This window comes from Glandiceps talaboti, chromosome 9 (assembly GCF_964340395.1).
Source record: "Glandiceps talaboti chromosome 9, keGlaTala1.1, whole genome shotgun sequence".
Classification (NCBI taxonomy): Eukaryota; Metazoa; Hemichordata; class Enteropneusta; family Spengelidae; genus Glandiceps; species Glandiceps talaboti.
Genome location: NC_135557.1, coordinates 9,713,686 through 9,785,774, shown reverse-complemented (window position 1 = coordinate 9,785,774; position 72,089 = coordinate 9,713,686). Strand labels below are relative to the sequence as shown.

Genomic DNA, 72,089 nt, shown 5'->3' with positions numbered 1-72,089 from the left:
TGGTATACTCCATGGACTTTGTTTAGTTAACAAAACACTTACCTAGATCTGGTGTACTCTATGGAATTTGTTTAGTTAACAAAACACTTACCTTGATCTGGTATACTCCATTGACTTTGTTTAGTTAACAAAACACTTACCTAGAGCTGGTATACTCCATGGACTTTGTTTAGTTAATAAAACACTTACCTAGATCTGATATACTCCATGGACTTTGTTTAGTTAACAAAACACTTACCTAGATCTGTTATACTCCATTGACTTTGTTTAGTTAACAAAACACTTACCTAGAGCTGGTATACTCCATGGACTTTGTTTAGTTAACAAAACACTTACCTAGATCTGATATACTCCATGGACTTTGTTTAGTTAACAAAACACTTACCTAGAGCTGGTATACTCCATGGACTTTGTTTAGTTAACAAAACACTTACCTTGATCTGATATACTCCATTGACTTTGTTTAGTTAACAAAACACTTACCTAGATCTGGTATACTCCATTGACTTTGTTTAGTTAACAAAACACTTACCTAGAGCTGGTATACTCCATGGACTTTGTTTAGTTAACAAAACACTTACCTAGATCTGGTATACTCCATGGACTTTGTTTAGTTAACAAAACACTTACCTAGATCTGATATACTCCATTGACTTTGTTTAGTTAACAAAACACTTACCTAGATCTGATATACTCCATTGACTTTGTTTAGTTAACAAAACACTTACCTAGATCTGATATACTCCATTGACTTTGTTTAGTTAACAAAACACTTACCTAGATCTGATATACTCCATTGACTTTGTTTAGTTAACAAAACACTTACCTAGATCTGGTATACTCCATAGTCCTAGCTTAGTACACAAAACACTTACCTAGATCTGGTGGTCTCCTTTGACTGTGTTCGCTTGATAGCAATGGCGGTTGTGCTGCATAGGTTTGTGGGTTTGTTACAACATATGTTGTTGTCAATGGAATTATTGATTGATCGATTCCTTTAGTTGCTATGTCTTTTACATGTAGGTGTTGAGTCTGAGCTGAAGTTCCACTTGTCTGTCCCATGTTGTCTTGTTGTTTCAAAGAAGTGGTTGGTTGCCCTTGGTAACCATGAATTTGCGACGTAACTGTGGTAGAAGCCAAGGGTTAACAAATAATCACATGGTAAATGAAATGACTACAATGAATGTTAAACTTGTTTATACTAAAAAAATAAAAATAATAACCCAATCAACCACAGGTAGCTCTCTCTCTCTCTCTCTCTCTCTCTCTCTCTCTCTCTCTCTCTCTCTCTCTCTCTCTCTCTCTCTCTCTCCCTCTCTCTCCCTCCCTCCCTCCCTCCCTCCCTCTCCTCTCTCTCTCTCTCTCTCTCTCTCTCTCTCTCTCTCTCTCTCTCTCTCTCTCTCTCTCTCTCTCTCTCTCTCTCTCTCTCTCTCTCTCTCTCTCTCTCTCTCTCTCTCTCAGAAAATAAACTATGGGATTTGTTGCTTGGATTTGCTAGACAAATAGTGACAAGGCCTTTTAGGCAACTCAATTTTCCTTAAATGAATGAAGAAAGATTATAAAGGTGAATAAATTCATTTGTTTGGGATTATGTATTTCCAAAAATATACAATCTACAATATCTAAATAGGTATCTGTATCACTCTATCTCTTACCTTGTTTTAGTTTGCTGTCCAAGAATAAAGTGTCTTCTCCTTTAGTTATATCAGAGCTTGATTCTGACATTACCTCTACAGGTTCTTGTTTTATTGGTTTCATTTCAACAAAACTTTCCTCCACTCTCTGTACATCTTGTTCAGGTTTTACTAGTGTGGTCAATGTCCATCCCTCTGTTGTAGGTACATCTTGTATTTCTATGCAATGGATAAAGGGGAATCTTACATCAACATGATACTACATATAAGAACTTTGGACCAGTAATTTAAAACTAAGGAAGGGAGGGGGGCTTTGTGGGTGGCTAAATGGCAGGTAGGTTGGATGGATAGATAGATAGATAGATAGATATATGAATGGATGGGTAGGTAAGTAAGGTTAAGGTAGGTAGGAAGGATGGGTAGTTAGGTAGATGTACGGGTCAGTCACTTGTCTTTTATTCTATTACTGTACCTTGTTTTATTTTTATTTTGAGGAAATCTTCTGTTTTAACCCATGGAGAGAGTTTTTGCTTTCTTTCTCCACTTGGTCCATAGGATTCATCTTTAACTTCTTTTCCATCAGGAGGTAACATATCCATGGAGACTCCCAGGTATTCCTCTTTTACCAGTTCATGTTTCACACGTTTCCTTGGCACTGTTTCTTCTCCTTTGGATAAAGTCAGTGAATGCCTACTCTTATGAGACAGCTTTTCTAGGGATGGCACCCCCAGGACCTCAGGGATAAGTGGTCCAATATGCAATTCCCCTTCCTGTTTCATTTCTAGCAACTTGTCACGAACGTCTCTGTGTTGTGATGTCGACTCTACCTGTGAAAATTCATCTACTTGGTACTTCAATACTTTATACAAGTTTTGAGATACTCCAAGTAAATACTTCATATCATAACTTCTGTGAGGTGTATAATCTAGTGGAAGTAAACTGTTGGACAGTAAACTCTGTGATTTGCTTTGAGATGTCATGGTCACAACTTTGGTTCCTTGTTTTCTTATTACTTTCTCCAGTGCTGCAAGAATCAAAGAGAACACATCGATGAGGGTTACATATAGAGATACACATCAGACACTACACCCTTAGAATGAAAGCCATGAAGTCGATTTAAATTAATTCTTTGAAAATAAAAGTGGAGTTAACTAGAACACTATTTCTTGGTAATGAAAATCCCCTATTTAATTTTTTAAATTTTGATGCAACTTAATGAGTTTCTTACAGTTCCGATATGTAGCACTATTTCAACAATGCTTCTTTTCCCCATGGGGTCAATAAAGTATACTATTAATTCATAGTTTAATATGTACAATATTTGTTTTATTTCCTGTCCTGGCTTGACTTCATATATCTTTTATTTTACTGATGATTTAAATCAAACATTGTGAGTCTTAGTCAGGGAAGATATGGCAAATCAAATTAAAATACAAACCTATATCATGTAATTCCATCTTTTCTGGATCTGTCACCAAGTATTTACTAATTCCTAACAATGACATGATTTCTGGTCTGGAATGAAGGATGTGTTGACTTCTCTCTGTCATCTTTACCACTGCTTGCATAACGTCACACTGTCCTCTTTTCTCTCTTCTATACTTCTTTGTATTTAGTATATGATGTAAGTGTTTCTTGGCAAGGTGTTGTGCACCTAATTCTTGGTCCAACTCAAGTAACATGACCTCTGGGTGTATAATGAAAGGATGAAATTTATAATCTTGTAAACAAACAAGCAGACAAACAAACTAACAAAGACACACACATGTACAAATGTACATATACACTCGTAACAAACGTATTTGACTCAAATGATAGTAAAATAACTGTACTCCAGTTTTACATCACATATGGATGACCACAGCAAACACTACATACAATAAAGGAAATACATTAAACCACTTACTTTTATGTTGATGACTTTCTGCATCAATTTCGTCACTATTTTCATCGGTCTGACAAAAGAAAATATAAAGAAGTTAAATACTAAGGTATACCTTAGAGGATTATTTGTAGGCATCAGGCAGTGATATACAGGGAAATATCATTATTATTATATTTAGAATGGTTTTATTGTACTTTACTGAAGAATTGAGTTTTAACATGTATTAAACATACTCTTTGTATTACTATTTTATCCAATTGTTTATAAATAATTAATGTTTATATTATAATTAGTAATTAATTTTTGTCTTAATATTATTTTCATATACAAAACAGTCTTAATATCTTGCCAGTCAAGATGTATCCTTTTTATTTCACTTCGTTTTTTTTGGTATGAATTGAAAACTTTAAATATCTACATACATCTGAATAAGGCAGCAATTCGTCACCACTCTCTTCATCTATGACGTCATTAATCCAAGCTGTCATATCTTTCTTTGGTCTGCCATCACCTAGAGAAAAAACAATAAAATCTATATAACATCTATTATACTTTTTATTATATTATAGCGTTACCAATTTCAGTGAATTTTGTGACGTCATCGCTGTACATTATTACTGATAATGTACTCCGTTATTGTGCATCGCGGCCCCGGAACGAGCATAACAATACAAGCTTATTTGTTCTGTTTCTTCATACGACTAGGTATTTTTTCTAAATGTATGTTGTTACTTATGATTGTCATTTCCACTGTTTAAAAATACAACGCATTCATGAAACAAATTTGTGTTCACAGCAGTTCATTGAAGTGTATATGTCTGTGTACGTGTACGTACGTGTCGCTATGATTAGTATTCAGCTTCCGGGCCAAACATGGCAGACGATGTTCAGCGCTGTGTATATTATACGTTGTTTTGCGTTTCTCGGTCCACAAATTCACTGGAATTGGCAAAACTATAAAATAATAACAATAATGTATGCCCTCACAGTCCATAATGGACTCAAGTAAACTTTGCACTCCATAATGGGCTCGGCTGTCGCCTCGCCCATTATGTCGTTCAAAGTTTGCTTTCGTCCATTATGGGCTGGGATGGCGTACATTATTGTTTAAATATTGAATTTTAGCAGTACTGGTGATGTTATATATATATATATATATATATATATATATATATATATATATATATATATATATATATATATATATATATATATATATATATATATATATATATATATATAACTCGGTGAGTATCAATCTGCTATAAGACAGTGCTCTATACCGCAGTGGCAGAGCGTAATAGTTTTGGTAGTACTGGAACTCTTTCTTGGGTGTAACTCGGAGTTTCACGCATATTGCGATCATCAGACACGCAAAACAACGTATAATATACACAGCGCTGAACATCGCAATATGCGTGAAACTCCGAGTTACACCCAAGAAAGAGTTCCAGTACTACCAAAACTATATATATATATATATTATTATTATTATTATTATTATTATTATTATTTTTATTATTTGTTTATTTGTTCCAGTACTGGTGGTGTAATATATATATATATATATATATATATATATATATATATATATATATATATATATATATATATATATATATATATATATATATATATATATAACTCGGTGAGTATCAATCTGCTATAAGACAGTGCTCTATACCGCAGTGGCAGAGCGTAATAAACTATATATATATATATATATATATATATATATATATATATATATATATATATATATATTGATAACATAACTAATGATAAGAACCTGATCTTTGTCACGTATTTAACAGTGACATTTATACACAGCGTGTATGCATATTATAGTACTTATATTTTTGTTGTACAAGCAAACTGCTTGATATAGATTTGTGACAGTCGGGGAATAATATTTTATGTGCACATTGATTACTTACGCTCGATAAGGAAATCTTCAATTTCTTTAAATTTGTTCTGGTCATAGGTAGCCTCTAGTTTCAGTGGCATTTTCACTTTGGCAGCCTCTTGTCTCATTTCCTCAGTTATCAACAGTGATTCTAGTGATTTAGCAAAGATGTCAGAGTTACAGTTTGCCTCAAATCTATAGAGATTGGAGAGATATGGAAAGTGAAGTGTTAGTCCGAGTGATCCCTCTCCAATATTAGATACACTAGTACCATTTCCACTGATGTCTTGGCAACTTTTATTCACCCTATCACAGCTGTGTTGGTCCTTAGCCACATCTGATGCCTTTCTTTTTAGAAGATCTTCACACTTGTCAAATGTTCCTTGAAATTCAGTTTGCTTAATACCAGGAACATCATCTTGCTCAGCTTTATTTCCAGTTGATTTCGTTATACTTTCTAAATGAACATCAACTGGTAATCCATTGGGAGCTGGGTTTTATGAGAGATATAGAAACATAAGTGGTATTAGCATTTATATCAATAATTTTTAAAAAATGATCAGTATTGTTCTTGTAAGAATACGTACGTAAGTGATATTTACCAACCGTTTCTCAAGAGTATATCGTGGTGTTAACAATTGCATATTTGTTACAGGCTTGGTTGCAATCTGACTTAAACAAGGGGCTCCTTATTGCTGACAAGAATAACTGCTATCAATTCAGTCAGATAATACTTTTTAGTCTTTGCAGTTTCTAAGTGACACATTTGGTGAACTAATTGCATGTATTTTCCATGTAGTATCAGAATGCTTATGAACAAAGTAGAGTAATAATCTTCTTTTTAGAAGAGGATCTACTACATTTGTAATGATAACTTTATTTTCTTTTCGGCTCGAAGATTGTCATAGAAAATGTTAGTTCTTTACCTCTGGTTAACATCATCTTAGTTGTTAAGTCGGCAGCAAATTTATCATAGGTATCTGCTATGTCTTTACATTTCAGGAATTCTTCTCTCAGTTGTTTGGCTTGTGTAAAGGATAACTCTGTGTCCTTCAATTTCTCATATATTGTAGCAGACCACTTTGATCCAAGATATCCAAGAATACAGTCTTGTTTAAATTTCTTGAAATATTGAGTTATTAGTCGACCAATATGAGACTCCTGTTCAGTAGCAATAGGTACTCCAAGTGCTACAGCTTCCAAACCATCAAAACTGTAATCTTGATAGCATGGTGCAACTATACAGAGATGACTCTGGCGAAGATAGCGTAATAGCTTTCCTGCATTGCATGGTGGGCACAACTTTACTTCAATATGGGAACATTTAATATTGGTTTTCAAATACTTCAGTACACGACGACGATTACGTTTAGACACTCCCGCAATCACCCAATCAAGGACTGGCTCATTGAGTTTATTCATCATGCCACCGACTGTGCCAACTGCAGCTGCTATTTCATCTAAACTTTTGAGGGCTCTCTGATTGTCGAAGTTGCCATACGTAAATATCACCCGGTTTTCTGTGTTCTTATTCTTTGCCACATTCTGTGTGCAAAATCCCTTTCCTGGCTCTGGTAATATCAGCTTATGGGGTATTGACGACAGTTCCTTGCCATCATACTCTGCTCTATACGCATTGTCAAAATAGTGGTATATACTCGGACCAATAGAAAACAGTTTATCAGCTACACTTGACATTTTAAGCATGGCGTCTTCAAATTTGTCAAGCTCTTCTATGTCTGTTGGAGCTGAAAGACAGTCTTCTGCAGGATGCTCATGGTTGATTAAAGTTAACTCAGCTTCTGGGTAGATTTTGTCTCTTACATCCGCGGCAGCAGCCGCAGTTTTTGGATTATATCCAACAACATGCTTGATATTTTGTAGATCTGACAGATGGGGATAGTAGGTTTGATGAAATCGCAGCCATTGTAACATTGGAGGTTTATCTAGATGACTGAACAAATTATTTTCCTTAGCAAGGAGCAATGTGACACCAGTTTCCTTAGCATCTTTCCTCTGTCCTTCACTAACCTCAACACCAATCACTGTGGAGTAGATATTAACAACTTCAGGGTGACGTGCACAGAAATGTTGTATTAGACGTCTGTGAAATCCTGGTAGATGACACTGTTCTTTATTCCAGGACTCAAACAGAAATACAGCCCCAGGTAAAACATCACTGTCACTAATTTGAGGTCTTGGTATACTTGAACCAGCTCTTCTTGGAATTTGTAATTGGTGTTGGAGTTGTTCTGTTGGTAATATTACTGGTTGGTGTTCTCTCAACTCAGCAACTGCCTTCTCTAACACTTTCCGCTGTCCAAATGAGATATTCAGTTTCTCAAGATCTTGAATTGTAATGTCTGATAGAATGTTTAAATCATTGCATTCATTATGAATCAGACATTCTATAGTTGTACGTGAAATACTTGTATGCTTCTTAATCCATTCCATGAACTTTTCATGAGTCCTTTCAGTCTCTGTTTCACGTATTGCCATCATATCTGAAACTGCTTCCAAATGCTCAGCCATGATTGTGATCCTCAGCTGATTAGTGTTTGTAATAAACAATTTAAATTGAATATTACTTGCAGATTCTGAGGCTGGGAGAAGTTCACTGCATCTGGTAAAGCAGTTCAGTGTGAAATTTTTAAATGAAGATCACTATACTTGTCAGTAAATAACAATGTTTGTTATAATTGTTAACCTGCTACTATGAGAGCAGAGTCCACTTATAGCTTGAATCAAAATGTGTTGATGCGGCTGCTGTTATTGGCATCAGAAAAAGTTTGTTATCTTCATTTGTATAGCCTAATCTTCAAAGTGGTTGTACCTAGTTTCTCTCTTAGATGAAGTTGGTGAGGTCGGTTCAGCTATATTTAGTGTGGTTAGGCCAACTATTCTTCGTAACTTTGGTTAATCTACACTTGGTAATGTTGGTCCAACTACTCTTTGTAGGGTTGTTTCAACTAATCATAGTAAAAAAATCAACTATGCATGGTAAGTCTGGTTCAAGTGTTCTTGGTAAGGTCGGTTCAACTACTCTTGATAAGGTTGGTTCAACTACTCTTGGTAAGGTTGCTTCAACTACACATGGTAAGGTGGACACAGCTCTTACTGATAACGTTTCCCAATCCAGCTGAAGTCTGGGTCGACAACCCTTGGCAAGAATGAGTCAGTTACTCTTGGTGAGATAAGTTTAACTCTTAGTGAAATGTGTTTAACTGCACTTGTTGAGATTGTTCTTTCTGAGGTTGATTCAATTCTGTTTGAGATTTGGTCAACTTTTTTTGGCTATGTTACCTTTGACCCGTGTTGCGCTTGGTCGACCTACGCTTGGTAAGGTTGGTTCACACAACTCCCAGTAAATTTGGTTTAACTACACACTGTTCAACTACACTTGGTAAGGTTGGTTCAACTATTCAAGGTTGGTTGGTTGATTGGTTGGTTGGTTGGATGCTTGCTTGCAATTGATTGGTTGGTTGGTTCAACTACACTTGGTAAATTTGGTCAAAGTGTTCCTTGCAAGGTAGGGTCAACTACACTTGGTAAGGTTGGTTGGTTCAACTACTCTTGGTAAGGTCAGTTCAACTTTTGTTGGCAAAGTCAGTTCAACTACTGTTGGTAAGGAAGGATCAACTACTGTCGGTAAGGTTGGTTCAACTACTGTTGGTAAGGTTGGTTCAACTGCTTTGAAAGGTTGGGTCAACTACTCTTGGTAAAGTTGGCACAAACAACCCTTGGCAAGATTGGTTCAGTTTCTCTTGGTGAGATTAGTTCAACTCTTGGTGAAATTTGTTTAACTGCACTTGTTGATATTGATTCTTGTTTTAGTGAGGTTGTTCAACTGCACTTGAAGAGTTTTGGTTCAACTACACTTATTTCATGGTGACAACTACCCTTGCTGAGGTTGATTTACTTCTGTTTAAGATTCGGTCAATTTCCTTGGGGAGATCACTTACAGTTCTTGGTAAGGTTGGTTCAACCAATCATGGTAAGGAAGGTTCAATTACTCTCGGTAAGGGTGGTTCAACTACTCTTGGTAAGGGTGGTTCAACTACTCTTGGTAAGGTTGATTCAACTACTCCTGGTAAGTTTAGTTCAACTACTCTCAGTAAGGTTGTTTCAATCACTCTTTGTAAGGTTGGTTCAACTATTCTTGGTAAGGTTGGTTCAACTACTCTTGATAAGGTTGATTCAACTAATATTGTTTGAGTTGGTTCAGCTACTCTTGGTAAGGTTGGTTCAGCTACTCTCAGTAAGGTTGGTTCAACTACTCTTGGTAAGGTTGGTTCAGCTACTCTTGGTAAGGTTGGTTCAACTACTCTTGGTAAGGTTGGTTCAGCAACTCTCAGTAAGCTTGGTTCAACTACTCTTGGTAAGGTTGGTTCAACTACTCTTGGTAAGGTTGTTTCAATCACTCTGGGTAAGCTTGGTTCAACTACTCTCAGTAAGGTTGGTTCAATCAATCTTTGTAATGCTGGTTCAGCTACTCTTGGTAAGATTGGTTCAGCTACTCTTGGTAAGGTTGGTTCAACTATTCTTGGTAAGGTTGGTTCAACTATTCTTGGTAAGGTTGGTTCAACTATTCTTGGTAAGGTTGGTATAACTATTCTTGGTAAGGGTGATTCAACTATTCATTGTAGGGTTGGTTCAACTACTCTGGGTGAATTTGGTCAAAGGGTTCCTGGTAAGGTAGGGTCAACTACCCTTGGTAAGGTTGTCACATCCCTTATTGATAACGTTTGTCAACTAATCCATCTTTTGTGTGGGTCAACAACCCTTGCCAATATTGGTTCAATTACTCTTGGTGATATTTGTTTATCTGCACTTGTTGAGATTGGTTCTTGTTTTAGAGAGGGATTTCAACTGCACTTGAAGAGTTTTGGTTCAACTACTCTTAGTGGGTTTATTTTATTCGTGGTGACATCTCGTCAACTACCCTTGTTTTGCTGTGGTTGGTTCAGTTCTATTTGAGGTGTGGTCAACTTCCTTTGGGGAGGCTACCTTCAACTCTTGGTAATACTGGTTTATCTATTCTTGGGAAGGTTGATTCATCTATGCTTTGTAAGGCTGGTTCAACTACTCTTAGTGAGGTTGTTTCGACTACACTTGTGGGATTCTTTCAACTATTGGTATTACTGATTCAACTAGGTTATTAAGTCAACGGTTGACTCTTAGTAGGTTTTGGTCAACTATTCTTCATAAACTGATTTCAACTCTTGGTAAGTTTGGCTCATTTGGTCCTGGTTTGGTTCGGTCAACTATTCTAGGTGGGATTGGTCCAACTATGAGACAATAATGATATATTAGTTAAATCTTTGTAATGTTGATTATTTCATAAATTTACAAACAAACAAACAAACATACATACCTAAATGCATACATACACACAAGCAGCCAGACAGACAGACAGTCAGACAGCCATCCAGCCATCCAGCCAGCCAGCCAGCCAGCCAGACAGACAGACAGACAGACAGACTGACATATAAGCACATAAAAAAATCCACATATATACATTTTCTATGCCCATAGCTCTCCTGAACATTAGTTCAGAGTGTTGAAATTTGAGGTGTTTCGATTTAGAGAGTGACTTATGCCATGGATTATGTAATAGACTATTCAATATTCTAGCCTTCAACGTTCACCTTTAGTGACGTGCAACAAACACCCTGTCATTCATATGATATTATTCTGTAAATGAACGTGTGTACTGGTTACAATTTGTACAAAAAACACGTTGGACATAAATTGTGAAATGCTAGGGAGAATGTTTGACGATTCAGTTGCCACACTATTCCATTCTTGCAAACTAGAGCTGTTATTTCTTCCATGACACTGCAAAATAACAAGACTCTGGCATCTTACAGCTATGAAAGGCATTGCATACCATGTGGTATCCACACGGCAATCTGATTGGTTGTAGTGTTGGTGTACAAAGCCACAGGTATAAATACCTAGATTGTACGTGAATGCTGTTGACAGTGCATTTTGGACTGTGCCATAAAAGAGGCCAAGGTTTGCAACGATGCAGCATCTAAGTATCCCATAATGCAATTTGATTGTAATGCACATATACATGTTTTAGCTAGATATCCCATAATGCTATCTGATTTTAATGCACATATACATGTACATATTAGCTTAAGCTTGATATCCCATAATGCGCTCTGATTTTAATGGATATATACATTAACTTGATATCCCATAATGCTATCCGACTGTAATGCACAGATACATGTACATATTAGCTTAAGCTTGATATCCCATAATGCGCTCTGATTTTAATGGATATATACATGTATTAGCTTGATATCCCATAATGCTATCTGATTTTCTATCTGCACATACACATGCATGTATTAGCTTGGTATCCCATAATGCTCTCTGATTTTCATGCACATATACATTAACTTGATATCCCATAATGCTGTGATTGTAATGCACAGATACATGTATTAACTTGATATCCCATAATGCTATCCGATTGTAATGCACAGATACAAGTATTAGCTTGATATCCCATAATGTTCCCGGATTTTAATGCACACATACATGTATTAACTTGATATCCCTTAATGTATGTAAATACATCTATTTGCATACATCTATTTGACCATGCCCATAGCAACAGCCAAAATGATTGTGTATTTTATAAAGATAACAACAAGTTTTGATTGTCTGCTGGATAATTATTCAGCAGATGAGCACCTATACTTAGCATGGATCAGCTTGTGGGAAAAAATTATTATAAACTGTACAATTGTGCTACAACGCTATTGGCGCTATTTATGTCCTAATGATATTTTTCTTTGCAGCTAGTACAGGTTTACACTACTATGATATTAACTACCACCAACCATTTGGGTCATTAACAATCAAGTCACATTTTGATAACTTAATGTGTTGTCATTTTCTGAATAGTTGATTGTGAATGAAGGTTAATTAGTTTGTGTATAACATTGCATTGAGTTTTGCGTACTGGGAACGTTGCAATAGTATAATTTGAAATCGTAAAAAAGGTGTCCCTTATCGGCCTCCGTACTGTTTGCAGCCTGCGTACGTGTCTGATCAAAGTCGACATATCACCTGGGCATATCACCAACTACATACTTTGCTGTACACCTTTACATTCCATTGTTATCAACGATGGTTAATGTAGTTTGAAAGAAAAAACTATCACCTGTTAATAGTGAATTTGTTTGTCTTCAAATCAAACTACATCATATACTATTATATTTAGAGATTCTATATAAGATCAAACTAACAACTATTAATACTGTATGTCCATTATGATAGTGGTTAACATTTGCTGTTATTTAAATTGATATTATATTCAATTGGTTATATATATCTATATATATATATGTATGTATATATATATATATATATATATATATATATATATATATATATATATATATATATATATATATATATATATATATATATATATATATATATATATATATATATATATATATATATATATAACTCGGTGAGTATCAATCTGCTATAACACAGTGCTCTATACCGCAGTGGCAGAGCGTAATAGTTTTGGTAGTACTGGAACTCTTTCTTGGGTGTAACTCGGAGTTTCACGCATATTGCGATCATCAGACACATCAGAGTGTCTGATGATCGCAATATGCGTGAAACTCCGAGTTACACCCAAGAAAGAGTTCCAGTACTACCAAAACTATATATATATATATATATATATATATATATATATATATATATATATATATATATATATATATATATGTATATATATATATATATATATAATTGACTGGATGTAGATAAAACCACATAAAAGTGCTCAATGTGGGTAGTAGAGCGAATTATATGCAGGTTTTGAAAATTTGAACCAAATTATATGCTATAGACCCTACAGAACTGTTTCGTGAGGTGCGTAGTCCTCACTCCTCAGGGGTAGAATGGAATATAGTATCTGCGTTTCCTTACCGTTAAATTCTATTATTCTAATGTTCCTAACAGGGAATATCTACCTAGTAACATAGCGTATTTAGAGCATAGTTAATTGTTCTGCAATAATGATTTATGTCTATGCCTACACGACGACACAAGTTCATTCCGTTTAAAGTATATTATAATTTGTCAACCTCATCGTTGCACTCTAAATAAACGGAATGAACTTGTGTCGTCGTGTGTTTGAAGCATTAATGAGCAAGAAACCATCATAGTATTAATCTACTTACCTACAGCTATTGTTCAATAACGATTTGTCAATTGTAGTAGGTAAATTAGACAGTAATGAACAGTTGGGTCTCATCAGCTGATTAATATGGTGACGGTACATGTATGTAGGAGAAAGGCTCAGGTCAGACTTCTGACTTTATTGTGATGACACACCATCGGTCAATTCAGGTCATCTGTCTGGCTACTGGTTGCCTGTAAAATGTAAGATCGGCTTTAAATTGAGCAAGATCTATTATGAATATACTAGGCCTGGGAGAACTATCAATCTAGTTATTACCAGAAGTGTGGAAAGACCAAGAGGGTAGGGGTGTTGTCTCATCGTGTTGTAATAGCAGCTACACACAGGAAGACACCATTGGCACATCAGTATTGACTTATGAATGTAAACATAAACATAAACAATATATTGATTTTAATGTTCAATAGTATTATGTGTAAACTAAGTCATCAATAACATCGACAATACTTAGAGAATGGGCGTGCAACCTAAAAAAGTGGATAGTGACTTGGTCACTTGTTCTGCATGTTTACAAAACCATTGTGTCGCTTATGTAAATTTACCTTTAAGATTTAATGCCTCTACTTATTACGTACGCATCGTCGTGAAACGTGTTTGTTGGACTATGGTTGTGTGTATGCTTAGCAGACTAGAGTTCCTTGTATTCGTGAACTAATATATATATATATATATATATATATATATATATATATATATATATATATATATATATATATATATATAATACATATAATTTCATTCTTCTTTCGCCAAGTAGAGTGCTCAATCATATATATATATATATATATATATATAGTTTTGGTAGTACTGGAACTCTTTCTTGGGTGTAACTCGGAGTTTCACGCATATTGCGATCATCAGACACTCTAGTGTCTGATGATCGCAATATGCGTGAAACTCCGAGTTACACCCAAGAAAGAGTTCCAGTACTACCAAAACTATTACGCTCTGCCACTGCGGTATAGAGCACTGTCTTAGCAGATTGATACTCACCGAGTTATATATATATATATATATATATATATATATATATATATATATATATATATATATATATATATATATATATATATATATATATATATATATATATATTATATTTATAAATATATGGGGGAGGGCTATAAGAGCGGCACAAAACCTATAGGATTTCTTTGAATGTAAATAGATAAATAATTTATATTTATTTCATTTAAAAACTACAAATTCATAAAATGTACTTACTTTCTTGATGTTTATTTGACGTAATATCGTGATATTGCTAAAACAACCCCCACCCCCACCCCATAAAAATCTGTTCAACTGTTGCTTTAGTAGATTAATCACAAACCAGTAACCGGATTTAAATTGAACTGCATCGTGTCATGGCAAAACCACAGGTTTCTATACCTACTTTCATTGTTGGACTGTGCAACTGAGTTATAGTTAGATACATAACATGAAAGTGTAACATTTTAGATATTGTTAAAGCATAAACCTCAACTGACATCTCTTCTTTTGTGCCAGTAAAAACATATATTTTGGATTATTTGCAGGGATACTGATTTTACGGTTATTTGATAAAGCTTGCGTGATCCCAATAAATTTTTGTTTGGTTTTATCACTCATAATTGCCTTAATACGGACCGGAAATTTTGCAAATATTACACAAATTTGGCAAGGCCTTTTGTAATGGTCCATTCAAGAATTTTCGGTATGCTACCCAGTAGCTGACCTGGTTTGACCATGCTCTAGATGGTAAACAGAAATGCAGACATGCAAACATGTTGCTAACTGTCAAAGTACAAAAACAGATTTTCAAGACAATGAATCGAAATAGTGAAGAGATCGTATGAAATTATCTTGGCTAATTCTCCAGGAAGGTTGCAACAGATGCGATATATTTAGGGCCAACACAACACTATGTGAAACATGTGTAAAATGTTAGGTCAATATTAATTCTGCCATGCCTATAGCACACTGAACTTCAGTTCAATTGTGCTAAAAACAACTCCACCCCAAGCATGCCTCAGTTAAAATATACATTTCTTAAGAAAACGAGTTAAGGCTGTATACTCCCTGCAGCTGACATTTTTAAAAATGTGTTGTTATGTTTTATATTTATTTACCCATAATGCCATACGGTATTTAGTTTGTGTACAACATTGCATGCGTTTCATGTACTGGGAATATGACGCTAACTTAATTTGAAATCGTAAATGCGATGTCCCTTATCAGCCTCCGTACTGTTTGCAGCATATGTACGTGTCTGATCAAAGTCGACATACCACCCTGGCATATCACTGAGTACATTGCTGTACACTTCTGCACTCCAAGTGTTATCAACTAGCAGATATTCATGGTTGTTGTTTGAAATAACAAAATAGCACCCGCCAATGCCATTGTGGCACGATCGTAGTGGTGCTTACATTCAAAAACGTTTATCGACATGCTGATCCATGCTAGGTATAGGTGTTAATTTGCTGGATGACTGTCCAGTTGCCTAGCCAACCATGTTGTTATTTTGAAATATATGCGATCATTTTGTTGTTGCTAGGGGCGTGGTCTTGTTGCTAGACATATTTGCATACATTTTTGAATCTGGTTCATTTTTCTATGAATCCCTAATGTTATCTTTTCAAGATAGGTGATCATTTGGCTATTGCAGATGGCGTGGTCCTGTTGCTAGGTATATTTGCATACATTTATTGAATGTTTATTTATCACGTATATTGCAAAGATAACAACAGTTATTTTATACACACAAGAATAAAAACATTGAAATACAAATGTAAATGTGTCCAACAACAAGACCGCCTCCATAGTAATAGCCAAATGATCATATATATTACAGCTAATTGTGTCACAATGTTTTGTAGGGAATCTGCAGAATAACACTTCTAGAAACATCTCACCAAGTTTCAGTGTCATTGATGTTTACATCTAATCTGTATATCATTATATTAATAATTCTTCATCTATACACCCCAGATTCATCCACCTTAGATTTCAGCGCAATCTGCTCAGTAGATTTGAATTAATGTTTTTTTTAAAACAAAAATATACATTTTTAGTCCTAATTTGCAAATTACTGATGGACGATGAAATCATCATGTCATTAACATATATTAGTGTACACACCCATAATAACGTTCCCTCTAAATTGCTGACCGATCTGTTCAATATTTTTGGAGTATCATTTTTGATTACCAAAAATCACCTGTTTTAAAACCCAAAATGCACATCTCTCCGGCGATTATTTTCATTTGAAAAACGTTCCATCTACACTCCCTAAATAATGTCTCAACCAAATATCATGGCAAACGGTCTCGCGGTTTTAACTTGCAGTCATTTAGACACACACACATTTCGCCATGCCTATAGCAACACTGAACCTCTATTCAGTTGTTGAAATCGAAAATATTCTGCTTCAAATGGCTCTATAGTTCAGATTATTATAACAGATATTATATTGAGACATTCTAACTATAGTATCTGTCATAGCAATATAAGAACAAGCTAACAAGTATTATCACCGTGTGACTATTATGATAGTGGTTAACCTTTGTTGTTATTTATATCTACTATTATGTATGAACCGAGTCGTCAAAACATTCACTGATGTAAATTTATCTTTATAATTTAATGCCTCTATTCATTAAATATGCATGTAGTGGAATGTGTGTTTGTTTGGACGGATGGTTGTATACTTAGTGGTGTCGTTTCCCATGGATTACATTTTAACATTGAACTTGATTATTATTAACTGAAAAAATCACTTGTATTTGTTAACTAAATATATATGTCATGGTTTGGGGGGGGGCTGCGTATGAGAGAGGCAACACCCTATTTCTATAGGACTCGCTTGGGTGTTAAGAGATACATAATTAAATTGCTTTAGGAATTTATTGGGTCTACAAATTGATAAAATTTACTGACTTTGTTGATGATATTTGGTGTCATTTATCAAGAGGGGTATTTGCCAAAACAATTTTCTTCCCAATCACTGTAAAATATATTTCTCACTTGGAATGTTGCTTTAGTGGATAAATCAAACAAACCAGAACACATCAATACAACGTGAATAAAACTGTATTATTATCGATTGTATATTGAATCTGAATTGATATGTTTTTATGTTAGTGTAAAACCTCCCATTGATTTAGGAGAATGAGACAAGAATTACACATTATAGAGTGTGTACTGTCCCCTGTCGGCTTCCGTAATGTGTGAAACGTTCATACGTGTCTGATCGAAGTCGACATTTAAGCCAGGCACAATACACCTTTACACTCCATACTGACACTAACGATTCACCCATGCAATTATTTTGTTCTTGTTGTAAATAACGAAAATTTATCAAATTTATATTCATATCGAACACTTAATCATATAATTTAATGTGTCTAGTATTTCAATATATATTTGACATTGGACGTGGTTGTCACAAAATAAATATGTTGAACGAATATCGACATATACTATCATCAGCGTATGAGTCATCCACTTCGTTAGTCCTAAATCGTCCTCACGGTTTGTATTTTAGCATTTATAGAATAGAAAAAAAGTTTATCTAGTTTAATATCTATACAAATAAAAACTCCCGAATGTTATACTTTGTAAATCAAAATTTGGAATTATCCGTACTGTCCGTATGTACGTAGATTGATTGGTACGGTACTACTAAGGTGCAGTACTCTGCATACAGCTACCGTACCCGTCATGGGACTAGCTGCTATATAAATTCACCTTTGGGAAATTGGAACTTTTAAATCGTTCATGAACAGGACTGACATCGTAGTAAGATTTTACTCACCTACAGTTACACAGTGCAATGTTTATTTCGACTGTCAGCTGTAGTATGTTATTAAACCAGCAAGTATTGAGTGGTTGGTTCTCGCCGTTCAGAACGCCGATTAAGTTAATATGGCGACGATGTACACGGAAGCAATACTAAAATCAAACGTAGACTTTGGACTTTCTTGTAGTAGCCTCATTGGTCACATCAAGTCACCTGACTATGGACTGAATGACTGTGAAACTTAGTGTGTGGCTTATAGGGGTTGACTGTTAAACCCTCTAGGGGATATGGAAATGACTAATTGGAGGAGAACAAACTTATTGACTAACAATGATAAAGTGTATATCAGTAAACATCGTAATTTAATTACTACTTGCACCATACACCATTCTCGCAAACCAGAGCTGTCATTTATTCTACCATACTCCGAAATACCACGCGCTTTGGACGGTGCCGTAAAAGAGGCCGTGGTTAACGACGGTGACCATAGACATATGTGTATAGGATACATTGCTAGCTAGCATCCAATTGGCTATTAGCGATGAGAACCGATCGCTTACACGTACCTCTGTCCAGAAATCTGTTATGTACCATAGGACACAGTGTGAACAGAGTAAGTAATGGTGATACATCCCATTTATATTATCATTTGTAGAATAGAAAAGGTTTATCTAGTTTAATATCTATACAAATAAAAACTCCCGAGTGTTATACTTTGTAGATCAAAATTTGGAATTATCCGTACTGTCCATAGGTATGTAGATTGATTGATACCGTTACTGCTAACGTGTCGTACTCTGTATACAGCTACCGTACCCGTCATGGGACCGCTGCTATATAAATTCAACTTTGGACACTTGGAAAGTTTAAATCGTTCATGAACAAGCTAAGACTGACATTATATAGTAAAATTTCACTCACCTATAATTACCCAGTTCAATGGTTATTTCGTCTGTCAGCTGTAGTAGATTAATAACCAGAAAGCAATGAATAGTTGGTTCTCGTCGTAAATAACGCCGATTAAGTTAATATGGCGACGATGTACACGGAAGAAATACTAAAGTCCGACGTAGAATTTGGACTTTGTTGTAGTAGCCTTATTGGTCACATCAAGTCACCTGACTATGGACTGAATGACTATAACACTTAGTGTGCGGCTTTGGGGAAACTGTTAACACTCTAGGGTATATGGAAATGACTAATTAGAGAAGAAGAAACTTAAATTGACTAATAGTGATAAAGTACATACAAGTACATATCATAATTAATTATAAGTAAACGATACTTTGGTAGTTATCATCCCACTGGCTATTAGCGATGAGAACTGTTCGATTACACCTAATGATGTTCAGAAATTAGTTATATAGCAAATTATATGGCATTGTGGATAGAGTGTGTAATAGTGCTACATCCCACATTATACGTGTGTGCATAAATTGTGACAGTGAATGTATATTTTCGGTTGTAGATTTATAAAATGAAATTATTTATTTGGAATGGCAGACATGAAATTGTTTTTTTTTTGTAGCGTATACACTATTAAATAATGTTACTTGTCTATGTTTCACAATGTTGTTGATTTTGAGTACGTGTGAGTACCGCCAAACAATTATAATTTTCAAGTATGGTGTCTGTAAATCTATAAATGCATTGTAGAATTTGACAAGTTTAGATTTCCAAATAATCACTTTGTATATGATATATAGGGAGATGTGATATTATTACATGTGTACCCAAGGTAGGTGCAACCAGTGTGGCTGACATGAGCAAATGAGCGCATCATGATCAGCCAATCACGAGTCAGTGAATGAATCTCATTCAACAAACTTTCAAGAGAGGGCCAGGGGGCGTACATGGAACGCTGTGTGTCATTTTACATCACATATTCAATAAAACAATTGCAGAAAAGTTGATTGTATGACTAATGTTTTGTTGTTGTTGTTGTTGTTGTCGTCGTCGTCGTCGTCGTCGTCGACGTTGTTGATGTTGTTGTTGTTGTTGTTGTTGTTGTTGTTGTTTATTGTTGGTTTATTACTTAAAAAGGAGAAAGATGAGAAAATTCGGTGGGATGTGCTAGATGTGAATAAGAGAGATCGTTTGGGTGTTTGTATTTGTGTGTTGGTGATGGTAAACGAATACCATAATGCCATTTATGGTAGCGTTACTGTAGTTTTAAAAATGACGTTGGTTTCGTTCTGCTGTTAAATCATCCCAGCCATTGTTTTGGGTTAATCTTAAATGTTAGTAGTTGGAGACGTTTTCAGTATTACCAGTCTTACACCGTGTCGACATCTTTGTCGTTGTATTGTAGTGATTCAGAAGTTGTAAACTCAGATATATAGGGTTTTGTACGTAGCAGTGGTATGTTTCACACGTGATGTAGAGATGGGAGAAAGATAAGTGATGAAGGGGTGTGTGATTGAGAAATGATAATTAATGAAATATGATAAAAGGGATTAAGGGGTAAAATGTAAGAAACTTTTAAACATTGCTAATTCGTTTATTTTATTATCAACTTTAATTCAAGATGGAGACATGTTTTTTCCAATACATGGTGTAAAATGACGTCATTGTGCATGCATGTATTTGTCTTTCTGAAGTCAAAAACTCAAGACAGAACTAACAAAACTCAAGACAAAATTAACAAAATAAAGGGGTGAAACAAAATAAGTACAGCGAGTTGTTTTTCTGAAGAACCTGCCTCGATTTGCCCGATCTGAATGAACTTCTAAAATAGTGTAAATTAGCAACTACGTACAATGTATTCGTTCGGATGTATGTTTCTGAACCAACTTCTCATTAGATATTTCAAAAGAACACATCACAAAAAACGGTAAATGAGAACACATTGATAATATTGATATTAATTTCCGTCGAGCAATTTACAACTATCAGAAAACAAATAGGGACTATTGCTGATGGAAATTAAACCAAAACAAAACTCGATCACTGTCAATCAAAAATCATAAATATCTATAACATGCATCGTTCCTATCAATCTAACGCGACATCTTTAAACTCGTCAAATATAGGAGAAGCTAAAATTAAACACTCGTAGCATACACGTGTACATTTTTTAATTTTCTTTTTGTCGTGCTTGAGAGAAGCTATGCAGATTACATGGTTATAAGTGAATACTTATACAAACAGATTGAAAATAATCTTGTAGATTGGTAGTCTAGGCGACCAATTTACAAGCTTACTTTCAATTTTCGCTTCTACTACGTATAGGCATTTATTACCGCGTTTGTCATTACAGGCATCTTACTTGATGAAAACCAATGACATTTCAAGAAGCATACACATCACAAAAGGCATTGTTGAAATTGTTGAACAAATTGTGATTTGAACCAACTAACGGCTAGGTGCTCGTTTATGTTACTGTTCATCTGCTCTGTTTGATACAAACATGAGGAAACCAATAACAAACTGTCCAGTGAACCACATGGAGATACCAAGTTGGATACACTTTCTTGCGACATTAGCCCCGCGAGTCTGCGTCTGGTTGCAGCAAATGTAATTGGTTTGTGTGTCATTGGGACAAAATGTAGCAGGAAGATAAACCAGGTCTTGTTATCTTAAAGTGTTTATTATACATGTTCTTATTAGTTTATGTGTGGTTGTATCAAATAGAGTTTGTATAAATACATAAAGAGGCTAAGTTAACTCAAACCCTAAACCCTACCTATACGATTTAATATCAAAGTATTACACAATGCGACTACAACAAAAACTGTAACTAACATTAATATAGGGAATTAGGAACCAAGAGGTTGTCACCTCGGTATCAAATGTCACCTTTGCAATTCTAATATAATCTCACTTAACTAGACTGCATGTTTTCAACGAAATCAATTCTCTAATAATCTATCCAATCTATAAGTTTCCAGCACAATTACAGTGACAATTTCCGATAATCAATTTATGTTATTTTTTTAATGATGAAATTAATTAAACTAGAAACATAATAACCCACATTTAATTTTCTGTAAAACTTTGTGCAGAATGTTCATCATTTGGTCTGGATACATACATGTACATGGTAGTAAAACGAGCAATGACGTAGTGAATGCTCCATTGACGTGGACAGCTACATACATCACACAGTGCCCTTTTGCGTGAATACCGCAAACTAGTGTAGACACTAATTCATCTACGTGGAAGTTGTCGGGGATGGGAATGTGTGAGAGGGGTCAATTGTTTGAGCGGAGAGAAGTTTATGCTGTAGACAGGCTGTCACAATCGGTGGTGATATAGTCAGCTTATTTTTCTATATATTTAGCAAAAAGCGTTCAATGTACCTCAAATCCGAAGGTTTATAAGATAAGATAACAACTGATAAAAATATGTGTAAATAACATTGTCTTGGTACGAGCTACCAAATCACGTCATTAAAGTTTCATATTAACCTTTTTATCATTTAAATGGTCGAGATGAGGAGGATGACATCAGATAATAAGTTTGACCAAAAGTCGGTACGACCAACACTGTAAACTTTAGTGCAGCTGTCTTCACTGAAGTAGGGGGGGGGGGTAAACTTATTGTAAGTTTTATGTTTGTCCACGGATCTGCAGACTGCATAGGTTAGACAAACATAGAGAAAAGGCCGCGATGCGGGGGTATTAAATTGATTCGCGCGCTGACCAGATACAATTTTTTCCCCGCCTTATATTTCAGTTCTTATAATTTGTCACATTTTCGAGTCGAATTTAAAATGTGTATTCTTAGTTTGATAACGTGTCACTGATAGACTTGGTATGGCTCAGTATAAATGTCGGTATACAAGAGATAACACTGCGTTCATAAGTAGAACACATCTTTTGACCTCCAGTGATCAAGTATAGCATGTTTATGCGTTGCTAGTTTACTCAGTACATTATATGAACATGTAAAAACGTATGTGACCTCATACATATGTTATGTCAATTTTCTACAATGTTACCTCTTTAAAGTTTGCTTCCATAAATTATAGTCGATACAGGCGTAGTGTTTGTCTTGCTGCTTTCTTTCGATACTATAAGCGAACGAAGTTCGCTGTGAGTTCTTGCCCGAACAGTCTAGCTAATGTCATTTTCAGACCGGACATTCCATTGATATTAGTGGGTTGGGCCAGGTATGCATATATATACTTTAATATATTCAATCTCTACGTACAGATGTTGACAAACACATTTATGTCATTACTATGCCTTATCAGTTTATGGTAACTGTGCTTGATGAGTGTGTAGACGTTGTCATTCACACATTTTAGTTAACGCATTGGTGGTTATTTTTACAAGCCCCTCCTTAAGATGAATATGCATGAAAAATTAGCTATTGTCCTCTATTTGTGCTTGTCGCTAATACGGTTCTCTCTGATTGGCAGTTATTTATATCCTGATGACATTTGCTAGACCTCGGATGTTCCATCCTCAATAGCGATGTTCGGGCGTGTGTCGTATTTTATCGGAAGAACATCCGAGGTCTAGCAGATAGACTAGCGTAGTGTGTGCCAAGCAGGCTGCTCTTAAAACATATTGGTTAAGTTTGAGCTAGCCATAGATCGTCACTGTATGAATATCACAGAACACAGTAATATTGTACACCCACAACTTATATTGAAACCGGATGTAAAATAATAAATATCAGACACGAGTATGTCACACACACACACACACACACACACACACACACACACACACTCACTCACCCACCCACTCACTCACTCACTCACTCAATGTGACTCCTCTCAATCCCTAGTTCCCTCCCTCCCTCCCTCCCTCCCTCCCTCCCTCCCTCCGTCCGTCCGTCCGTCCGTCCGTCTGTCTGTCTGTCTGTCTGTCTGTCTGTCTGTCTGTCTGTCAGTTTGTCTCTCTATCGCTCTGTCTCTCCCCACAAGACAAACTCGTTGATATACGTGTAGTATATCTACGCTAACGTATCACTAGGATACTTACATATACGTTGACATACTTAATTATATATCCATGGTGTACGTTGAGTCTACCCTTTGTATTTTAAAGGAAACGAACTATGGCAAGCGTCATGTGCGAAACGAATTGTGAGTATACATAAGTCTGACATGAATCGACGTGTATCTATGTGTATTCAGGTAGTATACGAATTGATTGTCAAATCAAAGTGTATTTAAGTATATTAGGGAGACTTCAGTAATTACGACGGGGGGGGGGGTAGAGTATGGCTGACCTGTAAAATAAAACCCTACCCCAATCCCAAATTCTAAAATACAACCCTCCCCATCTCAAAATGACAAATTTACTAATAGATGGATGTAGGTTATGTGGGCAGATTAAAGAGACAGTAGCTGTAACTTTTATTTTTTTCAGCATGTTTTGTTGTGTGTATAAACTACAGTTTTAGTTTTTTGTTCTACTCCATAGCTTACATTGAAACAATACTGTGTTTCTTAACAAACTGTTTCTTATTTTTGTCAAGCGAATTTTAGTCTAGACTTAAATTATCCACAATAACAGTGCACTTTACACATAGACAAGCTGTATTGACAAGTCAAATACAAGTATTTTCATCATGTTTTAAGGAGGAGAATAAGAAACTGCAATTGACACACAGAACAAATGTATTGAAAAAAAGTCGTCAAGATATTGTCCCTTTAATGAATTTGATTATACGACACATATTTCTGGCATGCACAAATATCACCAAACTTACTGGTATCTTATACTTTGTTTATAATTTATATCGTGGTTTCCATGTGGTACTTACACACTCTCACACTCTCCCTGATCGAGTAACCTGTAATAACTCCGTATCATTTTGTGCATTGCTTTATTCACTACTCTCACTGTCACTTTGCTTAGTGACTATCACTGTCATTCAATAAATTTAGCACATCGTCATCATCATCATCATCATCATCATCATCATCATCATCATCATCATCATCATCATCATCTTCAGTGGAGCTAGAAAGACTGCTGTATGTTTATTCTTCCCCTTGGCTTTCCTTTATTTCCTGGACAATTTCATAACGCTCTAATGTCTGCTGGCCAAGACTTTTCCCTGCTGTAACTCACTCAACTTCGAACTATTGTTTCAGTAAACAATCTCTGCTGCACTTGACTTAATGTTCAGTTATTCAGAATATTTCCTTCACGATTTTATGAGAAACCATCATTTGATGGGGGAAATAAATACAAGTGTACCACTACAGAAATATGTCTGACTAGACTGAATGTAAAACTTATAATCTCTCAGAAAATAAACTAGCTCCAGTAAATGGACGCTTCAATGAATAAATTAGCGTACACAATATGTGTAAAACGTTACCGTACATTTGAATAGAATATGAAGTTCCTAATTAAAGTGAGGTTGCATTTCCATGGCAACACCTAATTGTGGATTTATCATGTGAACTAGTTGACGGCACAATTTAACTGTTTTATTATATATTCAACCAATTACAGTCTATAGAGGAATGCCATTCTAGACCAGTCTGTGGGTTTACTATAATCTAAGATAGGGTAATAATCCTTTTGGGTCCACTATATGAAAAGTCCTATTTGACGATGTCTTCCCACCCGGTTAAAGCTTTAGCAGAGGATGTGTAAATGTTGTGAGTATGAAACGAAATTCCACCCTTGATTTAATTTACCCACGATGAACTCTTCGGGGGGGGGGGGGGGGCTTTAGACATTCAAACGTGGCACTGTGTCTTGTGCTACTCCTGGACAGAGATGGCGGTTAGATGGGTCACAGGAAAGATAAAGGTTGGGTAAAGGTGGGTAAATTAGACTTTTCGTGTAGTGGTCAATATGGGAGAATTCAACCAATTGATATTTATTATTAATTTATAATAACGATACAGATGCTGATAATTTGAATGATCAATAGTTTGTGTCATTAGGGCAGTAAAACATTTTTCTCTCATTAAAAGCAGAGAAAGGTCGTTTTTATTATGTAGGAAATTGAATATCACGAAAAACGGTTTAGAAAAGGAAACTTGATGTTCAATTAACAATTATCGTATTAAGTTTAAAGTGTATGTAAATAGGTTTCCAAAGTTTCCGACTTTTTTCCTGCAAATGAAGTAGTTATCATATGTGATTAAATATTTGTATGACATAATTATCACAAAAGTACGATATTAATAATGAAAAATAGATTTTTTTTTAGATGTGCGATGAGCATTTTGCTTCGAGGGTCTTCGGAAAATTGCGTCACTGCCGGAACACGATCGCGGCGTCCATGTTTTGTTTTTAAACCATGCCTGAACGCTGTGTGGTAGAGGGACGTCAACGATTGAGTCTACACTGATTTTCTCACAAAAGATTTGGAAGTTCTAATATTAATAAGCTTGCTTCTTTTCAACATACAGAGGATAAGTTTCCAAACGTTTTCAATGATGTCTTAGTACTGCACAAATCTCAAACTCACGAAAAACAATAATGAATTATAAGATGTTGCGTCCTTGTGTACTACATATCACGACACTGGCAACGATGACATTTCTTTTGTTGGCTGTGATTACGAGTCCTAATATTGAATTGAATTGAAAGTTATTTCACCAGATAAGAAACATAAATTACACTTTCAAAGAACATACTAGTATAACGTCAACGTACCGGCCCATATCGCCGCACCGATGAATAACGAAAACGAAACACGCTCATACGTACTACGGTACTATAGTACAGTACACTTCCTTTTCGACATATTCATGACCTTATTGTATGACTTTGGTTTCCTTGTCAGTGAATGAAGACCAGTTATTTATAGCCAGAGGTTCGTCTGACTGTATACTAGCGTGTTCTCCGGAGCGTGTTTAGTCACACGTCGTGCGGAACTGTACTGGGTGCTCTAGCGGTAGACCTCGCCCTGCTACCCTGGAACGCAGTGTATGCTCAGTGCTCATCGTCAATAAATTATTTGGCCGTTCCTGAACTGTTCTGATTTTTTCTGGTAATGATGATTTCACAAAATCCTTTAAAGACTGACAACTGATCAGACCTTCAATATTACATGGATGTTCACATGAAGTATATGAATGGCGGTTCAAACACAGATAGCGTAAGTACACCCACTGTGTAGTCAGTAAGTCTGAGTCGATATAACCCCACTAAATAGTACTACTGTTACGGTGTTATGATCTCAATGGGACAACTACTTTCGAAATTGTTTCCTTCATCTGCTAATTTAAAATATCTACTTTTTATTATCATAACTTACCAGTCAATATTATTTAGTATGTCGACAATAACATCGTCAACGACCATCTGCAGCTGGGGATTGTTGTTTGGTTGTAGTCGTTGTTGTGGTTCATACATATATGGTACAATACAAGCATTCCCCACTACTACATCATCTTCGTCATCACTAGTACTGCATGTATTGTTGTCATTGTCAATTGCGTCTTATAAGTAGTGGAACGTGGTTCCACTAGAATCGCTATCGCTTGTTATGTAATCGACTGCATTTGAAATTCCTTCCGGTTGTGACGTCATGAAATACATGAACAACTTCGGCAATTTCCGTGATTTTTCCAAACAAATCAATATCGTACTTTTGTCAAAAATGTCACATAAATCTTTAATCACCTATGAAAACTACATCATTTGCAGGCAAAAAGTCGATAACTTTGGAAACCTATTTACATATACTTTAAAGTAAACAGAGATAGCCATCTCGAGGTCTCACATATCGTTTATTAGTTATTCTCAGTCCCCTGTAAGTACTTTACCTGGATTCTTTGTTGATCATACAAGCATGTTACGGTGTGAACGGTTGGTCTTCATGGAGAAATGACGTCGGTTTCGTTCTGCTGTTAAATCCACTGTTTTGGGTTAATCTTAAATGTTAGTAGTTGGAGACGTTTTCAGTATTACCAGTCTTACACCGTGTCGACATCTTTGTTGTTGTATTCTAGTGAAGTTGAAAACTCAGATATATAGGGTTTTGAAGCAGTGGTATGTTTTACACGTGACTTGTTAAGACTAAATTGTATGATGTAGGGTTTGGAGAAAGATAAATGATGTATGTGATGTGTGTGATTAAGAAAAGTAATTAATGAAATATGATAAAGGGGATTAAGGGGTAAAATGTAAGAAACTCAGGAAGAGTCAACTTTGAACTTTTAAACATTGCTAATTCGTTTATTTTATCATCAACTTTAATTCATGGTGGAGCCATGTTTTTTCCAACACGTGTGAAATGACGTCATTGTACATGCATGTATTTGTCTTTCTGACGTCCGAAACTCAAGACAGAACTAACAAAATAAAGGGGGGGGGAAACAAAATAAGTACAACGAATTGTTTTTCTGAAGAACTTGCCTCGATTTGCCCGATCTGAATGAACTTCTAGAATAGTTTAGTTTAGCAGCTACGTACAATGTATTCGTTCGAATCTATGTTTCTGAACAAACTTCTCATTAGATCTTTCAAAAAACACATCACAAAGAAACGGTAAATGAGAACACATTGATAATATTGATATTAATTTCCGTCGAGCAATTTACAACTATCAGAAAACAAATAGGGACTATATTGCTGATGGAAAATAAACCAAAACAAAACTCGATCACTGTCAATCAAAAATCATAAATATCTATAACATGCATCGTTCCTATCAATCTAACGCGACATCTTTAAACTCGTCAAATATAGGAGAAGCTAAAATTAAACACTTGTAGCATACACGTGTACATTTTTTAATTTTCTTTTTTTAGTGCTTGAGAGAAGCTATGCAGATTACATGGTTATAAGTGAATAATTATACAAACAGATTGAAAATAATCTTGTAGATTGGTCGTCTAGGCGACCAATTTACAAGTTTATTTTCAATTTTCGCTTCTACTACGTATAGGCATTTATTACCGCGTTTGCCATTACAGGCATCTTACTTGATGAAAACCAATGACATTTCAAGAAGCATACACATCAAAAAGACATTGTTGAAATTAATGAACGAATTAAGCAATACGAGATTTTGGTACAATTCGCGACATATAGCACGAGCCGAATGGCGAGTGCTATATGGAGCGAATTGTACCAAATTCGAGTGTATACCCGCCTTCGGCGGGAGTTATTGCTAATATTATATCAAAATGTGTGTATATTTCTTCTAAATGTGATTATGTGGTTATTTATATGCCCGAAAAGGCGAATTCGCACGTACAGAAAAAGATCGTCGGTAATAGATCGTCGGGAACGAGCATATTTTAATGAGTGGATACGTTCATGTAGCCCCCTCACACACTGCATGAACACAACCATACACTGCATTGCAATGCATTGCATTGCATTGATAAATTACTTTATTTACATCATATAATGCATAACGAAAACGCGTTGAAAACTAGCAACAAAGAAAACGGGGCAAGAGGTCAAAGAAAGTAACAATTTTGTTTGGATATTTTCATAAGAACAATACAATCTTGTACACTGCTAAAAATAGATGTCTCGGCGTTGAATCGGAGAAAGCGCGAGACAGTAAATCAGAGACGCGACGTTACACAGTCTACTTTAATTTAATGGGTAACAAATTGAACATTGACCGAACCTGAAAATGTACAGTTTCGAAATAGTCCTGACGCACCTTGACTGATTAAAAGTTGAATCGGTGTTGCTTGATTCAACGCGTAACGAGAGTAGGACGCTGAGACGGCTCGTTGCATGGGGAGAACTTGTACCTTATCAGTGATGTTGAAGCCACTGATCGATCGTTGCTTTCGATCGCAAGGTCATCAGTGGAATTATTTGGACTACTGTAACCCAAACTATTGTACAGGATACCTGACACACCTTTACTCTGGGGGAAGTGTTAACTTATTGGTATAAGAACGAACACATTCAGCTTGTATGTACTATTCATATGCTAGTTTAGGGGCCCATTTTACCACTGCCAGCCGTGGTAAAATGGGATTTTACCACAGTTATTATCCAATCAGAATGGCGCATAGTAGCATGATATAATATAATTGTATTTGAACCAACTAACGGCTAGTTGCTCGTTTTATGTTTCTGTTCATCGGTTCTGTTTGATACAAACATGAGGAAACCAATAACAAACTGTCCAGTGAACCACATGGAGATACCAAGTTGGATACACTTTCTTGCGACATTAGCCCCGCGAGTCTGCGTCTGGTTGCAGCAAATGTAATTGGTTTGTGTGTCATTGGGACAAAATGTAGCAGGAAGATAAACCAGGTCTTGTTATCTTAAAGTGTTTATTATACATGTTCTTATTAGTTTATGTGTGGTTGTATCAAATAGAGTTTGTATAAATACATAAAGAGGCTAAGTTAACCCAAACCCTAAACCCTACCTATACGATTTAATATCAAAGTATTACACAATGCGGCTACAACAAAAACTGTAACTAACATTAATATAGGGAATTAGGAACCAAGAGGTTGTCACCTCGGTATCAAATATCACCTTTGCAATATTCTAATACAATCTCTCTTAACTAGACTGCATGTTTTCGAAAAAATAAAATCAATTCTCTAATAATCTATCTAATCTATAACTTTCCTGCACAATTACAGTGACAATTTCCGATAATCACTTTATGTTATTTTTGTAATGATGAAATTAATTAAATTAGAAACTTAATAACCCACATTTAATTTTATGTAAAACTTTGTGCAGAATGTTCATCATTTGGTCTGGATACATACATGTACATGGTAGTAAAACGAGCAATGGCGTAGTGAATGCACCATTGACGTGGACAGCTACATACATCACACAGTGCCCTTTTGCGTGAATACCGCAAACTAGTGTAGACACTAATTCATCTACGTGGAAGTTGTCAGGGGTGGGATTGTCGGAGAGGGGTCAATTGTTTGATCGGAGAGCAGTTTATGCTGTAGACAGGCTGTCACAGTCGGTGGTGATATAGTCAGTTTATTTTTTCTACAGGTTTAGCAAAAAGCGTTCAAAGTACCTCAAATCCGAAGGTTTATGAGATAAGATAACAACTGATAAAGATATGTGTAAATACCATTGTCTTGGTACGAGCTACCAAATCACGTCATTAAAGTTTCATATTAACCTTTTTATCATTTAAATGGTCGAGATGAGGAGGATGACATCAGATAATAAGTTTGACCAAATTCGGTACGACCAACACTGTAAACTTTAGTGCAGCTGTCTTCACTGAAGTAGGGAGGGTAAACTTATTGTAAGTTTTATGTTTGTCCACGGATCTACAGACTGCATAGGTTAGACAAACATAGAGAAAAGGCCGCGATGCGGGGGTATTAAATTGATTCGCGCGCTGACCAGATACAATTTTTTCCCCGCCTTATATTTCAGTTCTTATAATTTGTCACATTTTCGAGTCGAATTTAAAATGTGTATTCTTAGTTTGATAACGTGTCACTGATAGACTTGGTATGGCTCAGCATAAATGTCGGTATACAAGAGATAACACTGCGTTCATAAGTAGAACACATATTTTGACCTCCAGTGATCAAGTATAGCATGTTTATGCGTTGCTAGTTTACTCAGTACATTATATGAACATGTAAAAACGTATGTGACCTCATACATATGTTATGCAGTCAATTTTCTACAATGTTACCTCTTTAAAGTTTGCTTCCATAAATTATAGTCGATACAGGCGTAGTGTTTGTCTTGCTGCTTTCTTTCGATACTATAAGCGAACGAAGTTCGCTGTGAGTTCTTGCCCGAACAGTCTAGCTAATGTCATTTTCAGACCGGACATTCCATTGATATTAGTGGGTTGGGCCAGGTATGCATATATATACTTTAATATATTCAATCTCTACGTACAGATGTTGACAAACACATTTATGTCATTACTATGTCTTATCAGTTTATGGTAATTGTGCTTGATGAGTGTGTAGACGTTGTCATTCACACATTTTAGTTAACGCATTGGTGGTTATTTTTACAAGCCCCTCCTTAAGATGAATATGCATGAAAAATTAGCTATTGTCCTCTATTTGTGCTTGTCGCTAATACGGTTCTCTCTGATTGGCAGTTATTTATATCCTGATGACATTTGCTAGACCTCGGATGTTCCATCCTCGATAGCGATGTTCGGGCGTGTGTCGTATTTTATCGGAAGAACATCCGAGGTCTAGCAGATAGACTAGCGTAGTGTGTGCCAAGCAGGCTGCTCTTAAAACATATTGGTTAAGTTTGAGCTAGCCATATGTCGTCACTGTATGAATATCACACAACACAGTAATATTGTACACCCACAACTTATAATGAAACCGGATGTAAAATAATAAACATCAGACACGAGCATGTCACACACACACACACACACACACACACACACACACACACACACACACACACTCACTCACTCAATGTGACTCCTCTCTATCCCTAGTTCCCTACCTCTCTCCCTCCCTCCGTCTGTCTGTCTGTCTGTCTGTCTGTCTGTCTGTCTGTCTATCTGTCTGTGTGTCTGTCTGTCTGTCTGTATGTCAGTTTGTCTCTCTATCGCTCTGTCTCTTCCCACAAGACAAACTCGTTGATATACGTGTAGTATATCTATGCTAACGTATCACTAGGATACTTACATATACGTTGACATACTTAATTATATATCCATGGTGTACGTTGAGTCTATCCTTTGTATTTTAAAGGAAACGAACTATGCCAACGCGTCATGTGCGAAACGTATTCCTAAGTCTGACATGAAGCGACGTGTATCTATGTGTATTCAGGTAGTATACGAATTGATTGTCAAATCAAAGTGTATTTAAGTATATTAGGGAGACTTCAGTAATTACGACGGGCGGGGGGGGGGAGGGTAGAGTATGGCTGACCTGTAAAATAAGACCCTACCCCAATCCCAAATTCTAAAATATAACCCTCCCTATCTCAAAATGACAAATTTACTAATATATGGATATAGGTTATGTGGGCAGATTAAAGAGACAGTAGCTGTAACTTTTATTTTTTTTCAGCATGTTTTGTTGTGTGTATAAACTACAGTTTTAGCTTTTTGTTCTACTCCATAACTTACATTGAAACAAAACTATGTTTGGCAAACGTTTATAAACACAGCCTGTATATGTACAAACTGTTTCTTATTTTTTGTCAAGTGAATTTTAGTCTCGACTTAAATTATCCACAATAACAGTGTACTTTACACATAGACAAGCTGTGTTGACAAGTCAAATACAGGTATTTTCAACATGTTATAAGGAGAACAAGAAACTGCAATTGACACACAGAACAAATGTATTGAAAAAAATGTCGTCAAGATATTGTCCCTTTACTGAATTTGATTATACGACACATATTTCTGGCATGCACAAATATCACCAAACTTACTGGTATATTATACTTTGTTTATAATTTATATCGTGGTTTCCATGTGGTACTTACACACTCTCACACTCTCCCTGATCGAGTAACCTGTAATAACTCTGAAACATCAGTATCATTTTGTGCATTGCTTTATTCACTACTCTCACTGTCACTTTGCTTAGTGACTATCATCGTCATCATCATCATCATCATCATCATCATCATCATCATCATCATCTTCAGTGGAGCTAGAAACACCGCTGTATGTTTATTCTTCCCCTTGGCTTTCGTTTGTTTCCAGGGCCATTTCATATCGCTCTACAATGTCTGCTGGCCAAGACTTTTCCCTGCTGTAACTCACCCAACTTCGAACTACTGTTTCAGTAAACAATCTCTGCTGCACTTGACTTAATGTTCAGTTGTTTAGAATATTTCCTTCATGATTTTATGAGAAACCAATAAATACAAGTGTACTACTACAGAAATATGTCTGACTAGACTGAATGTAGAACTTATAATCTCTCAGAAAACTAGCTCCAGTAAATGGCCGCTGCATTGAATAAATTAGCGTACACAATATGTGTAAAACATTACCGTACATTTGAATAGAATATGAAGTTCGTAATTAGAGTGAGGTTGCATTTCCATGACAACACCTAATTGTGGTTTCGTCATGTGAACTAGTTGACGGCACGATTTAAATGTTTTACTATATATTCAACTAATAACAGTCTATAGAAGAATGCCATTCTAGACCAGTCTGTGGGTTTACTATACTCTATAGGGTAACAATCCTTTTGGGTCCACTATATGAAAAGTCCTATTTGACGATGTCTTCCCACCCGGTTAAAGCTTGAGCTGAGGGTGTGTAAATGTGGTGATTATGAAACGAAATTCCACCTTTGATTTCATTTACCCACGTTGATCTCGGGGGGGGGGGGGTACTGTGGTACTGTGTCTTGTGCTTCCCCTGGCCAGAGGTGGCGGTTAGATGGGTCACAGGAAAGATAAAGGTTGGGTAAAGGTGGGTAAATTAGACTTTTCGTGTAGTGGTCAATATAGGAGAATTCAATCAATTGATATTTATTATTAATTTATAATAATGATACAGATGCTGATAATTTGAATGATCAATAGTTTGTGTCATTAGGGCAGTAAAACAATTTTCTCTCATTAAAAGCAGAGAAAGGTCGTTTTTATTATGTAGGAAATTGAATATCACGAAAAACGGTTTAGAAAAGGAAACTTGATGTTCAATTAACAATTATCGTATCAAGTTTAAAGTGTATGTAAATAGGTTTCCAAAGTTTCCGACTTTTTTCCTGCAAATGAAGTAGTTACCATATGTAATTAAAGATTTGTATGACATAATTATCACTAAAAGTATTAATAATGAAAAATTGATATATTTTTTTAAAATTTGCGATGAACATTTTGCTTCGAGGGTCTTCGGAAAATTGCGTCACTGCCGGAACACGATCGCGACGTCCATGTTTTGTTTTTAAACCATGCCTGAACGTTGCGTGGTAGGGGGACGTCAACGATTGAGTCTACACTGATTTTCTCACAAAAGATTTGGAAGTTCTAATCAGCTTGCTTTTTTTCAACATACAGTGGATAAGTTTCCAAACGTTTTCAATGATGTCTTAGTACTGCACAAATCAAACTCACGCAAAACATTCATGAATGATAAGATGTTGCGTCCTTGTGTACTAGATATTACGACACTGGCAACGATGACATTTCTTTTGTTGGCTGTGATTACGAGTCCTAATGTTGAATTGAATTGAAAGTTATTTCACCAGATAAGAAACATAAATTACACTTTCAAAGAACATACTAGTATAACGTCAACGTACCGGCCCATATCGTCGCACCGATGAATAACCAAAATGAAAAACGCTCATACGTACTACGGTACTATAGTACAGTACACTTCCTTTTCGACATATTCATGACCTTATTGTATGACTGTGGTTTCCTTGTCAGTGAATGAAGACCAGTCATTTATAAATGCAAAATTTAATGCATTGTTCGCAAGGTTGAGAGCAGTTGGATGTGACTGAGAGTGTGAACAGAGCCAGAGGTTCGTCTGGCTGTATTCTAGCGTGTTCTCCGGAGCGTGTTTAGTCACACGTCGTGCGGAACTGTACTGGGTGCTCTAGCGGTAGACCTCGCCCTGCTTCCCTGGAACGCAGTGTATGCTCAGTGCTCACCGTCAATAAATTATTTGGCCGTTCCAGAACTGTTCTGATTTTTTCTGGTAATGATGATTTCACAAATCCTTTAAAGACTGACAACTGATCAGACCTTCAATATTACATAGACGTTCACATGTAATATATATATATACGAATGGCGGTTCAAATACAGATAGCGTAAGTACACCCACTGTGTAGTCAGTAAGTCTGAGTCGATATAACCCCACTAAATAGTACTACTCTTACGGTGTTATGATCTCAATGGGACAACTACTTTCGAAATTGTTGACTTCATCTGCTAATTTAAAATATATACTTTTTATTATCATAACTTACCAGTCAGTATTATTTAGTCTGTCGACAATAACATCGTCAACGACCATCTGCAGCTGGGGATTGTTGTTTGGTTGTAGTCGTTGTTGTGGTTCATACATATATGGTACAATACAAGCATTCCCCACTACCACATCATCTTCGTCATCACTAGTACTGCATGTATTGTTGTCAATGTCAATTCCACTGGAATCGCTATTGCTTGTTATGTAATCGACCGTATTTGAAATTCCTTTTGGTTGTGACGTTATATGATATACATGAACAACTTCGGCAATTTCCGTGATTTTTCCAAACAAATCAATTTTTCCTAATTAATATCGTACTTTTGTCAAAAATGTCACATAAATCTTTAATCACCTACGAAAACTACGTCATTTGCAGGCAAAAAAGTCGGAAACTGTGGAGTCTTTGTTGATCATACAAGCATGTTACGGTATGAACGGTTGGTCTTCATAGAAAAATGACGTCGGTTTCGTTCTGCTGTTAAATCCACTGTTTTTGGTTAATCTTAAATGTTAGTAGTTGGAGACGTTTTCAGTGTTACCAGTCTTACACGGTGTCGACATCTTTGTTGTTGTATTCTAGTGATTCAGAAGTTGAAAACTCAGATATCTAGGGTTTTGTAGCAGTGTATGTTTTACACCTGACTTGTTTAGAATTCATTGGGTGATGTATAGATGGGAGAAAGATAAATGACGAAGGGGGGGGGGTGTGATTGAGAAATAGTAATTAATGAAATATGATAAAGGGGAATAAGGGGTAAAATGTAAGAAACTCAGGAAGAGTCAACTTTGAATTTTTAAACATGGCTAATTCGTTTATTTTATCATCAACTTTAATTTAAGATGAAACCATGTTCTTTCCAACACATTATGTGAAATGACCTCATTGTGCATGCATGGATTTGTCTTTCGGACGTCAGAAACCCAAGACAGGACTAGCCAAGGCAGGTCTAAGTTTTCTTTCTGTCGTTGACATGGCGACGTGCATGTCCAGCATGGTGGTCACGTTTGGCGTTCATCTTCAAGTCCCATTTATCTAAAGTATATAATTGTTATGAATTTATTAATTTATAACAATTTTTATGACTTCATAAATGCCGACATGTGTGAAAAAAAAATTGAGTTATTATAGAAGGTCAATCCTGCGTTGCAAAAAAGGTCAATTTTCGGTAGCTTGGAATGTCACGATAGTGTTTATTAACTTCTGAACGAAAGAGTATGTTTACATTTTATGATGCTTTTTGGTGGTCATTGCATTGAAACATCGGCCATTGTGGATGCGCTTTCTATCCCTTTACAAACGCCTGAAATGGGTCTGTATGACTGATGTTCTGCCCCCCCCCCCCCCCAAAAAAAAAAAAAAAAAAAAAAAAAAAAAAAAATATATATATATATATATATATATATATATATATATATATATATATATATATATATATATATATATATGTATTGTTGTACCCAATTACATCACTCGGATTCAGTTGATGAACACTTGCATCAAAAATAGACAGGTTTGGTTAATGTGTATATTTGGCCTCAAAAATTGGAGATTTGCAGAATAAATTATTAATATGCACACGAGATGTCCATTTACAATGATAGGTAGGAGTCTTTTGCTTCAATTTCTACCACTCTATCCTACAGTGTACCAACAGTTGTTAGGGCAATGATGATAAGGACGTTCGGCGATGTATTTTACAGTCTGTGTGGTTATATATATTTCTTTTGATTCACATTAAATATACTTTAAAGACACGCCTGTCATAGTATAGTATAATTAAACTCACCGATAGGACTCAATGGCATAGCCCGTTTATCTTGGACTGGTTCACGACGTTTCTTATGCCCAAAGTTGTGATCGCCTTCTGCGCTGTCAATCAACAAAGTTGCTATGAGGGCAACTACCAATACACCAATAATGATGTTTTTCTTCATTTTCTGAGATATTGGTAAGAAAGAAATTGTAAGAGTATAATATTTAGAAGCGATCTGAACAGTAATTTGACCAGAACTCGTTAAATGATTAGTTTTAAATCCATTTTGCGAATGCAGTTTTATAATCAAACGAAAAATGTAATCTCTCACATAGAGAATCAACAGGACCACAATATTGGTGATAGAGCAACCTTTTATATATATATATATATATATATATATATATATATATATATATATATATATATATATATATATATATATATATATATATATATATAAACTAACACAAAATAATAAATAAAGCAGCAGCAAGAACAGCAACATCAACAACAACATACGCAAGTTAAAGTGTCAGTGTAACGGATATCATGGTATTTGAAATAGTCATAATGGTTAGCGATTTTCTTTTCGATTAGATAGTGTTCGGTGGAATAGAGTAGAAACATGGAGAACGTGTCTGTACTCAGTGAAATAGAGTAGAAACATGGAGAACGTGTCTGTACTCAGTGAAAGAAGTAATAGAATATTAAGCAGGACAAGAAGAAGAAGTTAGTCTTTACTTATTCGATACCACAAAGAAAATATAGAAAAGGGACAGTTTTATTCCTCAACAAAAAATCAATATATCGACGGAATGCTTATCAATGCTCCTTCCAGTCTGGACACGTGAACTAATATACTTAGTCCTACCGATCTGGTCAAAAGTTCTAGCGGCCGGTGACCGACTGATGGTGGTTTGAGGAGAACTAGAGTAGTCTTATGTTGGCAATGGACTCTAGAAACCGTTCCCATGAATAGTTTTTTTTCGTTACTTGTGTTTTTTTCTTATGTCAAGACATGGGATGGAAATATTTCCAACAATCTATTGGAGGATTTTTCGAAGGCAAAGAGAAGCAAATGATATTTAAAAAAAATAATTATTTAGTAGTTTTCAAAAGTGCTTACCTTGATTCCCACGATATAGGGACACCGCTTGAATATTGTGACTTAACAGATACACTGTCAGCTCAAGTATTCGAAATAACACTAAACTAATTTGCAGTATGTCTTTTATAACAAACGTCACAAACGCCCAATTATTGAGAAACATTTATTCTGTTTGCAATTTCCGGCAGGGGGCCGTTACAGGGTATTAACTAGAAATCTAAGGAACACAAGGTCAATAAGACCCCAGGGGTGGTTATCTCTATATAAGTTGGTATATATTATGTCAACCGTGATAATGACCACTTGTTCTATGAAGTTTGTTGACATAGCTTTTATCTTCAATGAATCATTTGCATAAATTAAGGATTTTGGGCAGGTAGGCTTCAAGTTTTATATAATTTGTTGCATTAATTAATTGTAAAAATGGGAACATGTTTGTTATAGTTCCCGATAGTAATAAGCCATTTGTATAATAATTACTTTTGATAATTAGGCCATATATTTGAATGCAAGCTTAGGGAGCCTTCAATAATTACAAGAGGGGGGGGGGGCAGGGGAAATCGGAAATCAGGTCCGGGCTGTTACATAAAATGTGAATCTCCCTCGATTCTGTCACGCCAAAAGTTTACTCTCCCTCAATTTTTTTTCTCTTTAATATGATCATCCCCTGGTTAAAATATTTCAAAAAAAAATATGATTAAAATGCTGTCATCAGATATGGAAAAGGACACTTGTCACTGAAGTTTTAAATGAATTGATCCCACCGCTGCCACCATGACGAAAGTGTTAAATGCTTTGATTATTTCCCGAACTGCTACCACCATAGTATATTTATGTGAAGACACGCTATATGCAGCAATTTGGTGACATGGTCTGATATTATGATACCTAAATCTAACCCTAAGCCATACTACAAGGCAACATTGGACTGATCATTACCATGGTTACAAGGAAGCTATAGTAAAAAAATGAACATGTTTGATTTGAAAGTCTCCCTCAATTCATCGTGGTGGCAGCAGTGGGATCAATCCCTTTAAACCTTCAGCGACAAGTATCCCTTTTCATATGCATAAATTATGGCAATGAAAGTACATAGTCAACATTCAAAATGTTATTATTTTTTGAATCAGTAAGTCTGTATCTACCAGTTATTACATGGCGTTTGCAAGCAGTGTATGCATAAAGCCACAAGTTAAGGCAACTTCGGGATGTTCATTACCATGATTACAATGACGTTACAGTAAAAGTGAAGCATGCTTATAACACCTCATATCCATATCTATCCACAATGAAAAATAAAATGCAGACAATCAAAATAATATTGATTTTTGAGAGGTCACTAAGTGTGCACCTACAGGTTATATTGCATGGGGCTTGCATACAACTATGCATATATGTAGACATCATAAAATAATGCTAAGTTAGACAATACAGTTAGTAAAAGTAAAATGTGATCCTCCCCTAAGCCCATTTTCTAACATATGGCCCTCCCCAGAGAACCAATTTCATATCTTAGTATTCCACAATGCGAACATAACAAAAACTTTAACTGACATTTAAAATGTACGGAATTAGGAACCTAGAGGTTGTTACTCCCGTATCAAAAGTCCCCTTGAATATAATCACATTTAATAAGGCTGCATGTTCTCAAAAGAAATCAATTTTCTAATCATCTATCTAATCTATAACCTTCCAGCATAATTACAGTGACAATTTCCGATAATCATTGTTTTGTAGTATTAATTAATTAAATTAGAAACATAATAACCCAAATGGAAATTTGAAAATGGAAATTTCTGTAGTAATTTGAACAAAATATTCATTATTAGTTCTAGATACATACAGAATTAACTCAACCAGGTCTATGCCGGAATAAGAAAAAGAATGACATTTTCCGACTTGATGACCAACCTCAGCTCAAGTCCTCGATTGTAAACATTCATATTTTACCATATATGTCATCTCGGTGGTTTACTCTATCACAATATACTGTCTTACAGCAGTAAATTAACATATTACCGGGGTTTATATCTCTAATAACCAGTTAACGATCTAAATAATTATCCGTGTTCATGAATCGAACGTTGACCCTAACTATATTTACTCTGACGTTTTGTTGACCATATAAAATGACTTCGAATTGCAATGTATTTTCAAGTGACATACATAGTTTTATTTTACTAATTTGTTCTGACAACAAATCACTTCTTTATTAAAAAAAACATCTAACCTAACCTAACCTGCATATCAAGATGGGACAATTCTCCTGCCTACTAAAAACTGCATACTAAAACTTTGAGCTAGTAAGCTTACAATATCTTGTTAATTGTTTAATGAACAATGTACTTCATGCAAATAGACGCAGCCACATGGGCGCTAATATTTGACGTCTGCGTGGATGTTAATTTCCTATAGACTATCTTGCTATCTTAAAAATGTAGCAATTCAATTTCTTATTTATTCCAGGGTGGTTGTATCAAACAGAGCCACTCAGTGAACACTAACTTAACACTAGCTGAGTTATATCCTCTTACCTGCACATTTTTTATATTCATTATCGTTCAACTGTTGTTGCCTTTCCAACTCTACTATAACCCGTGGCATTTTAACGTTAACGGTAACAAGCACCGTACCCATCATGCAATCCTAACCAAACCTCAAAACCAAACCATACACATATAGTGTAACTGTTTTGTCTTACACAATGCAAACATGTCAAACAGTTTTTTTTTTACAATGCAATGAACCAAATTTAATTATGATGCACTTATGAATCTGTTAAGTACTTTGCTCCTATTTTTTAGTTTAGATCTCTGTTCAGTTCAATCAAATTCCGACGGTCCCTTGTTCAAATTTTCAAATCTTCAAACCTAAACACATTTTCCAAAGTGATACTAATAAATATAATGAATTCCACAACACTATTCAGGTTCTGTTTGAAACAACGCCTTACCAACCAACACGACATTGCATATACCAAACCTCACTAGCAAGATAACATGTTTTGCTATATTTTATACACATAATGAAATAAGCAGCCTAAATGTATTACAACTTCATGCAGATATTCGGGCTTGGCGCCCAACAATATTTTTCCTAATACTAAACACCCGATAGGAGTGCGTACAAATGTCATTTGCGGTCTCCATTTGATGTCTGTAGGGTGGCATGTGTAGTAGATCATTTCACTCTAAAATGTCTAGCAAGACATTGAACTCATTCAACCTTGCTATCTGAAAGTGTAGCATGTCCAGGTATTTATTGGTTTATGTGTGATTTTGTCAAACAGAAAAGCTGTACGGTATTATGAAATTGACTATTTCACATTTCTACGTCATGCAATGGTATGGTTTTCCTTCATTGCTACGTGTATCGCAAAGCGTATAATTGTTTATGAGTATGCATATATATATATATATATATATATATATATATATATATATATATATATATATATATATATATGGACTTGCATAATATAGTACGAGTAATGGATATTGCCTAAAACAACATCGACGATAACACTTTGTTGATGGGAATTCAAAATAAATATACTATCGAGAAACAACACTGGTTGGACTAAGTTTGTTTGTCTTTCATTTTACTTCATGCAATTTCCTTTGCAAAGGTTAGACAATACTCTAAGGTTTAGATTTTAGCATATGCCAGGATATGATTAAAACGATACTAAATAACTGAAGACTTGAGTTCCTAAATATTTGGAGAAAATAGCTTAATAATCTTTTAAAAGATGGGCCGGAGATGCTTATACACGAGTATCTATTATTGTCATTGCCGAAAAGAAAGTATCGGTTACAGTCCGTTTCCAGTATGTGTGTTTGTTATTTCTGTTTATACAACCAGAAACAAACTAATACGAAACTGCTTCTTCTACCCTTGAAGTTGACTAGATTGATATTTCTTGTTACGTTTGTGTAGTAAAGGAAATGAACCATTTAAGAATACTGCAACTATCTGCTGACACGCAGGAGCAAATGTTTTGGTGTCTGCATTTGATGTCTGCATGGTGGCATATGTATTATTTCATTTAGACAAACTGTCACATGAAAATGTTTTCTTTCAATCTTGCTATCACCATGGGTAGAATGTGAATTTCTTACTGATTTTCGCATGGCTGTGTCAAACAGAAACAGTGAACACTAACATGAAACGGACTCTATATACTCTTGTTATTATGTTTTTGATAGTTCCATAATTGTATTGTAACGACAGAATAATGCAACGGTAGAAAAACACCATTTTTAGAAATTAATGAACATTCATTTTAACCCCTTTTAGATTTTATTTACATTTAGATGCAACTTTATTTTGATAATAATATAAATATTATAAATTTAAGCAGCTACACTTTGACAAATAATATCTGAAATGAGAAAATGATATTAATACAATTGATAAATTCTATGTTTTTCCGTGACATTGTTGTATGTCTTCATTTGGTCATGGAGACATTTACATTATGTTAATATAACAATTGGCATTTTTACACGGCGAAACATTTTAACGTTTTTTAGAGGTTATTGAACAAAACACATACACACTCACTCACTGACACACATATACACACACACTCACATAAACACTCTCACACATACACACATGCACACACCCAAACACACTCAAACACAGATACACACACACACACACACACACGTACGTACGTACGTACGTACACACATACATACACTCACTCATACACACATGCACATGTACACCCACGCACTCACACTCATTCTCATACACACATAAACTCAAACACACATTCACATTCACACACACACACACACATACATACATACATACATACATACATACATACATACATACATACATACATACATACATACACACATACATACACTCACACACATACATATATACATATAAGTTACATAATAGGTGGATAGATCCATAAAATAGAAAATGTAACATAACTTATTTTAATGTATAAGGTGTCATGTAATTTTATGTAAATAATGGATTATGCATTTGTCAAATACATAGCTACACATACAACAGTAGTACAATGTGTCATATCTTTGACTTTCAAGTTCAATGTTAATACTAATAGAATGAAATATGCTTATTGTTATTCTAATTGTAATTACTTGTTCAGTCGATCATGCATAACAAATAGTACTATTTTGGCAAAAACTCACGACATACGTTAATAAAATAACATGATCACATGATTTGGAAGTTTTTAGTAACATAAATAATGTCACTGTCTCGATTATTTAGCTATTTTGTTCGTTTTGGGGAAAGTTACACTGAATATGTGCCACGTTAATAACGGTGGAACGCGTGGCTGGCAGCTGAATTCTTATAATGTTAACAAACAGTGTCTAAATAAGGGGATAGATTTTAAAATGTTTCAATATAAATTTTTAAGGTAGCTACTAAAGTGTAGAAACAAATATGAGAAGTTGTACATTTATATAATCCTTCTTACTATCCACTATTACCGGAAAAAAATATATTTTACTTTGTTAACGTTATTTTATTTGTATTTCGGTTCAATCAAATTAAACCTATAGGTCATCTACATTAGTTGTCTGTAGCCTTAGTTTTCCCTATATCACGTGGTCGAAATGACCAACGATATAATACAAATAACGCAACCAAGATGACAGCGCCACCAACTGTAATGTTACAACATTGTGTTTTGATAAACTGGTATACAACAATGACGACCTCTTGATCGGACGATGTAGGCGATGTTGTTTTGTCTTGTACAGCTGTGTTGGACTTCAATGCCACAGTGGTATCTGTAATAAGAAGTAGAGTATACCAGTATACGAACTACTCAAACACAAGTTAAAATAAAAAACTTTCTATAGACACTGAATGAATAAATGAGTATATTGGAATGAATGGCTAAATGTGGGAGTGAGTGAATGAATAAATGAATGAATGCCTTACCAAACGACAATAACTAAATGGATAAATAACGAATGGGTGAATGAATGAATGAATGAAGGAAGAAAGGAAGGAAAGAAGGAAGGAACAAATGAGTGAGTGTTAGTGAGTGAGTGAGTGAGTGAGTGAGTGAGTGAGTGAGTGAGTGAGTGAGTGAGAGATCGAGCGGGTGAGTGAGTGAGTGAGTGAGTGAGTGAGTGAGTGAGTGAGCGAGCGAGTGAGTGAGTGAGTGAGTGAGTGAATGAGTGAGTGAGTGAGTAAATGAATAAATGATCGAGGACTGAATGAATGAATGTAAGAATAAGTGAATGAATGATTTAAAAAAAAACTGTGTATAGAAATATAACGTTATTCGAAATTAAATATTCAACTGACCTTCATTGTTAGCGACCTCTAATTTCATTGTAAATCTTTTCGTATCATAACTATCACTCAATCGATATATCCACTGACAATAATATCGCCCTCTATCGGTAGATGTAACATTAGCGATAACCAAGTCAAATCCTTGCAGAGAATACCTATAGTTGACCACGTACGGCACACTTCCAATGACGTTCTCTACTAAATGTGTTGAGTCAGCAGGGAAGGGTTTATTATTTAGTTGTACCCATTGCAGGGTGCTTCGTGTGAAACGTTCACTTGGCTGGTAGTACGGACACTGAAGTTTCGCTAACGGACTTCCTGATGCCGTATAGTATGTCGTGTGTGTGTTAAATTGGTCTCCGTGGACTGCTGATACGCCTTCAAATCAATGAACATACTTCATAATATTAACACTTCATAATATTAACACTTTATAATATTAACACTTTATAATGTTAACACTTTATAATGACACTTTATGTTAACACTTCAGTATGTTAACACTTCAGAATACCCATCGCTATTTATAAACTTACATATTTAAATGTTCATATGTTATGTTATGTTTACTTAACTCATTGTTTATTCTAATAATAGTACTGCATACACTCACTACAGGTATGAATGATTTATCTCAAAATATATTAATATAATATAACCTCCAACCATCAACCAATGCTGGTGACAATATTTCATATTTTCAATGACTGTAACTATATCATGGCATATGATATTTCAACTTTTGTGTTATAAATTAGATAAAGTTCAATTTATTGGAAATAATTATTCATTTTACCTGGGTTACACGTATAATTAATAGTTTCATATACCGCACTGATAAGTTTGGCATGATAGAATATTAATGATTTTCTGTGCTATCATTTTCACAATATCATACACGTATCGAAATTCTCTAATACAATCGACGAAATATTTTGTTTGTTTTTTTAAATATAAAATCATTTTAAAAATAACTTAAAATGTCATGCTTGAGTTTGGGTATTATAATGTACTGAACAATTATACATGAATTGGGTGTGTTTTACTATATCAAACAATCCGCTATTTTTATCACCTGACGTCCTTGCGCGCTTTCAGCTGTTTCACAATACCCCAACACAAGTGTACAATAATGGGGCAACATTACAGAATCACCATGCAACTCAACGACTTGTTTGTGTCCTATTCAAAGCTATATATAGCGGTGATGTGCACTAACAGTCATTGTATTCTGGAATGTTCTTTGCGATTTTTTTTTTCATATTGTTTCAATATGTTATGTTTTATTTTGGATTAGCTATTGAGTAATTAAAATAACATATTGATATATCGATGATTTTGATAGCTCAATAATTATGCCAATAAATCGATTACTTATATTAATCATAGTTCTATTGATATATCGGTAGTTTTAATCGGTCAAACGTTCTTATCAACTGGTCAATTATTTCGACTTGTGTTTATTTATATTTTAAAAATTGAATACTTGTTTGGCAGTATCGAGAGATCGATGGTATTGATTGATCAGTAATTGTCACACCACAGTGTCTGTAATGAAATGTTAGTAAATACGATAATCAACTGTACAGGTGACGGAACTCCTGGCTGATGTAATCCCGTTTACAACCGGGTCATTGTCGTTGTTTTTTTTATCCTACTAGGTTCCGTTTACGCCTGTGTGTAGTTGCAGTTTGCGTTGTGATGCTTCACATTACAATAGATAAAATGAAAATGCTTTGTTATTCTATATCATGTAGGAATTTGAATGGCAACTGAATTTAACACACACACACACACACACACACAGACAGACAGACACAGTCCGACAGACACAGACTAAGACTCATACACAAACACACACACACAAGCTAACTTCCTTGATCAAACAAACAAATATATGCAACTTCAGTTAGTCAGCATTGCGATTATATATAAGTAAGCACTTTTACGTTGACACGTTGAAAAAAAAACGATACAAAATCTAAATCAAGTTATTGAACCTTATTTCGTTATTGTAAACAGACTTACCTATCATGGATAACACTACCGTAAAATAATGAAAGCGAGTCATTATTTTATTAATATCACCCTTTTTTCGATTTCACGCGTTGGCTTGGCAATGTCCTTATAATGTATAATCCCACTTTGGCACTTTACCGAGATTGAAAAGTTGTCAAAGGTAACCGTGATTGTAGCTGACTGGAAAGTTTTCGGTGGACAACACTCTTTTTATACATTGTGGTGATAAATTGCGTAATTTTTGTGATTCAGCTTTATTTATGGAATTACTAATTACTCATGCGCATGTGCATAAATTATTTGTTTGTTAGCTACAGCATTACATCTCGTCATGCGTATATGTGTCAGGTCAGCAAAAAAACTATTGTCATTTCGAATGTATGCATTACTATGGCGTGATCCGCATACCCTGAAATACAATGAAGCAATGACGTCATTTAAACTTTGACCTGGTCACAACTGAGTCAATCACAAAAAAAAATACTTCGCCATCGGGTAGAAGTGGTCGTGTATCCCCGTTACGTTCTCAGTGTACATACATTCTTGTGAATCGGTGAGAATTACATTGCTACGTCCAGCGACAAGAGCTTTAACACCAGCCCTTGCTTTGACTGCAATTCCATGGGGTAGTCTAATATTTATGCTGGTATTGCCAATTGGTAAGTTATTTCCCGAATTACAAGCAGTCCAGTGATGGCCGCTTCGGTTTCATGGGTCAACTTGTACTTGTGTCAGTAAGTTGTTCGGTAAAGTCAACCAGGACTACTCGTTTTAATCTACTATTAGCGTAAACAAAGTCATAACACCCAAACCATGGCTTTGGCTCGATCGAACCACGTTCCGAGTCGTATGAGGTGAGTCGTCTGGCAATTCTGTCATCGATAGCTCATTGAAGTGGGGCAAGTTGGTGTGATTCATGTGGGTATAGTGTTTACGTTATATGCTTCCACCCATGAATAGTTGTCACGACTGGCCATGGGTTACCCGATTAGATTGTCATGTAAATACTGTCGATAGACTATAGTGTGGTAACTATGGATCTAGTGTGACTCGCGATCGGGCACTCAATCCTAGGATTTAGTGCCTTCCCGGGCAATAGAAACTAACTCCTACCTAGTGTACCCAATAGTTCCTACTGCCCCTCTAGCTCTGCTAGCTAGATGTTACCTAATTGTTCGAACTTCTTTCAAATTACAGCGTTCGTGACCTACACTCTCTTCTAACGGATAGCGAGAAACTGGTCACATCCCAGGCTAATGACAAAATCTTTTTTTTTTTTAGACAGACTTTCAACCCAGGCCGGTATCATGTTTTTTTTAGACAACATACTTTCAAATAATTACATTTTCTTACAGAACTTTCTTCGGTCGTATACGAAGACATCGTGTGATATGTTGTATTCCATAATCACAGAGTCAATGATGTCTTTAAATATCACAATATCTCAGGCAACTTTGCAAATATTTTCTAATTACCGAGATAAGTTGGGTCTCTCTCTCTCTCTCTCTCTCTCTCTCTCTCTCTCTCTCTCTCTCTCTCTCTCTCTCTCTCTCTCTCTCTCTCTCTCTCTCTCTCTCTCTCTCTCTCTCTCTCTCTCTCTCTCTCTCTCTCTCTCTCTCTCTCTCTCTCTCTCTCTCTCTCTCTCTCTCTCTCTCTCTCTCTCTCACTTTTTTTTAATATCCCAGCCAGTAGTAGTTCTCCCATAGTTATCTCCCAAGGAGCTATACGCGGTCCTCCAACTATTTCTCAATGACTCATTCGGGTTATTATTTACCACAAAATAACATAGCTGTGTGAGGTTGTTGTTATTGTTTGTTTGTTTGTTTGTTTGTTTGTTTGTTTGTTTGTTTATAAAACATACTTATTCCAAATAAAAGAATGAATAAAGGCCCGGAGACTATGTCTGATGTCTTTGATCGTACAGAAGGAGCAATAACATCGAGCATTTGAACAGATCCTCGAAAATTAAACAAGAAAAATAAACACCCACTTTATTTTGAAATTGAGTGTTATAGGAACCACACAACATTTTTTTAATCTACCTCATATAACAAAAATCATAGTTGTATTGTATCGCTATATCTTAGTTTGCCTGCAGTTCGATTTCTGTATTAGTGGGTCATTAAGTTAGGCATACTCGGATTGTCTTGTAACATAATTAACGGGTTACACCATTGTAGTTCATCTCTTCTAGTAGTCGATATTTTTTTTTTAAATACAGATGTACTTCAGTCAGTTTGGAGACACGGACTTGAAATGTGTTAAAATAGAGTTTGAACATTGTGGTTTGATAGAAGGATTTATATCAATAATTGATTCTTGTAGTGTATACATAAACTTTATTGTACAAATATTGAACGTGTCACGGGGGGTTTTCTCCAATGGGGGACATGTTGTTGTTTTGAACAATTTAAGGACCTCGTCTGAATGACAGGAGTTATCGTATTATATGGCGAACTGACCTGTGCTGGTTGCCAGGGGCAGAAAACATCAAATACGATGAACATTGGCCCTATTATGTGTTTACGTTTAGTAATAAAAATTAGAAAAATAATCACAAGCCTTCCAATATTCGTATGGCACAAACTGACCCCAGCCATCGTATGATAAGATCCCCAAAATAATTCCGACGACAGAAATAGGAAGCCGTTTACAATATCAGAGTTGAAGTGCGCATCACGTAATTTCTAGAGTTTTTAGAAATTAGGCTTACAGACACAAACACAAACACATATACATAACCATACACAGACATAGACAGACATAGACAAATATTGACATGTACAAATATTGTACACACACTACATACCTACACAAAGACGTTATAATCGAACATACATTATTTTTGCAAAACATACAAAATATTGTTTATTTGCTGCAACAACTGCTCAAGTATGACAAATATGACTGACCTAATAAACTGTTATACTACTTAATACAAAACAATATAATATTATGTATGTATGTATGTATGTATGTATGTATGTATGTATGTATGTATGTATGTATGTATGTATGTATGTATGTATGTATGTATGTATGTATGTATGTATGTACTTATGTATGTATGTATGTATGTATGTATGTATGTATGTATGTATGTATGTATGTATGGATGTATGTATGTATGTATGTATGTGTGTGTGTGTATGTATGTATGTATGTGTGTGTGTGTGAATGTAATTATGTGTGTATGCATGCATGCATGTATGAAACTATTCAAGTACTTAAAAAATGTCGAGATATTGCCATTGATGGGAGGTACAAGTAATTTAGTATTTTTCACATGGGTTGTTTTATAATAAGAGAGTTGCTGGTATATAAAAGCATACTGACGATCTAATAAATTTGATATATTATTAAATAGAAAATTACAAAAATAGAAAATTATAAAAAAAAAGAAATATTTCAAGCAGAACAAAAAAAAAATATGATAAGTCAAAACCACAAAAAACACAACACAATAAAAAGAACAACAAAATATCCTACATATTTCAGAATGTCAACAAAAATATATAGATTTTCGGCAATAAAATGCTGTGTTCCATGCAAGAGCCAAGTTGAACAAAAATATGGCATATACTTTGGTTGTTCTACGTCTCAACAACGTGCGTTTGTCACAACAATGTGTGTCTTTATCACTAATTCTACTGTGTTCGGACTATTAGTCCAAACATTCTTAATTATCACAACTTTCTCGGATGTTCGTTTGATATTAGTCGCGATGGTATAATTATATTATTCTCCAGTATTTTTCTTCGTTCAGTCGGAAATCCTCATGAACTAAGGTTTGTCACTGCTCGTCTATCGACTCATAGTGACAAAGGCCCTTTAGGTCGCTCATATTTCCTTGTCTGAAGAAAGAGAAATTTCGGGGAATAACACCAAATTAGATCTCTTGAAAAAGGTGATACGAATAGACAACTGAGACTGCTCGTTTGTCTTACCACGTGGAATTTACATATTTACTTCAAGACATTTGTTCGGCCGTTGTTGGCGCTGTACAGAGTCCCCGTGTAAGTTTTACCTCTAATGATACGATTTCACACAATCACCTGTATTCGTATATTTGTGTCATGTCTTCACGTGTCATGTGGGCGCCCTTATATATAGACAAATTCTGGGAGCTAATCCTAGTATAGGACCAACCCCTCTAGATTTGTGAAAGATATGACCGATGATGGCAGTATGACACGATGTAGCTGAGCTTACGTCTATGTAATTTGATCCGAATCTCTACATATGCTACTAATAACGATTAGTAAAAAACTACATTTTATATGTAAATGAACCCTCAAGTGGTTTCTAAGTAAACATGTCATGAGATGCTCAATCACGGTAAACCCAGCAGTTTACAGTATGAAGTCAAACAAACATGAATTCATCTCTTGAAAACGCCAACACTATTTCAAGTTTCAACAGTTTTAAACGTTCAATCATCACCAATCACGGCATATACAGTTACCAGCATATCTAAGGCTGGATAGTTTACATATTGAAGGTAAAAAATATTCTACATTGATCATTAAAATACATATTTGTTCACCATTGTTTGTCTAAAAATATTAATGTTTCAATATGGTGAATATTTCAGCTTAACATGGAATGCAATAAAATCTTATTCTAAGTCAACAGATGCACAAACAACCATTGACCTGTCATTTAGGTCAAAAATAAATCGCTAACAAGATTTTCATAGAATACAGGATTTTACATCTCGTTACAGATCTCGTGAGATATGGAAATATGCCAATCAACAATGGTTGGTCACTTGGTTACACTGGATGATTATTTAACGCAGGATCTCGTGAGATCTGCCGCGTGACGAAAAATGGCTTATTGGCGTGACTTCAGGACTGGACGGTTCCGGTTTGCGTGTATACATCTTCAGATGAAACACACCACCATGTTTATGAAATTGTGTACTACCAGCTGGTTTGAGACTGTCGTGGTTCTGGAGTCACGGTAAAAAAATTCTCACATCCACACATTTGATCCCGCGACATTTCTGCCATACCATTAATACATCAGTGTATTCACGGCTATCTGTTAGATAACATACTTATAGCCAATATGAATATACCACTTCTAATGTACGTATCGTTAAATCGAACATTTTTTTCTTCTTCAATTCAGTGTCTGTGGATTTGTCTAAACTGGAGTGACAGGATTATGTGTCCTTCTTCTCTTGTTTTTTAAAACCAAAATTAGCACCAGTAACAGTCCGACCACAATAACGACAAAGAAACAGGTTATTCCTATTACCAAACCGGAGATGTGTTTCTCTGAGTCACCTTCATCATCATCTTCATGGTGAATTGTGATGGCTGTAACGACAAAAACATGTATGATGATGATAATAATAATAATAATAAATAATAACAATGAAATTATTTATATAACGTACACCAACAGTATACCAATTAACATTGTTCAGAGATAGAATACTGAAAAAAAAGAGAATAAACTGATAAAAAGTCAGACATTCCCTGACTGTAGTACATGCAAATTAGATAGTCGTCTGTGCCTTTTTTGCGACGCTTTATTTAAAACTAAAGTCGTCGCTTCGCTCCAATCCAGAGCAATACTATAACTGCGTAATGATAGAAACAGTGAGTGCTACGGAGTGAGGCGACGACTTTAAATTATTTTAGATGAAACGTAGCAAAAAAAGGCACGAACGACTGTCGACAGATTCGTTAAAATGTACATGCAAAAATACATTAATATTCAAAATTATGGCAAACTATAGATGTAACGATTATTCATAGAGTTTATTTCAAAGTCATGGGTTTTCGAATTCGTTTAATTCGAATTTGAATTACAATGTCTTTTAATTCACCTAATAAAACATTTCACAGCTTTTGGAACCGTTTGTGAAATGACTATGAGATTAATATATATATATTAATAGCTAAGCAGCAGATGAGTAACAACGCGTTACGCATAGCTCCGTAAAAAACATCCAATACTACCAATGTAAACATCAACCCGACCTCAAGAACAGCAGCATGAAATGCAACGACTGTGGGCATTCGCGAGGTGTGCGATTATGCCAAGGAGATCTCGAATTATGTAGGAAATGTGAGGCAAAACGTTTCCCGCCATCAAGTTCAAATGCAGCTGCCAAGTCCCAAGACAATGCCAAGATGGCCGACAATGGAGATAATAGTCAACTAACACAGATTCAGTCTACCCTTGCACTACTAAGCGAGAAGATAGACAAGATACCGACCGTTGAAAGGAAACTGTGTGAGTTACAAACCTCTGTCGAATATATTAGTAACTTCTTTGACGTTTACCAGAAAAGGATGGAGGAAATTCAGATTGAAAATAAAAACCTAAAAGAACAACTAGAAGTAGTTAGCGGCAACATGAGTACAACACAAAAGGAGCTTCAAGATCTACAGCAGTACTCAAGAAGAAATAATCTTGAAATTCACGGCGTTCCTGAACATCCAGATGAAGACACAGACACAATTGTGAAGAAAGTAGCTGAAGCATCCGGAGTAAACATATCTAAATATGACATAGACATTAGTCATCGACTAGCAACCAGAACACACAACGAAAACAAACCTACCCCAATTATAGTGAAATTCACGAGAAGAACGGTCCGAAATGCAATCTACAATGGGAAGAGAAACATCAAGAACAAATCTAGCAAGGACATGAATATTGACAATGACACACAAAACCGTATCTACATAAATGAAAACCTGACACCGTCTAACAGACAGCTATTCAACAAAGTCAACGAAAAAAAGAAGGCTCTGAGGTGGAACTATATTTGGACATATAACGGCACAATATATGTCAGACGCTGTCAAGGGGATCCTGCTATCAAGATATCTTCAGTTCAAGACATCAACAGAATGACAAACAGACAGTAAGAGTCAATACTGGATATAACATTTATTGTTTTTTCTTTGGTAATGTATTTTTCTCCATTTAGTAGATGAATTGTAACCAAAGTAACATAGACAATTTATTTACTGTTGTAAATCATTCTTTAGAGCCAACTACGTTCAACCAAAATTTTTGCCATGATTTTACCAATTCATTTTGTGTGTCACACATAAATGCCCGTTCTCTTTCCAATTGTATAGATGACGTCCGTCTTTTGTACAATCAGTGTATTACAAGTCAATTCCATATTATTGGTGTCTCTGAAACATGGAAAGTTGATAACCCAAATCATCTTAATATACACAATTATTCCCTTGAAATAAATTGCAGAAAGACTGGTCAGGGAGGAGGAGTAGCAGCATATATTCATTCATCTCTCACCTATAAGATGTTACAGTTTAATGTTATTCATTCAGAATCGATATGGTTTGAAATTTATGGCAGAAAAAACCGAATCATTGTTGGAGTTTTATATCGCAAGCCAGGGACAGATATTGTAGAATTTGAAAATAGTCTTTCTGATGTACTTTGCAAGGTCAAGTTAGATAGGAAATTTTGTATCCTCATGGGAGACTTCAACATTGACAGTGGAAAGTCAGATTGTAACACAGTGAATTTTATATCCAAGATGCAATGCTTTCTCCTCAATCAGATTATCACACTACCAACGAGGGTCACTGCTTCTTCTTCGTCTACAATTGATCATATTTATACAAATATAAATACTTGTCATGTAAATACTGGTACACTTGTTACAGATATATCTGACCACTTTCCAATTTTTGCAATGTTTGAAAACTTTAATATTAATTTACCAATTTCACAATCAGTCACAAAGAGGGATTTCAAGAATTATGATCGAGATAGCTTTATTTCGGACCTACAATATGTTGACTGGAGTTCCGTTATCAATAACAACAGCAATGTGGATGAAGCATTTGATGCATTTAGTAGTTTATTTACCGATGTTTGTGACCACCATGCACCGCTGAAAGTAAAAGTTGTCAAAGTTAAAAGGAAAAAGAATCCATGGATTACAAAAGCAATCAAGAAATCAGTAAAAACAAAACATAAGCTGTTGTCAAAGGTAATCTCTAGTCAGCATAACCAAGATGTAGTGTTACGTTATAAAACCTACAGGAACATTCTTACAAGTACAATAAGAAAAGCGAAACAGACTTATTATGCTGATTTATTTACTGTTAGTAAGGGTGCCAGGTTGTGGAATGTAATTAATGACGTGTTAGGCAAGAAAAACTGTTCAGATAAAGTACCACCTACTCTAAAGGTGGATGCAAATAGTTCTACGCGTATTGTATCAGAACCAGCTGATGTTGTTGAGGAGTTCAACAAATATTTTGTTAGTGTAGGTCAAAGGTTGGCAAATAATATTCCGCCGACCAATTGTGATTTTTGGCAAAATATGGGCTTACCTCAGTTACAATCATTTTTTCTTCAACCTGTTACGCCTCTTGATATCAAAGCGCTTTTAATTAATTTAGATAGAAAAAAGGCTAGTGGGTGGGATAATTTAACTCCCCGACTCCTCATTGATGCTGCTGAAGTAATAGCGCCGCCTTTGGCTCACGTCATAAATTGTTCATTTTTAATTGGTACATTCCCATCAGCGTTGAAGGTCGCCAAAGTGAAACCCATTTTCAAGAAAGGGGAGAATGACTCTGTTGGAAACTATAGACCTATATCTATTTTGCCCCTATTCAGTAAAATCATTGAAAAAGTCATAAATAAACAAATCATCTCTTATCTGGACAAATTTAATATTTTGTATAGACATCAATATGGTTTCAGAGAGAATCACAGTACCAAACTTACCTTGATTAATTTAGTAAATCACATTCTTAAAGAGATTGATAAAGGGAATTTCACTCTAGGGGTATTTATTGATTTCAGTAAAGCGTTCGATACAATCGATCATTCGATCTTATTAGCCAAGCTTGAACATTACGGGTTCCGGGGCACTTGTCATAACTGGTTCAAAAGCTACCTGTCAGGTCGCTCTCAGTTTGTCCAGCTAAACGGTCATATATCGGAAAAACGTTTTATTCACTTTGGAGTACCCCAAGGCTCTGTACTAGGCCCGACTTTGTTTTTAATGTATATAAATGATCTTCCAAACTCGTCCTCTTTCTTTGATTTCCGTTTGTTCGCAGACGATACCAATCTCTTTCATACCTATTCACAGGTTGGGGAAATTAATTTGGATCGTGTTTCGGGTCAATTACACGAGGTTCAACGTTGGTGCAATACAAACAAATTGACAATAAATAGTGAAAAATCAAATTTTATAGTATTTAGAGGGCGCAACAAGAAAGTAAATTTGATTGGTGATATCACATTACAAGGCAAAAGCATCAAGGAGGAGTATGTTGTCACCTTTGTGGGAATTACTTTAGACAAACATCTCTCTTGGTCCGACCACATCGAAAAGGTAAACAAGCTAATCAGAATAAAGTGTGGGATTTTGTATAGACTTAGACATATATTACCATTACACATTTTACTACTCTTGTACAACACATTCATACTCCCCCATATCAACTATGGCCTTGAGGTTTGGGGTAACACTTATTCATCACATCTAAATCGTATATTAATGTCACAGAAAATGATTGTTCGAACAGTTTTGTTTAAATCTCCAACGGATCACTCATCTCCTTTGTTTGCTCAGTTGAATATTCTAGATGTTTTTAAACTGCATAGATATTTGATAGGTTCCTTTATTTATGGCTTGATCCATCAACTATCACCACACACTTTGTATGATTATTTTGAACCTTCACACCATAACTACAATACAAGACTCTGTTCATATCAAAATATTTATCCATATTATGCCAGAACAAACTCAGGTCAGTTTTCTTTCTCCTTCTCAGGGGCAAAAATCTGGAATAGCATCCCTGTCAACATAAGATGCATCAATACGCTAAACGAATTTAAGCGATCTTATAAACAATTTCTTCTAGAAGAGTAAATTAAACCACTGTACAATTTATTGTTACCGTATGTTCTTCATAAGTACTATGAACTCCGAGGTACTATGTATTTCCTTTTGCTATATCACTTTGCTGTCAAACATTGTATATAACTATGGTAGGGGACAGGCTTGAATAGCTGTAAGCTAAATCCCGATTCCCCTATTTACCCACGAAATAGTATTTTTGTATGTGTATCTGTAATGTTCATTTGTGCTTTTGGGTAAATAAACACTATATATATATATATATATATATAGGTGATATATATATATATATATATATATATATATATATATATATATATATATATATATATATATATATATATATATATATATATATATATATATAGTTTTGGTAGTACTGGAACTCTTTCTTGGTTGTAACGCGGAGTTTCACGCATTGTGCGATCATCAGACAATCAGATCATCTGATGATCGCACAATGCGTGAAACTCCGCGTTACAACCAAGAAAGAGTTCCAGTACTACCAAAACTATTACGCTCAAAAACTAATATGCTCAAAAAGTGTTCCACTCCCACCCTAATGTGTGCGCGAAACTGACCCCCCCCCCCGCCGTCATAAATCCCTCTCTTTTTTCTGCAACGCAACGTCATGGTAACATACACTGAGAATGTCCACACCTAAAATTTCAAAACCCCCTGATCTGATATCTAGAGTCTTACCTTGAGCTGTTGCTACTTCGTGGTCGACAACTTCAAGGCTGTCAGTTCGTGCAGTAGTTCCCTGCTGACCCGGGATGATATCTAGATAAAACAAACACAATCCATGTTAATTTAACTGGATAAATGAAACCACTCTCAGTGTGGGGTAACAGTGAATACATATGTAATCGTGTGACGTCATGAACATGAATGAGTGATGAAAATAAACACAGAAGTTCACATTTGAAACTATTCGACCAGTACACACATATATACTAAATTGTATATTAAGTAACAGAGACATTTGACGAGACACGTGTAAAGAGTACCGTGCCACAGCCATTGGTTTATCAACTTATTATCAAAGTTACCCGGGCTTGAGCTTGAATTATACAATTCAACTACCTTTGTTGTGTGATTTCCTAGCATTACTTTACATAATATCCCACATAACCTACTAACACATTACATTGGAATCAGTTCGGCTGAGTTTTGATTTAAGCGTGCGTCGTGTCATACCGCCCTCATCGGTCCATAAGTCTTCTCTTTACGTATACATATAGTACACAGGTGTTTGAGGGCACCTATCGGCGGCGTAAATGGCACCATGGAAGTTCAACCTGGGTGATACTGCCATGATTAGGATGATCCCATTTGTTATAATGCTTCTCATTGTCATTATCATGACAATTATGGGTCGATCGGGCGATTAAAAAAAAGTAACAGTTTAAAAAAAATCATCTTCTTCATATTTCTCTGCATCTCCTTTTCCTCCTTTCTATCTTCATTTTATTGGATTCCTGGTAACAAACCGTTTCCCAACTTCTCTACACAATTAGCATGTTTTCAGCCCCTACTTGAATAGTTTCCGGCATAAAAAAATGCTTTGTTCGTTAACAAGTGTCGTCATCGCCACCACGATTGAAGATGACATCGACTGTCTAGACTCTTTTTTTTTCATTCTTGTCAGAGGGCGCTGTTCCGCAAACGCTTTTTATTTTAGTGTTGGAGTTGAAAATGTGGGTCGGTCGGGTAATGTGAAACAGAAAAGAACATAGAGTCAACCTTACACGTTTTGATAATTCGTTACACTAGTTCTGTACATTCATACACAGGTACACACTGCGACACACACACACACACACACACACACACACACACACACATACACACACACGCACACACACATACACACACACACACACATCTACGGCCTTAGTCCAATCGTTCAAAAGCGGTTTTGTGTATTAAGAACTAAATTTAAGAAAAAAACTATTTGAATTGATGAAAACACACATCGAAAAGATAAACACATGCAAAACACTTTATTTACATAAATATATATAGCATCATACCTTGCGGTGTAGATATCGATAAGGTATTCCTTGTAACTGTGATCACATTCTCTGCATTACAGTCGCCTACAATCCTGCCGTCTTTACTGTCTAGTTGAAGAACATGCAGCTTATGGGAAACATTGTCTTTACGGGCACAGTGGTGCAGTTTCACAGCCACTGATCCCAGCTGTGAATCAATCTGGAAATGGCTTTCTAAGGAATAACACGTCCCTGATATTCCAGCGCCATGGATATCTTGCAAAACCGTCCTATATATGTCACTGCTGTCCCTATCCTTTGACATTAGCGTGAGGTGAAATTCACTTGAACTAGTCATCGGCATTGTTAATTGTACTGCATATGTAATAGAGTCAACGTCATTAACAGCGATCTCCTGACCGCTCGGAACAATTTCACAAAAAGTGTCACCTGCATTGCCACATACTAATTTAAACACCTGCACACACACTGTAATAAACGGAAAGGAAAATAACAGGTATTAGTAAATATATTTCATTTTTTAAAAACTTAAACTTAGCACATTGGCCGGAATTTGATATAATTTAATTTAATTTAATTTAATTTAATTTAATTTAATTTATTTTAATTTAATTTAATTTCGGTCGGTTAGAATATCCCGTCTATGATATTTTGATGAAATATGTACAGACATCACTGGGGAAAGAAAACAGATGTGTGTGAAGGTCAAGAAGATAAAGATTTTCTTATTTGTTTGTTTGAAATGTAAAAAAAAAAATATTTAGGGTTGGGGGCTTGAACCGTTAGGTCGGTCGGTTTATCGAAAAAAACAAACGATTTTTTGGCTTTAGTATTTTATTTGGTTTCATTTCAAATTGTTTATTTTTGGGTGTTAAAGGACGTGGGAAACAAAATGTGCTTGTAGTTCTCCTAGTTTCTACGTTTAAAACGAGATAACTTTGAATAATTCTTCAACAAACAAAAGGTGGTGTATTCGAGTCTCTCGCTTTCTCTCCCTCCCCCCCCCCCCCCCCAAAAAAAAGACAGTAAATCTCTCCAGGGAGATTACCACTGAGTTTCAGAGTCAACTGAACATATTTTTACGCCTACCATATATACGGTAATACCGTGGGAATGATTGTATCGTTGTAAATAGGCCAAGCGATGGCCCAATAGCTGTAATTTGCACATATGCATATGTACTTTACCAGTACAGGCACATACGTCATTGACGCGGCACTTGAATTGGTGTCAAAGGTCATTATTACAATGACCATGAGTCGAGATCGGAATGCGGGGAATTCCCCGGTACTATTTTTAGAGCTGTGACGAAAAGGGAAAATCCAGGGATAATGTACTTCCGTTTTTCATTAGAAAACCGTCTTTAAACACACAAAATTGGTTGTAATTGACGGGTTCATCATTTTTCAAATCTGTTTGATTAAACTTGTTACACCTGACGTCAGAAGATTTCAAAAAAAAAAAATTCGTTTCTTTTCAATTTTTTTTTTCATTTCATTTCAATTTATTTTATTTTATTTTATTTTATTTTATTTTATTTTATTTTTTTTTATTGTTTCGACCCACAAACAAACAGCATGTCGGTTAGAATATCCCATCTATGATATTTTGATGAAATATGTACAGACATCAATGGGGAAAGAAAATAGACATGCATAAAGGTCAGGAAGATAAAGAATTTCTTATTTTTTGGTTTGAAATGTAAAAAAAAAATATTTAGGGTTGGGGGCTTAAACTTGGGTCGGTCGTGTTATCGAAAAACCGATTTTTTTGTGCTTGGTATTTTATTTGGTTTCATTTCAAATTGTTTATTTTTGGGTGTTAAAGGACGTGGGAAACAAAATGTGCTTGTAGTTCTCCTAGTTTTTACGTTTAAAACGAGATAACTTTGAATAATTCATCAACAAACAAAAGGTGGTGTATTCGAGTCTCACGCTTTCTCTCCCCCCCCCCCCCCAAAAAAAAAAGAGTAAATCTCTCCAGGGAGATTACCACTGAGTTTCAGAGTCAACTGAACATATTTTTACGCCTACCATATATACGGTAATAACGAGGGAATGATTGTGTCGTTGTAAATAGGCCAAGCGATGGCCCAACAGCTGTAATTTGCGCATATGCATGTGTATACCAGTACAGGCATGACGTCATTGACGCGGCACTTGAATTGGTGTCAAAGGTCATTATTTCAATAACCATGGATGAGGCGAGATCGGAATGCGGGGAATTCCCCGGTACTATTTTTAGAGCTGTGACGAAAAGGGAAAATCCAGGGATAATGTACTTCCGTTTTTCATTAGAAAACACAGAAAATTGGTTGTAATTGACGGGTTCATCATTTTAAAATCCGTTTTATTAAACTTGTTACACCTGACGTCAGAGAAAATAACCTGACTCGCTTGAATTGCAGAAGTACTGGTTACATAAAATGCTAGAAATAAATAAAAGCATCCGACCGTGTGATGACGTCATGACTGGTCTCACATGGCACGCTCGTAATGATGTCGACCTAACACTGTTTTAAAAACAGCGATACTTCAGATACATCGAGCGTGTCAAACTGAGCGTATTTGATTATAATATGTGCTGAATGACAACTGTTGCAGTAACAACATGCACGGTCACCGCTAAGGCTGCATATTTAATCGCTTGCTACGGTAACACCGTCTTTGTTCAACTTACAGCATCCACGTACACAGTTATACAGATCTTGGCGATAAATATGGTGTAATCAATAAAGCAATTTCAAATAGACTCACCGTTAAGTTGTAATACTAATCTTAAAATGTGTTTGGTAACCATTCTTTACATACTGACAACCCTGATGAGAGAGCTGTAAGTGTGCTGTTTCCATATCCGAAAACATGCTACGAATGATGATAATTTGCTGTGTTCGCAATTCACATCTAGACAAAAATAGCTATGACGGAATGGCCCTCAACTCGGTTGCGACATCGAACGGCGAATCTGAGTCATCTTTGGTTAATAAAGGCATGATGTAATATCATGTGTTAGAACTTGTATGTCTTTTTCTCCGTATTGTCAAATTCCCCAATGTCATATTTGAGTTGCCTTATCTAAAACAACCTACAAGTTACAACAGTTATTTATATTCTCGCAAATTTCACACGAAATTCTCCCGGATATTTGACGGCAGTCTTTGAAGTGGGGTCAAAGAGTCTAACCCCAATTTTGTCCTTTTTTTTACTCACTTGAACAATCCCAATTTTCATTAGGTATTGTTTCTAGATCTCTTTTTTCACAAAAAAACAATATTTGTACAAAAAGGTAACTTGGTATAACTATAGTTTCAACTGTTTCATAGACTCATTTAAATAATGACCTTTGACACCAAACCGAGTGTGAATGATACTAAAATGGCCTAGTGAAAAAAAAATTCTTTTGTTATTTTCTAAAAGTGACACATTTCACAAACGCCTTGTTGACATTTTCCAAAAATTACCTGTGTATTCTCCGAGCTCACCAAAATATTCCTGAGTGAATACAAATAATCGGGACAAATATTATTTAAATTTGATGTTTTTAAAATGTGGGGTTTTTTTTCAATAGTATTTTTGTCTTACACTAATGGCATGCAATAACCCCTTCATTTATTTGTTTAAATTCGTAGTATTATCACATCACGATGATGAAGTGCAAGTCAATGTTCGGGGAACTCCACACAATGTCTGCATGTATGTATGTATGTATGTATGTATGTATGTATGTATGTATGTATGTATGTATGTATGTATGTATGTATGTATGTATGTGTGTGTATGGATGGATGTCTGTGTGTATGTATGTATGTATGTATGTATGTATGTATGTGTGTGTATGTATGTATGTATGTATGTATGTATGTATGTATGTATGTGTGTGTGTGTATGTATGTATGTATGTATGTATGTGTGTGTATGTATGTATGTATGTATGTATGTATGTATGTCTGTGTGTGTGTATGTATGTATGTATGTATGTATGTATGTATGTATGTATGTATGTGTGTGTGTGTGTGTATGTATGTATGTATGTATGTATGTATGTATGTATGTATGTATGTATGTCTGTGTGTGTGTATGTATGTATGTATGTATGTATGTGTGTATGTATGTATGTATGTATGTATGTATGTATGTATGTATGTATGTATGTATGTATGTATGTATGTATGTATGTGTGTGTGTGTGTGTGTGTGTACTACTTGTATACTGGTATAGATATGTTTTGGTGGTAACTTAAGATTGGAATCTTAACGGGACGGGGAAGTAGACGAGTCAAAAGTCACTCAAATTGTAAACAGCTTATTGTTTTAAAAGATCGTCACTAGTAATGTGAGTGAGGCTAAGAATAAAAGAAGCAACTCAAAAAATGTGCATTTTTAAAAATTATACTTGGAAACTATAGGTTACCATTATAAATGTCACACAAACTATACTATTTTTATATAGCTGGTGTTTTGAAGAACGACTTACCGTTAAAAAAAAATCGTTTAACTATCATCATCTCATTGCCGGAGTTCTGATACGAATATGCATTGAAATTTAATGATTGTATGACTGAGGTGAGCAATCAACCTATAGTATAACGCATCATGTATCCGGGAGTAAAGTTCACTGAATATACATGACACGTGTTTTGATTGTGTTGACTGGTTAACGAGCAATGATGACTAGAGAAAACAGTACTGTTAGTTTATAGACATTAAATTACAGTGTGATCATTGCGACCCAGTTGGGTGCCAACGTAACAGCCTTATTAGTATGTGTATGATAAGAATATAACTTGTCAGTTACTAACTGAAATCTACCTTTTACAATCAATTTAGTCTGACTAGTTACACAAGGGGATTCACACACTTGGATGCCCACAGCTGTATGTTCTATAATAACTAATCTTTAAATTATTTTATGACTTGTAGTCAATAAATATTATTTTCATTAATGTGTCGTCACATCACATGCCTTACTAACTGTATCCAATAATTACCTTACTACTATTACATGGTTGATGTGATGAATGGTAGAACTTGAAAGAAAGATGTGTAGTGGTCTGACATGGTATTGACACAGGAATTGTATACACTTGTTATCAATGAATAATTTGTATTCAAAGACGATGAACGAGGAAACTAAATATATACCATTTATTAAACTGAGAGCCTCTTCGAATGTAATAAGCTGAGGTTGAGGATCGAAGGAACGGCTACATGATAGCTTATTAAATGTACTAATAACTTTGTTGTCGTTATTGTATTGGAGAGAGAGAGAGAGAGAGAGAGAGAGAGAGAGAGAGAGAGAGAGAGAGAGAGAGAGAGAGAGAGAGAGAGAGAGAGAGAGAGAGAGAGAGAGAGAGAGAGAGAGAGAGAGAGAGGAGGGAGGGAGGGAGGGAGGGAGGGAGGAGGGAGAGAGAGAGAGAGAGAGAGAGAGAGAGAGAGAGAGGAGAGAGAGAGAGAGAGAGAGAGAGAGAGAGAGAGAGAGAGAGAGAGAGAGAGAGAGAGAGAGAGAGAGAGAGAGAGAGAGAGAGAGAGAGAGAGAGAGAGAGCAAACACACTTCGGGATACTAGTAAACAAATAAACGTATACCCCATAATAGAATAACAATGAATTGGCAACACATGGTAGTGTTTCTATCAAAAATATGTAGTGTACGATATTCACCTTGTTATCTGGTGACATTTTTGAATTAGTCGTGCTTTTTACCTTCTGTAAGGGTAAGGGGGTATTAAAAGGGAATGTCTGTCTGTGTCAATGCATACTTGAATTTCAATATCCCTACACAATGTTAACCATAAAAAAACGGGTACATTATATAAAATTTGTTGATATAGCTTACAGTTTTAATAAAAAAAGTTGCATAATTAGTAATTCCCTTATAGGAGGCATTCAGTATAAATCTGATTATTTTGTCAAATTATGTCTCTACATGTCTCAGTGATTTGTAATATGGTATAAGTTGTAACTGACTTGAATACAATGAATGACGTACAGGTTAACAGTCCTAGAGATGAGTCTGCAGATTTCAGGGTGAGTTCGTGAAACGTAATCAACTTGTCACTGTTTTGCATGACGTAATCTTAGCGAAATCAGATCGTCGACAAGTAGAATTAGAGAATCGGTCTACTGCCATCTCAAAGAGAAAATCTAAAAAAAGCCCATAATTTCCATTAAGTTAACATGCTATAGTTTCCAAATCGTATGTCTTAATTAACTTGGTGTACATATTATATTGGTGAGATCACTTACTTGTCTGTGGTGAGATCAAACAGAAAATTTCATTGGGGGCTTTTGAGAAATATGCCAGTTTTAAAACATAATAAGATATAGCATATTTTGATTCTGAACTGACTTTAGTTCACATTTTTGTTATCTTTCAAAATAATGGTTGGTCTTTATGAGATCTGGAATCACATTTGGAAAAAAAAATATCAAAGTGAATAATCACAGATAATGATTTCAGTCCTGTTTGGCACCGACCTCTCCAAATCTGGGATCACAAATAAAACTTTGGTGATAAAAAAAAATAAATCAAATAATATTAATAAAAACCTTTCGATTGATTTGCAACAAGTTTTTCACGTCGACCGGAATAAATAGGTTTTAAAGTCGTCAGGTCAAGAGTCAAAACAGGGGTATATGATCATATAACATCACAACCTCTCGGGTAACTCGTTAGTAGGTCAGCTTAGTAGTGAGCGAAGAGTGTCATATTTAATGACGTCACAAACGGCGACTTTGACATTTAAAATGTCTAATGTATTACACACTGTTACTTGTCTGACATGGCAGGTGTGTATATGTATCAGAAAGAGAAAGCTTGACTCAGTATGTTGGCTGATAATTCGACTAAAAGATCGTTCATTAAAAAGGGAAAATACTAATATCAAGGAATTCTCCTCGAAAGAATATCATATCTCCAGACATCGTGAAGATGTAAACTTAGGTGTGAGGGTGGCACACTTGTAATGGTATGTTCCATGTCTGATTGGGTGTCATGACGCACCAAACTTTATCACAAATACTAGTAATATAGATTATAACATGTATATATACTACATATTTTAGAAATTTTAACAACTCGATTATAACATAATAATCTTCAAAAGAACCACGTTTAGAAAGGATTCGTGAAAACAAATTTACATTTTGAAGTCGAAGAACTTGATAAATGTGTACACTAATTATAAATGTTAATGTTTTGCTGATCACTGTGACTTTACGCATTTCAAATTCAGCAAGTTTTCTGTAAACAAGGTTTTCTTAAACCTGAAAAGAGACTTACCACTAAAAATCGCAACTGTCGAATTACGTGCCATCTTGAACCACACTCTGTTCTGTTATGAACTGCAGAGAGTTCTGCTATAATAATATTGTTTTGCGCATGACCCGTGACCTATGACCTACACCAATCGGGATTATCCCATCTAAAAATAATATTTATTTCACAGCCCTCTCTATGATAAAGTTTAACAAAAATGAACTTTCTGCGAATTCTATTCACACATTTAGCTATAAATTTATCTAAAACCTTATATTGATTGACACATTTGAACTTTTGTACACGAAACGTGACCTATGACCTAAGCCAAAAGGGGGTTCCTCCATCTAAAATTAATGCTTATTTCACAGCTCACGTGAATTATGTTAAACAAAGGCGAAATTTCTACGAATTCAAAAACAAACAAACAATACTTTGATGCACTCGCACATATCACTTTTGAGCATACACTTATCGATAAAAATGTGATGTTCGTATTATCTTTTGCGCATGACCCCATCACCTATGAGCAAGTCATATCGGTGATATCCCATCCAAAATTAACACATATTTCATAGCTCTCCCTTTCTAGTTTTCAAGTTTAGAAGAAACTAACTTTCTGCGAATTATATAGACCAGTAATACTATTTTGTTATTTTATATTTTTGGTTACATCACACACATCCCTTGTGAGAAAAAAAATGACTGTAATGTTCTTATGTATTATCTGTTATTGCGCATGAGCTGTGACCCATGACCTATGCCAATCTGGCTTATTTCAAGCTTTCTAGAAGCGAAGTGAATGACGTACAGGTTAACAGTCTTAGTGATGAGTCTGCAGATTTCAGGGTGAGTTCGTGGAACGTAATCAACTTGTCACTGTTTTGCACATTAATATCATGACGTAATTTTTGATGAAATCAGATCGTCGACAAGTAGAATTAGAGAATCGGTCTACTGCCATCTCAAAGATAAAATCTAAAAAATCCCATAATTTCCATTAAGTTAACATGCTATAGTTTCCAAATCGTGTGTCTTAAGTAACTTGGTGTACAGATTGGTGAGATCACTTACTTGTCTGCGGTGAGATCAAACAAAAAAGAGTAAACTATCAGAAAATTTCAATGGCGCTTTTGAGAAATATGTCATTTTTAGAACATAATAAGATATAGCCATATTGACACTGAACTGACTTTAGTTCACATTTCTGTTTAGTTATCTTTCAAACTAACGGTTGACTTTTAAGAGATTTGGAATCACACTTTGAAAAAAAAAATCATCAAAGTGAACAATCACAAATAATGACTTTAGGCCTGTTTGGCACCAACCTCTCCAAATCTAGGATCGCAAATGAAACTTTGATGATACAAAAATAAATCAAATAATATTAAATAAAAAAGATTTCGATTGCTTTGCACAATTTGTTGACGTCGACCGTAATAAATTGGTTTTAGAGTCGTCAGGCTATTAATTAAAGACAGTCAAAACAGGGATGCGTGATCATATAACGTCACAACCTCTCGGGTAACTCGTTAGTAGGCCCGGTCAGCTTAGTAGTGAGCGAGGAGTGTCACATTTAATGACGTCACAAACGGCGACTTTGACATTTAGAATGTCCAATGTATTACTAATTTGTACTTGCCTGACATGGCAGGTGTATATACGTATCAGAAAGCTTGACTCAGTATGTTGGCTGATAATTCGACTAAAAGATTGTTCGTTAAAAAAGGAAAATACTAATATCAAGGAATTCTCCTCGAACGAATATTATATCTCCAGACATCGTGAAGATGTAAACTTAGGTGTGTGGGCGTCGCACACTTGTAATGATATGTTCCATGTCTGATTTGGTGTCATGACGCACCAAACTTTATCACAAATACTAGTAATATAGATTATAACATGTATATATACTAAATATTTTAGAAATTTAAACAACTCGATTATAACATAATAATCTTCAAAAGAACCACGTTTAGAAAGGATTCAGGAAAAAAAAACATTTTGATGTCGAAGAACTTGATAAATGTGTACACTAATTATAAATGTTAATGTTATGCCGATCACTGTGACTTTACGCATTTCAAATTCAGCAAGTTTTCTGTAAACAAGATTTTCTTAATCCAGAAATAAGACTTACCACTAAAAATCACAACTGTCGAATAACGTGCCATCTTGAACCAGACTCTGTTCTGTTATGAACTGTAGCATAATATTTTTGTGCGCATGACCCGTGACCTATGACCTACACCAATCGGGATTATCCCATCTAAAAATAATATTTATTTCACAGCCCTCGCTATGATAAAATTTAACAAAAATGAACTTTCTGCGAATTCTATTCACACATTTAGCTATAAATTGATCTAAAACCTTATATTGTTTGACACATTTGAACTTTTGTACACGAAACGTGACCTATGAACTAGGCCAAAAGGGGTTCCCCCATCCAAAAATAATGCTTATTTCACATCTCACGTGAATTTTGTTAAACAAAGGCGAAATTTCTACGAATTCAAAAAACAAAACAATACTTTGATGCACTCGCACATATCACTTTTGAGCATACACTTATCGATAAAAATGTGATGTTCGTATTATCTTCTGCGCATGACCCATCACCTATGAGCAAGGCCTATCGGTGATATCCCATCCAAAATTAACACATACATATTTCATAGCTCTCCCTTTTTAATTTTCAAGTTTAGAAGAACCTAACTTTCTGCGAATTGCATAGACCAGTAATTCTAATTTGGTTACATCACACACATCCCTTTTGAAAAAAAAATGATTGGAATGTTCTTATGTATTATCTATTATTGCACATGAACCCGTGACCCATGACCTATGCCAATCGGAGATATCCCAAGTAAAATAAGACTTATTTCATTTTTTGTAGAAAAGAAGTTTCTTCGAATTGTACGGACAAATAATTTTACTTTGGCTAAATTATGCTGATGATTTTCAAATTTAAAGTGTAATATCAATATAATAAACGAAATGTACGTAGGAGAAGATGACTTGGCAAAACCTGACATATCACACGATTAGATGACGTCATGCAATACTCAAACGAATTAGCATAAGTACGAAAAATACCTTGACAACAATTTAAGGACGCCTTCACGATGTTACAAATACCGACGATATATTAGTAATATATTTTAGAAAATAATATACAATGCAAGTTTAATACGCCTGTCAAACTTTGATCCTAAATGGTCGAGTTCAAATGAAAGTACCACACAAAAACTCCATTATAAATTCAATTTTAGTTTTATCTCGAAATTGTATGTATTCGTGTGTGTGTACGTGTGTGCGTGTGTGTGTGTGTGCGTGCGTGCGTGCGTATGTATGTGCGTATGTATGTATGTATGTATGTATGTATGTATGTATGTATGTATGTATGTATGCACGTATGTATGTATGTATGTATGTATGTATGTATGTATGTATGTATGTATGTATGTATGTTTGTTTGTCTGTATGTATATATGTATGTATGTATGTATGTATGTATGTATGTATGTATGTATGTATGTGTGTGATATGTGAAAAAATGTTATGTAAATATTTAAAATCACATGTACACACATAAGTAAATAAATAAATACATATATACATACACGTCTGTATCTACTGATATATGTACTTATGACTTTAAATATTGACATAATGTTGTAGTATTTGCCATCATTATAAATTGTGAGTTATTTAAATGTTTAACTTACCTTGCATTTCTTATAAGTATCTATATGATCAGATCAGGCATGGCAAAATCGATGAAACACATTATACAAAAGAGGCGTTATAATATTTGACCAAAGCTCACTCGCAGACATCTTCGGAATTTGTCGATTAAATCAAAGAGTTTGCTGAAAAAAACTTGTCAAGCACCATGAGTCCATCACTGGTGTAGGAAGACCCTCGAGCTAAGCAACAGACAAATGTTAATGCATTCGAATGCTGGCATCGACAGTGTTCTAAACAGAGAGAGTTAATTCAGCACACACTGACGTCCTTCGACTTTGATCGGAAATCTTCGGAAGCACGGTCCGTACACACCGTCTACTCCAGGCATGTGTACGTGTCATGTGTATCCTGCGAGGATACTGTACAACAATTCTTCTCCGAATCTTGCAGTCTGGATAAACGTGATCATGAACACATTGTGTAATCCATGGCGCTGTGCTATGTTGTATTTTCCATGCAACGCTTGGTGTATCCTCAGACCATAGTAGACCATAGTGGTCTGAGGTGTATCTCAATATGTCGCTATGATTCGATCACATAGTCGCTGGTTTGAGCGTTCCTTAAACTTCGACCAATACAAGGATCAACTGCTGCAAAGGAACGATATTTGATTAGCGTTGAATTTTCAATACAGAGGTAACTCTCCTATTCATAATGTATTGTAAAAGCGTGTATTGACAAACACACCCGCCTTTTATTGATTGAATCAAACAGTGACAATTGCCAACTTCCAACACGTCACCGGCGTGGAATTTGCCCTGGGGGAATTTGTAAAGTTAGTTCCTCTTTCAACCAGTATAGCTGTTTGTCTGTCTGTCCATAGACCCTCCACCCACGTGGTTGGAGAGTCTATGGTCTGTCCAATGTTTTGTAAAACGTTACCAGCGTTCTCTTATCAATTCACAATTAGACATGTTAATTAATTATACCAATAGTTAACTTTTCAACGTCAAGTGTATTCATTATTTCATTATTTAAATTTTCTGAACGATGAATATTACACCATGCACTAACAAGACATTGTCTGTAAACAGAAAATATGGGTTATATATCCCAGTTGCGCTACGTCACGACGATATGTGCTTACATCACTGGTTCTCCTGTGCTCGAATTATGAGTCAAACGTTTCAACTACTTTTCCCAATTATTCGTAAATTTTGCTGGTGGTTGGGGTTGGGGTGGGGGTGGGGTGGGGTGGGTAGGTATATAAATATATCATTCCCTATATTTGAATTCATTCAGCAGGAAAAAAATGAGTGGCCGAAGACTGTCAAAATTTGTTTAGCGATTTGGGTAACGTAACATTATTGGTGTGTTTGTCTGTTTGTTTGTCCATGTCTCCATTCATGAATTACCTAGATTTTATGCAAATAATTTCGTGGTAGCGAATGTTGAAAAAAATACTCAGTGATGAAAAAAGTGTGAAATAAACGTATTCAGCGAAAAGTAACAGTACCATGTGTGATAATTATATGCCGCTAGAAACGGTGCGAGTGATGTACACATCAGATGGTCGTATTATCCCTCAATTAAACCCAAGAGATAGGCACTCCGATTTGAAAGTGAACGGTGTTGTGCCACCAACAGTAACGATTTTTTTTTAAAATTTTGTCATGATGGAAATCCCATCCACTTTCAGTTTGAGTATCCATGGGATACGAGGTCGCATATTGGTAAAAATGAGTACATATTTAGCTGTTATTCAATAATATTTCAAATACTCGTAACCTATATAG

General features: G+C 35.4%; 2 protein-coding genes and 1 long non-coding RNA gene across 5 annotated transcripts; all 3 read right to left on the bottom strand.

Moving 5' to 3' along the window:
* Positions 1–37,034: 37,034 nt before the first annotated feature.
* LOC144440409 (uncharacterized) lies at positions 37,035–39,248 on the bottom strand. The gene is made up of 3 exons (XR_013481197.1): positions 39,133–39,248; positions 38,037–38,187; positions 37,035–37,282 (listed from the first exon to the last, which is right to left on the bottom strand). It is a non-coding gene; the product is annotated as an uncharacterized LOC144440409 (long non-coding RNA).
* Positions 39,249–44,142: 4,894 nt separating this feature from the next.
* Positions 44,143–47,650, bottom strand: LOC144440334 (uncharacterized). Its single transcript, XM_078129692.1, has 3 exons — positions 47,449–47,650; positions 45,430–45,798; positions 44,143–44,903 (listed from the first exon to the last, which is right to left on the bottom strand). The coding sequence occupies exons 1-3, from the start codon at positions 47,489–47,491 to the stop codon at positions 44,683–44,685; spliced, it is 633 nt and encodes a 210-aa protein (XP_077985818.1). The 5' UTR covers positions 47,492–47,650; the 3' UTR covers positions 44,143–44,682.
* A 2,939-nt stretch (positions 47,651–50,589) lies between these two features.
* On the bottom strand, positions 50,590–70,586 carry LOC144440153 (uncharacterized). 3 transcript variants are annotated; one of them, XM_078129427.1, is made up of 4 exons: positions 70,332–70,586; positions 59,365–59,814; positions 58,031–58,111; positions 50,590–52,766 (listed from the first exon to the last, which is right to left on the bottom strand). In XM_078129427.1, exons 1-4 carry the CDS (start codon positions 70,336–70,338, stop codon positions 52,591–52,593), a joined length of 714 nt encoding a protein of 237 aa, XP_077985553.1. In that variant the 5' UTR covers positions 70,339–70,586; the 3' UTR covers positions 50,590–52,590. The 3 variants fall into 3 exon arrangements, with proteins under 3 accessions (XP_077985553.1, XP_077985552.1, XP_077985554.1); XM_078129426.1 differs by lacking the exon at positions 70,332–70,586 and adding an exon at positions 62,103–62,210; XM_078129428.1 differs by lacking the exon at positions 70,332–70,586 and adding an exon at positions 60,436–60,449.
* Positions 70,587–72,089: the final 1,503 nt, after the last annotated feature.

Bases quoted from the DNA above. Each gene is read 5' to 3' on its own strand.
- LOC144440334 (XM_078129692.1), bottom strand. From the start codon at position 47,491: ATGACTCGCTTTCATTATTTTACGGTAGTGTTATCCATGATAG. The intron at 45,799-47,448 runs GTAAGTCTGTTT...ATTGATTTGAAG, and splicing joins GGTAGTGTTATCCATGATAG to GCGTATCAGCAGTCCACGGA. The intron at 44,904-45,429 runs GTCAGTTGAATA...TTCTTATTACAG, and splicing joins AGAGGTCGCTAACAATGAAG to ATACCACTGTGGCATTGAAG.
- LOC144440153 (XM_078129426.1), bottom strand. From the start codon at position 62,145: ATGGTTACCAAACACATTTTAAGATTAGTATTACAACTTAACG. The intron at 58,112-59,364 runs GTATGATGCTAT...TGTTTTATCTAG, and splicing joins ATCGATATCTACACCGCAAG to ATATCATCCCGGGTCAGCAG. The intron at 52,767-58,030 runs GTAAGACTCTAG...TTGTCGTTACAG, and splicing joins CGAAGTAGCAACAGCTCAAG to CCATCACAATTCACCATGAA.